At 45.6% G+C, this 71,207-nt stretch overlaps 2 protein-coding genes across 2 annotated transcripts; both read left to right on the top strand.

The window, feature by feature from the left end:
• The first annotated feature begins 10,136 nt into the window (after positions 1-10,136).
• On the top strand, positions 10,137-19,338 carry LOC120308398 (H-2 class II histocompatibility antigen, I-E beta chain-like). Its single transcript, XM_039344422.1, has 3 exons — positions 10,137-10,281; positions 11,421-11,693; positions 19,107-19,338. Exons 1-3 carry the CDS (start codon positions 10,194-10,196, stop codon positions 19,163-19,165), a joined length of 420 nt encoding a protein of 139 aa, XP_039200356.1. The 5' UTR covers positions 10,137-10,193; the 3' UTR covers positions 19,166-19,338.
• Positions 19,339-33,515: 14,177 nt separating this feature from the next.
• Positions 33,516-41,497, top strand: LOC120308392 (H-2 class II histocompatibility antigen, E-S beta chain-like). The gene is made up of 4 exons (XM_039344417.1): positions 33,516-33,600; positions 35,623-35,895; positions 40,783-41,064; positions 41,213-41,497. The coding sequence occupies exons 1-4, from the start codon at positions 33,516-33,518 to the stop codon at positions 41,395-41,397; spliced, it is 825 nt and encodes a 274-aa protein (XP_039200351.1). The 3' UTR covers positions 41,398-41,497.
• Positions 41,498-71,207: the final 29,710 nt, after the last annotated feature.

Raw genomic sequence — 71,207 nt, forward strand, 5'->3', positions numbered from 1 at the left:
TCCAGTGATGGAGCGCCCACGATTTCTGGAGGCAGGTTGTTCCATGGGTTAATTGTTCTCCCTGTTAGGAATTTCCTCCTTCATTCCAGGTTGCTTCTCTCTTTGATCAGTTTCCAACCGTTGTTTCTTTTTCCTTCCCTCTGGTGCTTTGGAGAATAGCGTGACCCCCCCTCTTCCTTGGGGCCGCCCCTCAAATTCTGGAATTCTGCTCTCAAGTCGCCCCTCTTCTTTTCTTTCGACTGGCCAGACCCAAGAAAGGGAGGCTGTTTGAGAATCAGGCGGGGGCGGGGCCCTAAAGGAAGTGCACACTCCCCTGCGGAGCTGTCATGAAATACCTCCCCCCCCGAAGCTTCAGTCCCCCCCCCAGACTGAAAAGACCCACTCCGCAACTTTCTCCGCTTCTGTCTCTGCGCCGAACTATCTCCTCCATCGGGCGAAGTCAAGGGAGGCTCTGCCCGGAGACCGATGACGCTGCAGAAGGGAGATGTCCCATTGGTCCTTCCGCTCTCCTGGGCCCTCCCAATGACGAAGTTCGAGGGAAACGCCTCCTTCCCCCCCCCAATCCAGACCCCCCGATTCCGCCTCTGGGGCTGGGAGCCTCCGCGTCTCCGTCTCTGGTCTCTCTGGGGGCGCTTGTGGGGCGGCCTCCATGGGCTCCGCTGGGCTCCCCCTGATGCTGCTGCTGCTGGCGGGGGCGCTGGCCCGGATCCCCGGAAGCGAAGGGGGGAAGGAGACCCCCGGTAAGGAGGGGGCTCAGAGGGGGGAGGAGAGGGGCTGGGACCCCAGTAGGGGGAAAGGGGGTGGAGGGCAAGAGAGACGGGAGCCTGCAGGAGTCTCGATCACCGCGTGGTCTCCGCCCCCTCCCTCAGGAGGACGGAGAGGAGAAGGTAACAAAGGTGGGGTAAGAGGCAGCTGGGCCCCTTTCTGCCCCCCCCCGTGGCTGGGTGGGAGGGGGTCCTTGTAGACCCCAAATTAGCACCTGAGCCTCAAAGTTTCTTGCACCGAAAAAGGAAGGAGACGGAAAGCGAAAGCGGGAAACTGAGGCATTTTCAGACCTGAATCCACAAAGGCCACCAAATGTATAAGAAAAAGAGGGGGGTTTTTTGGCAAAAGTGTTTTTGCAACCTCAGTTTTTCTTCTGAATCTCCATTTTTTTTTAAGGTGAGGGAAGAGATGAGTTTGGATTCCTTCTCAGGGGAGACTCTGAATTTGGGGAGGAGACCCAGAATCCCCCACCCCATATTCCTCCATTGCTGAATCGGGACCTGGAGGGGAGGGGGGAACTGAGGGAGAAGGATATTGAGGGGGGTCTGAATTGCCCCCCTAAATTGGCTCCCCAATACGATTTTTTTGGTGAGGGGGGCTGGAGACCCTCCCTTTGAGGTGGTCTTGGGGGGCTGCAGCGTGACAGAAAAGAGGGCTGAACCCACAAATCACGCAATAGCAGCCAGTGGGAGTGAAGTTGATGGGAAAGAAAATTTTTGGGGTAACTAGGGAATTTGTGGGTTCTCTTCTCCCCAAGATCCCCAGACCCCCAAGCCATCTAGCAGACCCCTCTCCTCTCCCTCCTGCAGGAGGGTCCTCCCTTCTCCCCTTCCCCTCCCCAGATTGACACTTCCCCTGCCTCTGGATCAACCATCCTGGCTACTTCAGATCCAAAGTCAAAACTGGTTTGAGAGGAGGGTGGGCAGATCCAGGGAGGGGAAGGGACAGGACTCCCCTCTTGTTCGGGGCCCCCTGTCTCTGCTTTCCCTCAAGCCTACCTTTGAGGACCAGGATGCCAGAAGGAGTGGTCCTCTTCAAGCACTTGTGGGGAGCCATTGGGGGACATCTGAGACTCCCCCTACTGGCACTTCTGCCATTTCTCTCCTTCACAATTGGAGGGTCCTGCCCCGTTTTGGCACCCAACGCCTCCCTCCCTCCATCTGACACCCCAGAGGCCTTTTCCAGGACTGCAAACTATCATTACTGCTGCCCCACAGACCTTCCTGCCTTCACATCTGAAGCCCCCTCTGGGCAGAGGGTCTCCAAAAGAGAGAGTCCAGGGCGAGTCTTGTGTGGCCCCCAGCCGGAGCTCATCTGAGACCCCCCCTCAGAAAAGGCCCTGAGTGGTCCTGTGAGCAACGGCCTTGATCTCTGGGAAGGTCGCTCTGATGTCCATCTCCCTGGGGGCTGAGGGCTCCTGGGCAGGGGGTGTTGGGAAGGGTGTCTTCCCCAGGGCCTCTTGGGGCCAGAGCAGAAAGTCCAGCCGAAGCCATTCCTGGTGTAGGAGACATTTGCCATCAGGGGGGAGGGAGGGAGAGCAGCACTGCAGGAGAGAGGAAAGATCAAGGGGGCAACTCTGAGTGGAAGGCCCCTCCCTTCTCCCCAGCACCCCTAGATGCCCCTAGATAGCTCTCCCACTGAGCCTTGCCCCCTCCAGAAGCCATCCAGACTGCTTCTGCAGGATTCCCCTGGAATCGATCTCCAAGGGCTGATTTTGTCTCCCTCCCACTCCTCATCTGGGGCACATAAAGACTAGGTCGGTGGAGGAACTGTCTCAAACACAGAGAAGACTTGGGCTCCTGTCAATAACACCCCCTCCCTTGGAAGAGGACCTGTGGGTACCTGGAAAAGGGACAACACCAAATGTATCAATTGCAGGAAAAAAAATCAGACCAGACTTCCTTAAGATAAAGAAAGACCTGTGTTGGTGATTGAGGATTCATTGCTCAGAGGAACTGAACCAGCAGTTTATAGACTGGATAGTCAGACTAGTAGTTAGCTGTTTCCCAGGAACAACTATCAAAGATGTGAGTGAGAGGCTTACTAAAAATAATCCACAGATTATTATTCCTTTCTCCTCTTTCATGTGGGGATGAATGATACACAAGGTCCCTGGAAACAATATCAAGAGATTATGAGCAGGTAGGGATCAAAGTCAAAGAGATGGGAGCACAGGTGGTGTCCCCTTCTGTACTCCCAATAAAGGTCAGTATCCAATGAGGATACGCACAGCCTTTGAAGTCAACTCCTGGCTTAGAGGATGGTTCTGTCGATAGAATGTTGGATTCTTGGACTATGGTCTACAATACCCACATGAGGGACTTCTGGCAGGGGATGAGCTACACTTCAAAAAAACTGAGAATGTTGTCTTCGGAAGCCAACTGGCTTGTCCTATTTGAATGGTCTTAAACTGAAACCAAAGGGGGAGGGATATGGGCAATCCATTGGGCAATCAACCAAATTGAAAGGAAAAAGGAGAACTCGAACACAAAAAGAGGGGATGTGGAAACCAAACAGGGTCAGTCAAAAGGGACTCAGATGCTTCTACAACAATGCTCAAAGTACGAGGAATAAACCAGGGAGAACTTGAAACCCAAAGGCAGGTATGACGTTGCAATCACCGAAACTTAGTGGGATGAAACCCATGACTGGAAGGCACAAGAGATTTAATGTCGAGGAATTGCGCAGCAGCTGTTCAAATGAAGTGGGAGACACTGACACAAACTTGTAGTTTTACATCAATATATATAACATTTATGTTGCACAGCAGCTGTCCAAATGACACAAACCTGTAGTGTTATATAAATCTATTTAGCATCTATATTCACAGCAGACAAGATAATCAGGAACACAGGAACATCTTGAGATTAACCAATCAGCAGACGGAGCAAAGGATGGGGGAAAAGGGGGAAACGCCCCCTTTACACTCACAGCAACCAATCATAGGGTAGATAACCTCATTCAGGAGCCAGCACTCTCCAACCAATCAACTACAACTCTGTGTCCCGGCCCATTGTCCACTTTACTGTTCCATCTACTAAATTTAGTATCTTAATATTTAAAGTGTTGAAAAGAAACAGACTTAATAAAAGGTGGAACTGCACTATATGTAAGAAATAACTACAGAAATGCTACAGAACAAAGACAAAAATCTCCTTGAAAGCATTTGGGTTAAAAAAGGGGAAACAGAACGACATCACCATTGGTGTGTACTATAAAGCCCCCCAACCCAACAGAGGAAATAGATGAACTTGTTCTTAATCAGTTAGCTAAGGCATGGAGAAAGCAGAGCAAAATAGCAATGGGGGACTTTGACCACCCTGACATCAACCGGGAGACAGTTTTTTGCGCCTAGTGGGAGATCCAGCAGGCTCCTGATGAAGGTAGCAGACAACTTTGTCCCCCATAAAGTAGAGAAGGGAACTAGAGGGTCAGCCCCACTGGACTCCAATCTCACTAAGAGTCCTAGGCTGCCTTAACAGAGGGACAGAATCAAGATCACCTGAAGTTTTAATAGCACTTTACAAGGCCTTGGTAAGGCCACACTTGGAATATCACAACCAGTTTTGGTTGCCATGATCGAAAAAAGAAGTTGAGACTCTGGAAAGAGAGCAGAGAAGAGCAACAAAGATGATCAGGGGACTGGAGGCTAAAACATACGAAGAACGGTTGCTGGAATTGGGTAAGTCTAGTTTAACAAAGAGAAGGACGAGTCTTCCAATATTTGAAGGGCTGCCCCAAAGAAGAGGGAGTCAAGCTATTCTCCAAAGCCCCTGAAGGCAGGACGAGAAGCAACGGATGGAAGATCTGGATTTAAGGAGCAATTTCCTAACAGTGAGAACAATTAATCAGTGGAACTGCTTGCCTCTGGAAGTTGTGATGGCTTCATCACTGGAAGCTTTTAAGAAAAGACTGGACAGCCATTTGTCTGAGGTGGTATAGGGTCTCCTGCCTGAGCAGGGGGCTAGACTAGAGGACCTCCAAGGTCCCTTCCAGCTGTGTTATTCTGTTATTCTGTTACATTTTTGCACAGCAGATTCTGGATGCTTCCCATTTGGGGCGTCTCCCCTGGGCACTGAAATCAAAGGTGGAGAAAGGCCAGGAGACTCCCAACCACTTTAATTCAAAGCCTTCGGGCCAAATCCTTCCTTAGAGACTGATCCATTGGCTCCCTTTCTTTCCCTCCTTTTGCTGCCTAGGAAAAATGGTCTCCTTCTGTTTCCCATAAGACCCCCCTAACTCTGTTTTACATGGGTTTTTTTTAATCCAGTGTTCTTGCCATTGTTTGCACCGGTTTGAAAATATGCTTTTTAAAATGGGAATTAACTAATTTGATTATTTCACCCATTTTGATCAGTGTGCCCCAAGGAGAATGTATTTTGGAAGATGAAATCAAACACTTTATATGAAGGGTAAAGAAGAAGCATCTCCTTCATTTGAGTCTTGTCTCAGATACGCTATTTTCTCTCTTCCACAAGGGCTTTTTGGATGATCTGGAGAGGAAAGACTCCCTGTCAGCAGGTGAACATCCCTCCCTCAGCAGGGCTGATCTCAGCAACTCTGCAAGGCCAGTCCAGGCTAGTCCTGGGATGAAGCGGTCTGGAAATCCCAGAATCTCTCCCTCTCCCTCCCTCCCTCTTTCCCTCCCTCCCTCCCCTCTCTCCCTCTCTTATCTCTATCATCTCTCTCTCTACATCTCTCTATATATTATCTCTCTATATCTTATCTATCTATCTATCTATCTATCTTCCTTCCCTCCCTCCCTCCTTCCCTCCTTTCTTCTCCTCCTCCCTTCCAGCACTGATGATGTTTCCTAGTTGGGTCATGAAACGTCTGCAAGAAAACCACCCAGCTCAAAGAGCACCAAGGACCCCACAATTAATCTATCTATCTATCTATCTATCTATCTATCTATCTATCTATCTATCTATCTATCTCTGTCTCCCTTTCTGTATCTTCTCTATCTATCATTTCTCTATCATATCATATCGTATCGTATCATATCATATCTATCTATCTCATCTATCTTATCTATCTAGCCATCTCTATCTATCTGTCTATCATCTCTCTCTCTCTCTCTCTCTCTCACACACACACACACACACACACACATCTCTCTCTCTCACACACATCTCTCTATCTATCTCTACCCCTCCCCTTACTAGCTATATTATCTAGCTATCAAATTTATATAACCACCCATCTCAGAACAAGTGACTGGGTTGGATACACAAAGCTAAACACAGGTATATACAGTACATGAAATTATTAAAACATTAAAAACAATAAAAAAATTAAAAAAAGAAATATAAGGTGAAGTTTTTTCAGTGCCACTGTAACTTTGAACAGCCATGAAATGAACTGTGGTTTAGTCATCACCATCCTCAGCGCTTTCACTGGTGGAGAAAAGACCAGAGATCTCCTTTAACCAGATAGGCTAATGATGGTTTGTGCCATCAAGTTGGTGTCAACGTTTAATCCCCCCATGGACAGATTTTTTCTGGGGAGACCCTCCCCCCACTCCTACGGGTCCTCCGTCAGCATCCCCCTCCCCCTCCCTGCTTCTCCTCCTTTTCCTCTCTCTCCTTCCACCTTTCCCGGCATCAGAGCCCCCCCTTTGTCCCTCGCAGAGAGCCGAGTCTCCCAGGTGACGTTTCTCCAACCCTCCCTCGTTTTGTTCCCTGGGCTGTCCGGGGTCTCCTCGGGGGTCGGGAGGGACCCCTAAATCTCTTCCGGGAGGGGGAGGACAAAGGACCGAGGGGGAGACTCAGCCACAGGGAGAAGCGGGAGAGTCCCGGAGCTGCCCCGGGGAAGAATCCGGGCTTGTTGCCTGGTGGATCAGGGCCAGTTCCTCGGTTCCGCTTCGGGGGAGCCCAGCGCTTCAGGCCGGGGACGGGTGGGGGGAGCGAAACTCCAGCACTTCTCCAGCTGTTGGGGGTTGTGGAAACAAAGTTCCTCTGTGTGTTTGTGTGTGGGGGGGTGTGGAGGGCTGGGGGGGGGGGAAGGAGGAATTCAAGAGAAAATCAAAATTTTCCTGGAGAACCATGAAAAGAGGACAGGAGTTCAGCTCTGATCAGGCGCTGCCTGGATCTGGGACCCTCTTTGTGCGACTGGCTGTGTATACACAACTGTTGTGCAGTGGGGTGAGTCCCTCCCCTCCCTCCCCTCCTGCCCTGAGAGTTTCTCCTCAACTGATAGATGTTCCTTTCACATTCGTTAATTGTTCCTTAAAAAAAAAAGTTCCTGAACAAAACCTCCTTGCTGTGGATACAGCAGATTTTTGAAACTTTGGGCAAAAAAGAACCTGGACACAAAAGAGGGGATGTGGAAACCAAACACAGAGTCTGTCAAAAGGGACTCAGATGCTTCTACACCAAGGCTACACCAAGGAATAAACTGGGGGAACCTGAAACCCAAAGGCAGGTGTCTCATTGTTGCAATTCCTGAAACTTAGTGGAATGAAACCCAGGACTGGAAGACACAACTAAAAAGATTTAAAGTTGAGGAATTGAGCGACAGCCGTGCAAATGAAGTGGGAGGCACTGACCCAAACTTGTAGTTTTACATCAGTAAATATATTTGATATCCATATTTACAGCAGATAAGATAGGCATATCACTACATCCTGAGGTAAATCGTGAGGTAAACCACAAAAGAGCGGACAGAGCCCACAGAAGAAAAAGGCGGGAAAAAGGGAAACTCCCCCTTTACACCCGCAGCCACCAATCAGAGCACAGATCGCCTCACGCAGGAGCCCGCCCTCGCTCAACTGCCAGGCTGTGTTCTGGGCCATTCTACCCTTTCCTGATCCAGCGATTCAACTGAATATTTTCACATTTAAAGTCATCCAAAGAAACAGACCTGATATGACTTTGGTTTGGGGAAGAATCCGGGCTTGTTGCCTGCTGGATCAGGGCCGGTTCCTCGGTTCCGCTTCGGAGGAGCCCAGCGCTTCAGGCCGGGGGCGGGGGGGGGAGGGAAGCGGGACTCAGGCGCCTCTTCGGGGGTTGTGGAAAGGAGTTGCTGTGTGTGTGTGTGTGTGTGTGTGTGTGTGTGTGTGTGTGTGTGTGTGTGTGAAAACCACACTATTTGGGGGGGGAGCAGGAAAGGAGCCCAGAGGTTCTGCCCGGGTCAGGCGAGCGAGGGGGGCCCCTCCCTCCCCCCCAGAGGCTGCCTGGATCCGGGACAGACTTGGGGCGACCGGCTGTGTCCAGACACGCAACTGGGGGGCAGATTCGGACTCTGCCCTCCTTGGGCTGCGGGGGGGGGGACCCGGCTCTGGCCTGGCGGGGCTGGTGCTGGGCCAGGGGGGAGTCTGAGCCCTCCAGCCCCCCCGTCCCCGGGAAGGATCCGGGCCCCCTCCGGACCCCCAAAGCCCTTCGGAGCAGAGCCGGGAATGGAGGCTCTGCCCGACCCGCCTTTGCGGAACTCCCCCGAACACGAATCTCCGGAGAAGACGAGAAAAAAGGTTTTCTCTGGATGGAAGGAAACAAAAGAAACAGAATGTCTGTTTTGGGAGAGTTTGGGGGGGGGGGGAGATTTTCAGACTTTAATGGTTAAGCCTGTCATCCTATACATTACGGTGCTAGGATTACTGAAGTCCACAGAATGTCTATTAATATTCCAAGTTATAATTATGTGTTATAAATTTATTTTGTTTAATAGACGCTGCATCCTTCCATCCTTCTTAAAATAATATTGAGATATTCTAGAAGGAAGAAAATCTGCTCAGATCCTCTTATACATCCTGTCCATGGATATGCATATTTTCTTTTCTTTCAGGGCTGATTTCTCTCCCCATAAAAGCCCCCCCCCAACACTTCTCCCCCCCCCTTTCTCCGCTTCTCGCTCTGCGCCGGACAGCCTCTTCCATCGGGGGAAGTCGATGACTCTACGGAAGGGAGAATTCTCATTGGTCCTTTCGGATCTCTGGGCGTTCCCAAGACTGAGAGAAAAAATGTCCCCCCCCCAATCCAGGCCCACCGATTCCGCCGCTGGGGCTGGGAGCATCCGTGGGCTTGGCTGGGCTCCCCCTGCGGTTCCTGGTGGGGGCGCTGGCCTGGATCCCTGGAAGGGAGGGGGCAAGTAACCCCCCCTGGTAAGGAGGGGGAGGCTGGCAAGGACCCCCGATGCTTGTGGAGAAGGAGCAGAAAGGGGGTGGGGACCCCCAAGAGAGACTTTGGGAAAGGGGAAATTCCCCCCAGGAAGAGGGGGGGCTGGTGAGAGGATCCGGATCCATCCTGTCCATGGATATGCATATTTCCTTTTCTTTCAGGGCTGATTTCTCTCCCCATAAAAGCCCCCCCCCAAATACTTTTCCCCCCCCTTTCTCCGCTTCTCGCTCTACGCCGGACAGCCTCTTCCATCGGGTGAAGTCGAGAGAGACTCTGCCCGGAGACCGATGACTCTACGGAAGGGAGAATTCTCATTGGTCCTTTCGGATCTCTGGGCGTTCCCAAGACTGACTTTGAGAGAAAAAATGCTCCCCCCCCAATCCAGGCCCACCGATTCCGCCTCTGGGGCTGGGAGCATCCACGGGCTTGGCTGGGCTCCCCCTGCTGTTCCTGGTGGGGGCGCTGGCCTGGGTCCCTGGAAGGGAGGGGGGCAAGGAACCCCCCGGTAAGCAGGGGGGAGGGCAGGGGGGAGGCTGGCAAGGACCCCCGATGCTTGTGGGGAAGGAGCAGAAAGGGGGTGGGACCCCCAAGAGAGGCTTTGGGAAAGGGGAAATTCCCCCCGGGCACTGGGGGGGGGCTGGTGAGAGGATCCGGCTGGACCAGGAGGGATCCCTGCAGATTCCCTCCTTCCTGGTTTAGCTGAGGGTTTTCCGCAGCTTGCCTTTGGATTGGGGGGTTTGTGTGTAACCCCCAAATCCTGGCTGGCTCTGGGGCTGCCCCTCCCTTCTTGTCATCCAATGCAGCTGCTGGGAGCTTCCTGCTTCCATGTTGGGGGGGGAGGAGCCCAGAAGAGCCCCTCAAGCTTGGCAGCTCCAGCCTGGGTTCCCTCTGGGCCCTGTGGGAACTAAAAGGGCATCTAGTCCACCCCTCCAGTCCAGGGGCACAAAGTAAGGAAGACTGGTTGAGAATCTTGCGGGGAGGGGTGTCAAAGGAATGAACACTCCCCTGCGGAGCTGGCAAGAAATTCCCCCCCGAAGCTGCAGCCCCCCCCCAAGACTGAAAAGATGCCCCTCCCCCCCTCTCCGCTTCTCTCTCTGCCCCGAACTATCTCCTCTATCAGGTGAAGTCAAGGGAGACTCTGCCCGGAGACCGATGACGCTACAGAAAGGAGAATTCTCATTGGTCCCTCTGATTTCCTGGGCCCTCCCAATTCCGAAGTTCGAGGAAAACGCCCCCTACGCCCAATTCTGCCTCGGGCTGGGAACCTCCGCGTCTCTCTCCCCTCTCTCTGGGGGCGCTTGTGGGGCGGCGTACATGGGCTCCGCGGGGCTCCCCCTGATGCTGCTGCTGGCGGGGGCGCTGGCCCGGATCCCCGGAAGCGAAGCGGGGAAGGAGACCCCCGGTAAGGAGGGGGCTCAGAGGGGGGAGGAGAGGGGTTAGGAGGGACTCTCGGTGTCCCTGGGGGAGGGGACGGAGAAAGGGGCTGGGCCCCCAGTGGTGGGAAAAAGGGTCGAGGGCTAGAGAGGCGGGAGCCTGCAGGAGCCTCGATCTCCTCGTGGTCTCCGCCCCCTCCCTCGCAGCATTTCCTTCCCCCCTCAGAAGAAAGAGGGACCCCCCTTCCCTGGTTGCGGCCGAGGTGGGCGGGGGTCGCGGGAAGGCAGCCGAGGTGGGATAAGAGGCAGCTGGACCCCCTCTCTCCCCCCCCCGTGGCTGGCTGGCTTGCGCACCCCAAATTAGCGCCTGAGCCCCGAAGTTTCTTACACTGAAAGAAGAAGGAGTCGGAAAGCGAAAGTGAAAGAGGGAAACTGAGGCATTTTCAGACGTGAATCCAGAAATGGCACCAAAAAGTGTTTTTGCAACTTCAATTTTTCTTCTGATTCTCCATTTTTTTTAAGGTGAGGGAAGAGTTGAGCTCCGTTTTCTTCTTGGTGGAGACTCTGAATTTGGGGAGGAGACCCAGAAGCCCCCACCCCATATTCCCCCATTGCTGAATCGGGACCCAGAGAGGAGGGGGGAACTGAGGGAGATGGATATGGGGGGGGTCTGAATTGCTCTCCTAAACCATCCCTTTTGTGGGGGGGGGACTGGACACCTCTTTGAGTTGGTTCTTGGGGGGCTCCAGGGCTGAACCCCCAAATCACGCAAAGGCAGCTAGTAAGAGGGAAGTTGCGGGGGGGGGGGAGAAAGTTTGGGGGATATCTAGGGGGGGTTCCCTTCTCCCCAGGATCCACAGCCGTCTAGAATCAAAATTGAACAGCCCTCCCTCAACAGAGTGGGGGGAGGGAAAGGACCCCCCCATCTCCTGCCTGGAAGGGGGTCCTTTCAGCAGCCCCAGGAAGGCTCCCCACTCCTTTGCCCCCCCTCCCAATTCAGGGGACTCTGAGAGTCCAGATAAACCCCATCCATCGTCCAGGGGGCGTCTTCCGGAAGCCTCTTCCCTCCTCTGACAAGCAGGTCCCTCCTGAAGGAGAGGCTGGGAACCATGGACCCTGGAGTCCCTCCTGACGCCCTTCCTCCTCTTCCTCCTCCTCCTCCCCGCAGTCCATTTCCTGTACCAGACGAAGCACGAATGCAGCTTCATCAACGGGACGCGGCGGGTGCGGTTCCTACAGCGCTACATCTACGACCGGGAGGAGTATCTCCGCTTCGACAGCGCCCGCGGGGAGTTCGAGGCCGTCACGGCGTTGGGGAAGGTCGATGCCCGGGCTTGGAACAGGAATCAGCGCCTCCTGCTGGACGCGAAGGCCTCCGTGGATTACTTCTGCCGGGCCAACTGCGAGGCTCTCCAGGGCGGCGCCGTGATTGGCCGGAGGGGTGAGTGCGGGAGGGGGAGTTCCACGGGGGGGGCACGCCCGGACGCCCCCCCCCGCTTCATTTCATTTATTAGCACTCTCCCGGATAAAGATTTGCTCCTTGTGTATTCTGTGCTCTCCGATCTACGAAAATTCATCATTGGTATTTATTGCTATTTATGGACACTCCTAAACCGCCCCCCTCCCTCCCTGAAAGCGGGGCTCTGGATGGCGTAGGATATAACATCACCCCTAAATAAAGAAGTATAAAAATAAGCATAAAAATAAATTACCCTTAAAAAGTTGGAAATTCTACAACGATGACAGTTAAACATGCCAAAGGGAAGAAAATAGATTCCTCTCCTTCCCATCGGACCCACGATCTTCCTTCTCTTCCCACGGTCCAAAGTTTCCCCTGCCCAGAAAAACTTCTTTGCAGAATATTATACCAAGTATTTTTTCTGGCGGAGGGAGGAATCCAGCAAGGTATCTCTCTTGCCCTCCTGCCCTCCAGCCAAGCCCACCGTCTCCCTCTCCCCCACCAAGCTGGATCCCACTTCCCCCCACACCATCCTCCTCTGCATCTCGAGGGGCTTCTACCCCGTGGAGATCAAGGTCCGGTGGCTGAAGAACGGGCGGCCGGAGGAGGAGGGCGTGGCCTTTGGGGAGGAGCTCCAGAACGGAGACTGGACCTACCAGCTCCAGGTGATGCTGGAGACCCAGCCCCAGTGAGGGGATGTCTACACCTGCCAGGTGGGGCATGCCAGCCTGGAGGCCCCCATCACCATCCAGTGGGGTGAGCCCCTCCCCCTCTGGGGACCCCCTCCTATCCTGAGAAGTTAAGGATGTTTTGCACTGCTGGGAGGCCAGGGGCGAATCCCTTTTCATTTAAATATCGATTGAGAGCTGTTTTTAATGTTTGATTTGCTCGCTCAACCAAGGCTTGACCTTGGCTATTATACGGAATGCCAAATTTATGAACAATGGACCATTTTGTACAGAATTCTGCAAAAGCAGAGCTAATATAAGCAGGTCCGTTGTCTGATTTAAGTTCTTTGGGGCGTCCCAACGATGCAAATGACAGTGATTGATAACATGTTTAGTGGCCTCACCCCTCTGGGGGGAAGCCATAATGAAGCCAGAATATGTATCAATAGAAACATGAAGATGTTTCCAAGGGGCAAAGGGAGGATATTGAGTAACATCCATTTGCCAAATTTGACAGCTCTCCAAGCCACGAGGATTTACTCCAAGTGGTATTGAGTGTGCTTGCTTGCTACAGGTTGGACATTGCTGAACGATGGCAGCAGCTTCAGCAGCTGAAAGATTAAATTGTTTGATTAATGCTTTCTTATTCTGATGGAAATAGGAGTGACTTTCCCAGGGGGTTAAAAAAGTGAGTGGCATATTAAGAGGTGTTTGTGAGGCGGCAGCATTGGCAACCTCATTGCCTTCTTGGAGTGGACCTGGAAAAGGCTGATGGCTACGAATATGGGCAACAAAAAATGGGTGTTTCCGATCGTTTATGAGATGTTGCAAGTCCAAAAATAATGTTAACAGATCCATAGAGACATTTGGTGCTAAATAAGAATCAAAAATGGTTTTGACAATTTGGGTAACATATAAACTGTCCAGGATCAGATTAAAAGGTTGATCTTTAAAATGAAAAAATGCCATTGTGGCCGCCACTAGCTCAGAGCGCTGAGCTGACGTCTGTGGGGGGGGGGTGATTTTTGTACGCCACTTACCCTCCTCTTTCCAAGCACAGGCTCCATGAGTCTTGCTGCCGTCTGCAAACACCGTTATTGCTTCTTTTAAAGGGAAAGGAGCACAAGGAGATTGCCATTTAAATGGGACTGTTTTTAATAAAAAAATGCGAGGATCTGATGGTGGATGACAAGATACTTCCCCTGGCCAATCAGCAAGTGCTTGCTGCAAAGATTCATAATTGGCCAACAAACTTTCCCAAGCCGTTAGCGAACAAGGGATATATAAAAAGGACGGTTCAACACCCCCTAAAGCCTGTGCCCTAAAGCGAGATTTTGTTATAAGCTGAGCGTACGTTTCTGTGAAATGGTGTTCTTCGGGGTGTGAGATAAGTGGATCCATTCTACAATCATCATTTTTATATTAGACACGATCTGAGCCAAAGCTGCCGTAGGAAGGTCAACGGTGTTAAAAATTAGCATAGAAAAAGGCATATCGGGCTGAACACGATCGACCCATACTTTTGACAATGCATGCTGAATGATGTCACAAGTTTTAAGTTGTTGTTGAGTTAACACGAACTTATTTCCTGGATTTTTTCCCTGCGTAAGAGCAGAGAACAATGGAGCCAATTGAGAGGTGGTTAGTCCCATATAGGGACGGGCCCAATTAATTGATCCTAAATATTGTTGAAGTTGGACTAAGGTTGGGCATGGCGGAAGACACAACTTAGACAGCTGAGGCTCAGCATGTGAGGCCAAAAGCTTGTGGCCCAAGTACAGAAAGGGGTGTTTAAGCTGAATTTTTTCAGGTGAAATAAAAAACCCATTTGTTTGAAAAATGGAGGTTAGAACAGGCAAGGTTGCTGAGACTGTACCTGAGGGCCCTGGAGCTGCCACTAAGATATCATCCATGTAATGATAAATTTTAAAATGAGGAAACTTGTCCCGATATGGTCTTAAAACCTGATTGACAACATATTGACACATTGTAGGACTGTTTAGCATCCCTTGAGGCAAGACAGTCCATTGATATCTGGCCGTGGGCTTGGAGTTATTCATTTTAGGCACAGTAAAGGCAAATAAGTGTTTGTCCTCTGGGTGTAGTGGAATAGAGAAAAATGCATCTTTTAGATCTATAACCATAAGGTCATAGTCTTTTGGTATCAAATTAGGATTAGGTAAACCGCATTGGAGCGCCCCCATGGGGCGAATGATCTTATTGATAACTCTTAGATCGTTTAAAATTCTCCATTTTCCAGATTTTTTCTTTATGACAAACACCGGAGTATTATAAGGACTCAATGAGGGTTCAATGCGTTTTAACTCTAATTGTTGATCTACCAATTGCACCAGAGCGGCTAATTTTTCTTTGGTCAAAGGCCACTGATCCACCCAAACTGGGGTGTCAGTCAAGAGGTTTAACTTTATTAACTGAGACATCTTAATCCAAAATTAATTTTGCATTGAACTGACTCATCAAGTCCCGACCCCACAGATTAATATGAAGCGGAAGAATGACAGGTTTAATGTGGGCAGTGACTGATGTTTCTTCCGAGGTCACAGAAAGCCAGTGTTTGCTCACACGTGGGTGCTGGACTCCTCCCACTCCCCGAACCGACGGTGCGCTGTCGGTCTGCCTCTCAGAGGGCCACTCCTCCTCTCTTATGACCGATACGTCAGCTCCGGTATCTAGAATACCAAAAAAGGAGCGTCCATTGACTTGAAAGGCCATAGAGGGGCGGAACATTTGAATTTCTTGCTCAATGGCCAAAAGTTGTGGTTGTTGGGGCACAGGGACGGCAGTTGCCACTACTGTTCCCTCGAGTACAGTCATAGGAGTGTTAGGGGTAAATGCCAAAGCGACTGATGTAAAGTCAGCTGGGTCTTTCAAAAATGGCATAGCCATTACTCCCTGCATAATAAAGTCACGGTGAGGAAACACTAACAGAGGGGTGTCACAATCAGGGGGAAAGGGGACAGACGGCCGGATTGGCAAAAAATACGACAGCCCGGATAAGCCTGTGGTTATTGTCTCAGAGGCCACCAGGACAAAATGATAAGGTTCAGCCTTTGAGGCGGGGCTAGCTGAATGCCCCAGCTCTAGTTTCCCGGTTTCTGGGAATCAGCGGGCATAGGGTTGGAGCGACACTGGTTTGCCCAGTGAAACCCCTTTTTACAGCTCGGGCAAACGGTTTTTGGTCTGGCTCCCACTCCCCTGCTTTTATTAGCGCCCCCCCCCGGGGCCCGGCACTGATTTTTAAAATGACCAGGCTTCCCGCAATTAAAACAGTTACCAGCTTTACCCGCAGGTTGCCCATTATTACTTCCTGCTTTTTGTAAGGTCATAGCCAAAGTTTCCATGTTAAATGCATTGGTCCCCACAATTCTACAGGCTTGAATATAGTCTGCCAATCCTGCATCAGGTTTGCTCATTAAGGGCTGCAGGACCCGTCTACAGTCCTCATTGGCATTTTCAAAGGCAAGTTTTTTAAACAATTCCTCTTGGGCTATTTCATTTGTGATTTCCCTAGATATGGCCTTTTGTAACTGATCCACAAATTCCCCATAGGGCTGATTAGGCCCTTGAAAAATCTTTACAAAAGAGCCTTTTGTTCCCCTCTGCGAATCATCAACCCGAGTTAGGGCAGCTTTTGCTGCCAGGGCTGCATGAGAATAGAACAAAGGGTTCATGGCTTGTTGAGCCCCCAGGTAAGTAAAATTTCCATTCCCTGTTAACTGGTCTACTGTTGGGGGATTACGGCCTGGCCAAGCTAAAACGATCTTTTGACATTCCTTTTTCCATTCGGATTCCCAAACCACATATTGTGAAGATGTTAAAATCATATGGAATAGCCCTTTCCAATCTTCAGGCAACAAATAAAAAGTAGAAGCCATGTGACCTATCAGACCCAAGGTATAATGGCTAGAAATCCCATAACTTGAAGCAGTTTGTTTAATTTCTCTAATATTTTTATAGGAATTGTTTCATATCTGCGATTGCCTGTGATTGGATCAATAAAAACAGGCGCACAAAATTGATATTCTTCAGGTTGCAGTTCCCCTTTTTCATAAGCTTCGGCCAGTGCCCTGGAGATGGCGCTGGCAGGGGAAGGCAGCACGTTAGTGTTCCTTTGTTCTTTTCCTCCCTCCTTTATTGGCGCGAACGGTTCAAAAAGCACATCGGCTTGATAAACTTCCAAAGAGGATTTTTCTTTTGCACTCTGTCCCTTTTTTAACTCATCGGGCTTTTCAGAGTCATAAGCAGGCGGGGGGTCTACAGGCTTTTCAGAGTTATAGGAAGGAGGGGTGTCTACCCTCCCCTTCTCTGTTTTCATGGCATCTTCATGGATTTGGAGACATTCAATTACAATTCGCCATGTAGACAAAATTTTTGGAGGGGCTCGAGGGGATTCATGAAAATACTTTCCTAATTTAACCCATACTGATACTTTTAGGGATCCTCCTTCGGGATATACAAGGCAATTTTGATATACATATTTTAAGAGAAGGATCAAATCCCCTTTAGTGGGAAGCGACAAATCTTTCCCATTGTTTTTCAAAACAATTATTGATGACTTGGTCAATTCCCTAAGTTCTGAGAGGTGCACAACCTAAGGCTTAGAGAATCCTGTCCCCATACTCACGGTAATGTTTTGGGAGGGTGCTTCGTCTAGTCCTGACGACCGGCCCTGAGTTGCAGTAGGCTCTTCCGCCCAGTGAGTAAGAGGGCAGACGTGCTCAGAAACATGAATCACGTCGGGGTCACCAGTTGTGGGTTTTCACGCGCCCAGCGGTCTCCCATGGGTGTAGAAGAACAGACACGAACACGTGGTTTCCTCGGGATGGGAGCCCCGAACAAAGCCGAAGCATCCCTTTTATTGTGTTATCAGAAGGCGGGTTTATATGCACCTGGTGACCACCTTACACCAACCACATTTGTTATAACACAGCATATTAGCATGTTACACTTGCTACAGCTTTGCTTTGCACACGCTCCTATACAGCTGTTACACCCGGCACCAACAAAACACCAAAACACATTCCTTTGCACCGCACGGCACTTCGTTGTTTACTCCAATCTTTTTTTACTTCCGACTTCCTCATACCTTGGCCTACTGCAGCTGATGACTCAGCCTAGCAGGCCAGATAATCCAATAACTCCAACAGTTGAAGAGCAGGCAACACCTCCCTCCCTCCCTCTCCCCTCCCTCCCCTCCCCCTCCCTCCCTCTCTATTTCCCTCCCTCCCCCTCCCTCCCCCTCCCTCCCTCCCTCCCTCTCTCTTTCCCTCCCTCCCTCCGTCTCTCTCCCCCTTCCTCTCTCTCTCTCTCTTCCCCCTCCCTCCCTCTCTTCCTCCGTACCCTCCCACTCCCCCCTCTCCCTCTCTTTCTCTCTCTCCCCCTCCCTCCCTCCCTCCCTCTCCCTCCCTCCCCCCCTCCCTCTCTCCACAAATGTTTTAGAGTTTGATGGGTAGCAATTTTATTTAGATAAAGAAAGATAAAGCGATAGCAGGCGGCATATCTTTTGGCCATATCTTGAAGATATCCATGGTTGTAGATGGAGATGGCATTATTTTCCACTTTCCCTATACAAATGAGAAAAAAATAATAAGTTGATCAAAGTGAGTTTAAAGTAAATTCTTTGCTTTGCAAAGCTTTGTGAATGCAAACAATATCAGGCAGAGCATCTCATTATGTACTGTATCTGTAGTATCTCTATTAGAGGAGAGTTTTCTTACCATCTACAGCACTTCTGTAGCAGCCCACAGTCCTGCTTCCCAATGTCAAAAGTTTCAGAAGGACATCGGCGGAAATGGCAGCGTCCTCCTAGCCGACGACACCGTCGTTGGGCATTCCCTATGAAAAGAAAAAGAGGAGACAGGTAAACGATGAGTAAAGATTCCTTAATATCTAAATATATTTTTCCTTCCAAGACACTACCTTCTTCTACAGAACTGCAGGATTCCTTTATCCATTTATATTTTTATTCATTTATAACGTAAAAATATCAAAATAAAAAGCAAATAGTAAGGAACAACCACAGGGAAAGAGGAAAAGGGGAAATGTGGAAAGGGGGGGAAGAAACAAAAGGCGTTGACTTCCGATTCCCTGTTGCAATAAAATAAGGCATGAAAATCGAATCTCAACTTTTTGCATTTCTGTATTAGTATGAACTAGCCATTTCTCTATCAAAAAATCAGTCTAATCAGTAAACCCCAAAATCATTGTATCATTTTTTCCACCTCAAGCACAAAGTCCAGAAGCAGTTTCCAAGTAGAAACAATAGTACTTATATTCTTTTCTTTTATCAAAACTGTCAGTTTAGCCAAATTCACTCAGTCAGCTTTCAGGCCCAAGGTGGGACTGGAACTCAGTACCCAGAGTTGTCATGTTTTGCTCTAATCACTAGACCAAACTGTTTCTCCACTTTGCCTCCTTATTCAAACAAAACATATTTGACTGAGAAGTGGGTAAATCAATACTAAAGTGAAGCGTACCCCCCCCCCCCAAAAGCTACAATAACAAAACCCCCAATAAAGTTATTTCAAGAATTGTGTACCAAAAGAAAAATCATGGCATATTTGTCTTTATCAAGATCCAGGCTGTGCTGATATTAAGTCATCAGACAAAGTCATTCTTATTCTAAGTTGTATTTAAATGGTATTCAAAATGGTATTTAAGTTGAGAAAAAATAATCTTAAGAATTTTTTTTCTGCTTCTTTCCAAGATCTTAGTGAAAAGCTTAAATCTGATTTTATACTATTTCTGCCCAAGCAACTACATTAGCTGGAAGACATCAGTGGCAAAGTAATCACTACAATAAATAAATAAACCGAAAGGGAAGAATGAGACTGTGTGAAATTATAGAATTATAGCACAAATTGTAGCAAATTATAGCACAAAGTCCAGAAGCAGTATCCAAGTACAAACAAAAGTACTTATATTCTTTTCTTTTATCAAAACTGTCAGTTTAGCCATCTCTGCTAACTCCATCAGCTTTTGTAACCGTTCATCCAAGATGGGAATGGAAGCATCCTTCCAAGAATTGCAGGATTCCTAGGACCACAGCAAGTTTTCTCTGACCACACAGATCCATCTCTGCTGATCTCCTGCAGCACCTCAAATAAATCAGCCATTAACCCAGGTTTGAAGTCTGACTCAAAGATGAAATAGCTGGTAAGCCTACATCTATTAATGTAGGAGGGAAGAAATAACTCTATTTCATATGAAGGATAGACCTTACTGTGATATATTTCTCTCCAGTATTGCCATGGATCCTTGCTGAGTTACAGTGGCCAGTTGCATTGTGTGTTTTGGACGAAGACCTTGAGTGAGCTGAGAATTTGGTAAACCAATGTTAAAGTGAAGCAAATCAACAAAAATAAGCTACAATAACAAAAACCCCAATAAAGTTCTTTCAAGAATTGTGAATCAAAAGAAAAATCAATGGCATATTTTTCAAATCTTTGGAGGCTCATGTTGTCAATTGTCTATACCGTTCAAAGCTATTTCTGAAAAGTAAAACAAAAAGATGTTGAAGATTATCCTGCTTTCAGTGGTGATCGTATTTGTTTAAAAAGGAGTGAGTTACCAATCCTTTGTAAATTATCAGTAATTTTGTTTCTTACCTGGTTCAGACAGGAATGCAAGAAAAAGAAATGCGAATAGCAGATAAAGGATCTTCATGCTGAGGACATGCTAAGACCAAATCTTACACCTGGGACAGACGTGGCTCTCTATTTATGGAGTTGTAATGATTGCATCATATCACCTCAGTGAAGTATTGCAAAATAGTTCTTACCTAAGGCAACGGTGCATCTTCCTTGTATTGAAACACTCCTGTTTGTTAGCTGTTACAATAGCCCTGAGAAGAGCAGCAGACTTAGTTGAACATCTAACCTGCTATGGCTATAAAAGATGGGAGGCTCAGGACTTGCAGTGTCCGAATGGGTCAAAGAAAATTCCTTACTGAATTGCTGCCCAAACTCTACAGTCCACGATGATAATGCTCGGCCATGTTCACCAATGGCTGGACTTTGGGAAGAGCCCTTAGAAGTAAGTGGTGGAAATCTGGGGTTGGCACTGCTATCATGGGCGACACATTTTTATGGGTGGGTTTTGGGAAAACAGCTGCTCTGCTTCCTGGTGGGTCTTTGTGGCACTCAGATGAAGCACAGACTGATTTGGCTTTCGTTGAAGTATTCCTCCCTCATCCATGTGATTTCTATTTCTCTGAAGACAGAGAATATATGCAGAGTTGGAAATATCCCTGCAGTGTTAATTGAGGGTTAATAATAATAATAATAATAATAATAATAAAGTTGGAAGGGATCTTGGAGGTCATCTAGTCCAACCCCCTGCTCAGGCAGGAAACCCTATACTATTTCAGACAAATGGCTGTCCAGTCTCTTCTTAAAAACCTCCAGTGTTGGAGCATTCACAGCTTCTGGAGGCAGGCTGTTCCACTGATTAATTGTTCTTACTGTCAGGAAGTTTCTCCTTACTTCTAGGTTGCTTCTCTCCTTGATTAGTTTCCACCCGTTGCTTCTTGTCCTGCTTTCTTCAGGCGCTTTGGAGAAGAGCTTGACTCCCTCTTCTTTGGGGCAGCCCCTGAGATATTGGAACATATGAGCCGAGGTGGCGCAGCAGTTAGGTGACCAAAGTATTTGAGCTTCAGCTTCAGTGTCTGGCCTTCCAAAGATCTGTCAGTTTTGTTTCCTTTAGGACTGACCGACTCGATCTCCTTGCAGTCCAAGGGACTCTCCAGAGTTTTCTCCAACACCACAATTCAAAAGCATCCATTTTTGGGCACTCAGCCTTCCTCATGGTCCAACTCTCACAGCCATACATTACTACTGGAAAATCATAGCTTTAATATACAGACCTTTGTTAGCAAGGTGATGTCTGTTTTTTCATAGGCTGCCTGCGGTGATCTTGGGGCCCAAGAAAATAAAACATGTCACTACTTCCATTTCTCCCACTTCTATTTGCTAGGAGGTGATGGGACCAGATACCTTGATCTTGATTTGTTAATGTTGAGTTTCAAGTCAACTTTTGCACTTTCCTCTTTAACCCTCATCAAGAGGCTGTTTATTTCCTCTTTGCTTTCCGCCAACAGAGTGAGGTCAATTCAATTCAATTTCAATTCAGTGTGAGATCATCTGCATGCCTGAAGTTGTATACAAGTTAAATAAACACCACAGATAGTCCTTGACTTATGACTATTTGTTCAACAACCACATGAAACGACAATGGCACTGAACAAAGGGACTTAAACCCACACAAAGACCTGAACCCGCAGAAACACTGGGGGTTGCAGCACTCCCAAAGCCAGCGGATTGCAATCTGGGTTCTTGGCAACCTGTTCACACAAGCAACAAGAGGCCAGGCCCTCCGGGATCAGGTGATTGCCACTTCTCATCCTGCCTGCCAGCTTCCTCAAGAAGGCAACGGGGGAGCCAGGAGGGAAGGTCTCAAGCAACCGGCGCAGAATTCCCTCCGGTTCCTGGGGTTTAACTGTCAAAGGTCCATCAGGACCCCTTGGGGGAATAAACCTTTTTCAGCTAAGCCCTTTGAGAGTAAAAGAACCACCTGCTAGATTGGTTTGGCACTAAGCCGGGGTGTCATGCTCGCAATGTCACGTGACGTGTGCCATTGCTGGCAATGGGATGGACACGCTTTCGCCATGACGCATCCGGCCTCTGGGCCAGCACTTTGACACCGCTGGCCTAAGCGGAGTCTCCAAGAGACTGGCTGAAGAAAAGCCTTTCCCCTTTTCAGAAATATAGCCTCCGAAGGCTTTCCAGGCAGAAGGTTCGCAAGGGCACTGCTAGAGCATGCAGGGCAGGGAAGGGAACCTGCTCTCTGGGCTTGAGAATGGCAACTGGGATCCCAAAGCTCTCTCTGGCAAGCAGCATTTCGCTCTCCGAGAGGATGCAGGACAAACCCCCCACAGACGGGCTTCTTCGCTGAGCCTCACTGACAGCAAAGGTGTTCCCTAATGGAGAGACTGGCAAGCAGCCTTTTCTTCTCAAAGAGGCTAGGTCAAAATGGTTCCTTGTGGAGGGATCCAGTCCCTCTTTCTCCAGTCCAGTGAGCTGGTTCAGATGGGGGGAGGGGGGAGAGGAGCTCTTGTGCTCCATTTGTAAAAAGGAACCACACCGGGGAGAGTTGTGGTCTCCGCCCCTGCCTCGCCTCATTTTCCCATCCGAAGGACGGAGAGGGAGCCCCCTCCCCTCTTCCCTTGTTGTGGCCGAGGTGGGGCGGGGGTCGCGGGAAGGCAGCCCAGGTGGGATAAGAGGCAGCTGGCTCCTCTCTCGTCCCCCCCTGTGGCTGGGTGGGAGGGGGACCTTGCGCACCCCGAATTAGCGCCTGACCCCCAAAGTTTCTTGCACTGAACGAGGAAGGAGACGGAAAGCGAAAGTGAAAGAGGGAAACTGAGGCATTTTCAGAGCTGAATCCAGAGAAGCCACCAAAAGTGTTTTTGCAACCTCAGTTTTTCTTCTGAATCTCCATTTTTTTTAAGGGGAGGGTAGAGTTAAAGTGGTACCTGGAAAAATACTGATGGTCCGACAAAGAATATGGGTAAAAAGCAGATGGCCCACCAAAGAATGTGTATGAAAGGGAGGTTTGTTTTGCTTACAAGACAACTCTTAAATTTAGGATGGCCAGACATCCTGTTCCCAGCTCTGCACATGATATATTACTAACTGTTTGTCACATGGTGTATCTAAATTGCTTAACACTTGATATATTGCTGATTGCTAAAAACATTCCAATGTAAACGAGGAGCTATCGATTATACATCTGTCTAGTAGTTTTCCCATGTTAGAATAAGGACCTATAGAATGTAACCATGTGAGGAATGTGACCTGCTCAGGAAATAACTCTGCTTGAAGGGTTATAAAAATGGTCATCAATGACCAGGCTTTTGTTCAGATTTCTTCAGCCAGGATGGCTCTCTGAACCTGCGCGCAATAAACTTCCCTTTCCTGAAAGAGCTGATTCAAGTTTTTCAATTCTACAACATTTTCTGGTGCATTGGCCGGGAAAAGCTTGAGTGAGGCGATATTTCGCTGAGGACGGCTGGACCCTTCGGACCTGCTGGTAAGCCATCTCTGAACAATTCTCCAGGCGCCATGGGGGTGTGTTTCCTCCAAGAGACAGCTGTGGCTTCTCAGCAGAGCCGACAGTACTGAAGGCCAGTCCAAGAACCCTTTGGGAAAGGAAAGGAAGTCTGAACCAACTCCTGGCCAGGATGGGTGTAACTACAAGGCAGGCGAGTATGTGTTTAAAGTAATGGTACCTATCTCATTTGAAGATAGAAGAGGGGGCCTGATCACTCCCCTGGACTCGGGACGGCGATCCTAATGAAGTCCGTGTTAGGTTGTGTGGGTGGTTAAGCCAGTGCATTCCCTACTAGTGACCGCCGGCGCTGTAGGTCATTGGCAGTGTGTTAGGATGGGGGGGGCGTAGTATGGATGTGGGGTGGCCCCCAGAGGGGACTTTTAAGAAAACTATCCTAACCAATTTCAGTATATAGATCAGTGGGGGGATGCAGTAGCAGGACGAGCTGATGAGTTATTGCAATGTCAGGCTGAAATGGTTCGTTTGTGTGTGGCTAGACCCAAAGGAAAAAAAAAGCTTCAAGTACAAACTAAAAGAGTGAAAGATGTGAAGATTTCAGAAACTAAGGTGTCAGATGCTAAGAAGGAGATAAGGATGGAGGTAGAGGAGTTGATTCTCAGACCTCCTCCCTACGTTCCACCTTTCTCCCCCTCCCCCCCAGTGCCGACTGCGGCAGCAGCCGCTCTGCCGGAAGAAGGGCTGATTGCCCCTGCTGTGTCCGAAGAAAGGCAGCCAGCTGTGAGACGAAAACAGAAAGGGGGAGGCTGTCAGCCCCCAAGGAGGAAGGGGATTGGGAAGGTCTCTCTGTAAATGTGAGGGGAGAAGTAAGTAAAGAGGACGTGGCAGGATGTACAGCAATTGTTGAATATTTTGTTGACTCCCGAGGAAAGGGAGAAGTGGAAGGCTGCTGTTAGGCAGTGTTTGAAGGATAGGTTGCCGGCTGTATGGGATATACAGCCAGAGATGGAAGCCAGGGCACCAGAAAAAGACCCTGAATGGAAGGCACAAAATCCAGCACATATGACCTTGTTAAAGGAATATCAGAATTTAGTAGTAGAGACTCTTTGCAAGGCTGGAAAGCCTTCAGTGAATGTGTTAAAGCCGTCTTTTGTGATGCAGGAAGCAGATGGAAGTCCGGAGAGTTTTTTTTTTTTTTTTTTTGCAAAGGCTGATTGAGGCTTATGAGCTTTATACACAGGCTGATCCAAGGAGTGCAGACAATGTGCGAATGTTGAATGAGAGGTTCATAGCACAGAGTTATGAAGATATAAGAAAGAAGTTGCAGAGGTTAGAAGGAGCATTAGGAAAGAACACTACAGAATTGTTGGAGGTGGCTAGGAAAGTGTTTGTTAATAGGGATAAGGTGGAAAAAACAGGAAAGAGATGCTAGAATGCATAAGAAAATTGAGTTGTTGGCGGTGGCATTGCAAGGAGGGATCATGCTGGGACCCAACCAGTGTGCTAATTGCAAGGAGGAAGGTCATTGGCAAAGAGAATGTCCAAGAAGGCAGATGCGAGGTAGAGGTTGGAGAGGAAGAGAAGTCAGAGGACGTGGAGGTGTTGGCAGTGGGCCCCCCATGCACTCCCCCTTCATGGGTAGAGGGCAGAGAGGGGCTCCAAGGAATGTGAGAGATGGTCCAGGGAATGTAAGAGATGGTCTGAAGAATGGGAGAGATTGGAATAGAGACAGGGAGATTGAAGGAATTGGATTGGCAGGAACTAACTGGTCGGATTGACGGGGACCTGGCTTGGAGGAAGCCCCCCCGAGCCATTGGTTACTTTAAATATAGGGGGCAAACAGACAATGTTTTTGGTGGATACTGGAGCAGGAAGATCAGTTGTGGATTTGAAAGCAGAGTCTTTGTGTGTGAAGTAAATATGACTGTTACTAACCTCAAGAGAAAAGAAGATACCAAAAATATATATATATATATATATAACCTCACTCTGTTTGTCTGGCCAACAAACAAAGTGAAGAAAGATGTGTTTATTTATTTATTTATTTTTTCTCTCCCTCTTAAGAACAGCCCAAAGTTACCTGCTCAGGCAGGAAATCCTATACCATTTTCTTGCCTATTCTGCTCTCTCCCTTTTGCAAATGTTAGTGTGTTAATGCCTTTTCAAACTCTATCTGCAGACACAACCCCCTTTCCCCCCCTGCTTTTTTCTGGCTGTGTTGCTTTGAGAGGGAGAGAGATAGAGAGAGATAGAGAGAGAGGAGAAAGGGGGGGGGGTTGATCTTTTTAACTTTTTCTTTGCATAGAATTCAGGTTTGAGAAAGGTTGGGTGGCTGTGAAAATTTAATGCCCACTTTTGCAATGATTTTTTTCTATTCAAAAGAGGAGTCAGTAATTGTTGGACAACTTTTTTTGGAAATTTTTGAGTTTAAATTGTTTAATATCAACCAAAAGAGTTTGCTTAGATTTGTAAATGTTCTCCCTATTTAATGGAAATTTAATGGAAATCTGTTTCCATCTGAATGGAATTTGATTAAATTGGAATTTGACTAACTTTATATTAAAAGCAATACTAGAGTTTAGAAAAAAAAACTTTCAGTAACTCAGAATATCTTATTAAACTTGTTTATTTTTTTGTGTGAAGTTAAAACGAAGTTGAGAAAAATTTTGGGATTATAAATAGCTATGCTGTTTTGAGTAAAGATTTGTATGCAAAACTGTTAGAAAAAGAGCTTGTGTTAATAAATGCAAACAGGGTTTGGTGAGCTCTCCTTTGTTGGTTCTTTGCTAGATAATTTATTTATAAAGAAGGACAAAGGTTGGAGAAGGTTTTGACCCAGAAGTGTGTGCGTGGGGGGGGGGGGGAAAGGCAGCCAGTGGCATTTTTATCTAAAATTGACATTTGGGGACATCTTGGTGGTTAGCATTTCTTATCAAGTGTGGACAATTTTAATCAGGAAGCCTAAAGGAGGTGTACACTTGTTCATAGCAAAGTGGTTTTCAGTTGTGGATTTGAAAGATGCTTTTTTCACGATTCCTATTCACAAGGCTAGCCAGCCGTTGTTTGCTTTTGAATGGGAGGGAGAACAAAAGAATGCCTTTAGGGAAGTGAAAGAGCCCTCACATCAGCTCCAGCTTTTGCCTTGCCTAACTTAGAAAAGCCTTTCAATTTGTATGTTGATACCAGCAAGAATGTTGCCTTGGGGGTGTTAACTCAACAATTAGGACAGTGGCAACGCCCGGTGGCTTACTTATCTAAGCAATTAGATGGGGTTGCCCAAGGCTGGCCACATTGCCTGAAGGTTCTTGCTGCTATAGCAGTCCTTTTACAGGACTGTAATAAATTGACCTTCTCATGTCCCATAAGTGTCCACACCCCTCATGCAGTTCATTCTATCTTGGATAATAAAGGGCATTTGTGGATCAGCAGTCAAAGGCTTTTTAAGTATTAGGCGATGATGATTGAAAATCCTCAAGTGAAAGTAGTGGTGTCTAACCGGCTAAACCCTGCCACCCTATTGCCCACAGAAGTGGATTCAGAACACAACTGCTTGCTGCCCTGAATTGGTATACAGACGGCTTGAGTTACATGAAGGATGGGAGGAGGGTTTCTGGATATGCGATTGTGAATGATGAGGAAGTGGTGGAAAGTAGTCCGCTAGGAGCAAGCTGCATTACTCAAGTAGCAGAATTATGGGCATTAATTAGGGCATTGGAAAGAGCTGAAGGGGAAACTTTAAATGTCTGGACAGATAGTAAATATGCTTTTTTGGCTCTGCATGGGGCTGTGTACAAGGAAAGGGGATTCAGGGATTCTGCGGGCAAACATGTGTTGCATGGACATTTGATCAAGCGACTTCTCGATGCTGTGCAGAAAGCAGCAAAAGTTTCTGTGATGCATTGCAAAGGACATCAGCAAGGGGTGGATGGGGTGGCTCAGGGGAATAGAAGAGCTGACTTGGAAGCTAAGAAGGTGGCAATGAAAACAGGGCCCATTCCTGATCTGTCAATATGTGTGGCAATAGACATAGGGGACTTGCCTCCTATCAGTAAACCAACATACTCTCAGCAGGAGTGTGTGAAAGCAGTGAATGATCTCAAAGCTACTATTAGGGATGGGTGGTATCTTTTGCCTGATGGACGTATTTTTGTCCCTCAATCTTCAGCATGGGCTTTACTTCAGGCAGCACATGAAACAACACACATGGGGAAAACTGGATTGGATGCTGCTATTGGGAGGGATTACTATGTACATGGGTCGGCTGGGATAGCGAGAATTGGGTATGTCTAGTTTAACGAAGAGAAGGACAAGGGGGGACATGATAGCAGTATTCCAATATCTCAGGGGCTGCCATAAAGAAGAGGGAATTAAGCTATTTTCCAAAGCACCTGAAGGCAGGACAAGAAGCAACGGGTGGAAACTAATCAAGGAGAGAAGCAACCTAGAACTAAGGAGAAACTTCCTGACAGTGAGAACAATTAATCAGTGGAACAGCTGCCTCCAGAAGCAGTAAATGCTCCAACACTGGAAGTTTTTAAGAAGAGACTGGACAGCCATTTGTCCGAAATGGTGTAGGGTTTCCTGCCCGAGCAGGGAGTTGGACTAGATGACCTCCAAGGTCCCTTCCAACTTTACTACTATTACTATTACTACCACCTGGAACCATACCTGTCTCTTACTTTCCTATGGACTCTGTCATGGTTGACTTTACAGACATGCCAAGATGTGGACTATACAAAGCTTTATTGGTATTTGTGGATAAATACACTGGCTGGCCAGAGGCTTTCCCTACAAAGACTAAACAAGCCAGGGAAGTGGCAAGACTATTGTTAAAAGAACTAATACCTCGTTTTGGTTGCCCGTCTTTTATTTCCTCTGATAATGGTCCTGAGTTTGTTCATCAAGTTAATCAAGCAGTGGCTACTGCTGTGGGATCCCAATGGCGGTTTCATTGTGCTTTTCATCCTCAGTCCGGTTCGAATTCTGAACGAATGAATCGCACACTGAAAGAGAAAATGACTAAGATCTGTGCTGAAAGTCACCTGAAATGGCCTGATGCATTGCCCTTAGCTCTCTACGCTGTGAGATGTGCTCCACGTAGACAATACAACCTATCCCCATATGAGCTGATGTTTGGGCGTCCTCCTACGCTGCTGAGAAGAAGTTTGGCTGGATGGCCTGATTTGGGCCATCAGGGGGGAGTATGGGCTCTGAAAATGGTGCAGGAACTGAATAAGCAAGTGGAAAAACTTAGGAATTATGTTGTTGAACAAACACCTCCTAAACTAATAACAAGATGTCATCCCTTTAAACCAGGGGATAAGGTGTGGGTAAAACATTGGAAACATGAACAACTGGAGGGGAGATGGAAAGGACCTTATGAAGTAATAATGGCCTCCCCTTTAGCAATAAAGATTGCAGAATCTAAATCTTGGATTCACTGGACCAGAGTTAAAGCAGCTGCAGAACCTCTGTGGACAGTGAACAGGGACCCCAAGGTTCCCACCAAACTCACTCTTAAACGTGTTTAGTATGTTTAAGGAATATTTTATTATTTGTAAACCAGATATTGTATTAGCACAAGTGTATCCTGCACATATATCTACGGCTGTCTGGCTGAAATTCAACCCCCTGCTAAGCCACACCCGGAAGCTGGCTTTCTACGCACGGGAGAAGAAAGGATGAAAGGCTTCCTTCTGCTTTTATATAGTACTATTGTTGCATGTAATAATGTTTGTCTTTCTAATTTAGGCCAATGGAGCAAGCCAGAAGAAGCTCCACGCCTTATCCAATCTTATGCTATAGGCACGGGCACTTGCAAAGGTTACCCCCTATTGGATTTTCCCCAGAATGCTGGAATGGTAGCTGGCCTCATCCTTGTCAATTTCCCCAAGCATTTGACAGAATAGTTAAAGAAGCCTCCTCCTCCTGTTACTCTGGAGTGTGGGCCTCCTTTATTCTGGGGATGGGAGCGGGTCACCCTAGTCTCGCAGTTGAAGACGGGATGGAAGGGGACTTGAATCGTACATGTAATCCCGGGGGAATTAGGAGTTACTATCCAAAGACCCCCGAGGAAGCGCCCAGAGAGAAAGCGAAGTAAAAGGTCTCAGCAGAATAAGGATATGCCCCATCCATTGGAGTCAAGGATGCAATATAATTTGTGGGTCCAATTGGCTAAACTAGCCAACACAACTGATTTTTGCCTTTCTGAAGCATATGACATGGAAAATTTGCTGTCCACATGTTTAATACCAGTATGTGTTCCTGTCACAGCAGCCAAGGAGTTCAGTCACCATGAGTTTAAAGAACATAGGCTATGAAACAATGTACAGCTGGGGTCACATTTCCAAGTTTCTACCCACTGATGCTTTAGCTTTACATACTCCTAACGTAGCCATTCCAGAAGACCTACAATGTGCACATATCACAGGGTGTGAGCAGAATACACCTTCACCTCATTGCCTGAAAGTGAGCCAAGAAAGGCTAAATTGCACATCTTTCCAAACAGTGTCTTTTGGGTATGCAAACATATGGTTACCTAAAGGGTGGTTCTTCACATGTGGGAATTCCAGAGACAAGAGTATAACAACATACATACATCAGACCCAAGTGTTATGGAATGAAACTTATCTGCATAGATGAGATAAGTCTCATCAGGGGGGAATAAAGTGGTACCTGGAAAAATACTGATGGTCCGACAAAGAATATGGGTAAAAAGCAGATGGCCCACCAAAGAATGTGTATGAAAGGGAGGTTTGTTTTGCTTACAAGACAACTCTTAAATTTAGGATGGCCAGACATCCTGTTCCCAGCTCTGCACATGATATATTACTAACTGCTTGTCACATGGTGTATCTAAATTGCTTAACACTTGATATATTGCTGATTGCTAAAAACATTCCAATGTAAACGAGGAGCTATCGATTATAGATCTGTCTAGTAGTTTTCCCATGTTAGAATAAGGACCTATAGAATGTAACCATGTGAGGAATGTGACCTGCTCAGGAAATAACTCTGCTTGAAGGGTTATAAAAATGGTCATCAATGACCAGGCTTTTGTTCAGATTTCTTCAGCCAGGATGGCTCTCTGAACCTGCGCGCAATAAACTTCCCTTTCCTGAAAGAGCTGATTCAAGTTTTTCAATTCCACAACAGAGTTGAGCTGGATTCCTTCTTGGGGGAGACTCTGAATTGGGGAGGAGAACCGGAACCCCCACCCCATATTCCCAATTGCTGAATCGGGACCTGGAGGGGAGGGGGGAACTGAGGGAGAAGGATATTGGGGGGCTGAATTGCTCCTCTAAATTGGCTACACAAAACAATTTTTTGGTGAGAGGGCTGTAGCCCCTCCTTTTGAGGTGGTCTGGGGGGGGCTGCAGGGGGTCTATTTGGGCGGGGGAGTAGAAAGAGGCCTCGAAAATCACCCAAAGGCAGCTTGTGGGGCTGAAGATGGGGGCGAGGGGGGGAAGACGAAAAGGGAAGGTGGGGTTTGAAGGGTGGGGAGAGCCCAGCAGCATGGGTGTGGGTATCCTGATTGTGACCTCCGCCCCTTATGCCCCCGTAAGGGAGAGGGAGAGAGAAGCATGGGTATTATTTTCCCTTCCAGCCCAGAGGGGGTCTCTTCTCTCCCCCCATATTTCCTGCCAATTTGGGGGGCAAAGAGGCCCCACCGGGATCCAACGGTCCCTGCAGACAGTTAGGCCGAGTGCTGGACCAGCTGAACTTCTGCCTGTCTTTTTCCACCCTGGGGAAGATGGAGGCGGTCCCTCACTAAGCTCCTCCCCTCCCTCATTTTCCTCCCCCCTCCCGACCCCCCATTAAGAGGGAATCCCGCTAGGACCGACAGTTCCCCATCCCTCCTCCAGGGGGCGCCTTCCGGTAGCCTCTTGCGGCAGGTTTCCCTCCCCTCCTCTGACAAGCCTGTGTCCCTCCTCGAGGAGCGCCTGGGAACCATGGCCCCTGGAGTCCCTCCTGACCCTCCTCCCTCTCCTCCTCCTCCCCGCAGCCCATTTCCTGTACCAGGGGAAGTCCGAGTGCCGCTTCCTCTCCTCTCCGGGGCTGGCATCAAACGCCCCCCTAAAATGCAGCCCCCCCAGACTGAAAGGATTTCCCCCCCCTCCAAATTTCTCCGCTTCTCTCCCTCCAACTTTCTCCGCTTCTCTCTCGGATTCTCCTCCTGTGGATGAACTCAAGGGAGGCTCTGCCGATGCAGAAGGGAGAATTCCTATTGGTCCTTCCGCTTTTCTGGGCCCTCCAGATTACGAAATACGAGGAAAGCGCTTCCTCCCCCCAAGCCAGACCCCCCGATTCTGCCTCTGGGGCTGGGAGCCTCCGCGTCTCTCTCCCCGCTCTCGGGGGGCGCTGGTCGGGCGGCATCCATGGGCTCCGTTGGGGTCCCTCTTCTGTTGCTGGTGGGGGTGCTGGCCAGGATCCCCGGAAGCGAAGGGGGGAAGGAGACGCCCGGTAAGGAGGGGGCTGGGCGGGGGCGCAACAGGAGGGGCCGTCTGTGCGCCCGGGGAAGGGGGAGAAAGGGGCTGGGAAACCAGAAGTGGGGAAAGGGGTCAAGGGCAGGAGCCTCGATCTCCGCGTGGTCCCCCTCCCTCCCTCACCGCATTTCCCCCCGCAGGACGAAGAGGAGGACCCCCCTTCCCTGGTTGTGGCCGAGGTGGGCGGGGGTCCCGGGAAGGCAGCCCAGGTGGGATAAGAGGCAGATAGACCCCCTCTCTCGCCCCCCCCGTGGCTGGGTGGGAGGGGGACCTTGCGGACCCAGAATTAGCGCCTGAGCCCGAAATTTCTTGCACCGAAACAGGAAGGAGACGGAAAGCGAAAGTGAAAGGGAGAAACTGAGGCATTTTCAGAGCTGAATCCACAAAGGCCAGAAAAGAGTATAAGAAAAAGAGGGATATTTTTTTGGCAAAAATGTTTTTGCAACTTCAGTTTTTCTTCTGAATCTCCATTTATTTTAAGGTGAGGGAAGAGATGAGTTTGAGTTCCTTCTCAGGGGAGACTCTGAATTTGGGGAGAAGACCCAGAACCCCCACCCCGTATTTCTCCATTGCTGAATCGGGACCTGAAGGAGAGGGGGGAACTGAGGGAGAAGGATATGTGGCGGGGGGGTCTGAATTGCTCCCCTAAATTGGCTCCCCAAAACTGTCCCTTTAGGGAAGGGGGCTGGAGCCCCTCCCTTTGAGACGGTCTTGGGGGCTGCAGGGGGGTCTTTTGGGAGGGGACAGGAAAGAGGCCTCGAAAATCACCCAAAGGCAGCTTGTGGGGGGTAAAGATGGGGGCAAGGAGGGGGGGAAGAAGAAAAGGGAAGGAGGGGCTTGAAGGGCGGGGACAGCCCAGGAGCATGGGTGTGGGTATCCTGATTGTGACCCCCGCCCTTTATGCCCCCGAAAGGGAGAGGAAGAGAGAAGTATGGATATTCCTTTCCTTCCAGCCCAGGGGGGGTCTCTTCCCTCCCCCCACATTTCCTACCAATTTGGGGGGCAAAGTGGCCCCACCGGGATCCAACGTTCCCTGCAGACACTTAGACCAAGTGCTAGACCAGCTGAACTTCTGCCTGCCTTTTTCCACCCTGGGGAAGATGGGGGGGTCCCTCACTAAGCTCCCCCCCTCCCTTATTTTCCTCCCCCCTCCCGACCCCCTCCTGACCTCCTCCTCCTCCTCCTCCCCGCAGCCCATTTCCTGTACCAGGGGAAGTCCGAGTGCCGCTTCCTCTCCTCTCCGGAGCTGGCATCAAACGGCCCCCTAAAATGCAGCCCCCCCACCAGACTGAAGGGATTCCCCCCCCTCCAACTTTCTCCGCTTCTCTCTCGGCTTCGCACTATCTCCTCCTGTGGATGAACTCAAGGGAGGCTCTGCCCGGAGACCGATGACGATGCAGAACGGAGAATTCCCATTGGTCTTTCCGCTTTTCTGGGCCCTCCCAATTCTGAAGTTGGAGGAAAGGCTTCCTCCCCCCAAGCCAGACCCCCCGATTCCGCCTCTGGGGCTGGGAGCCTCCGCGTCTGTCTCCCCGCTCTCGGGGGGTGCTGGTGGGGCGGCGTCCATGGGCTCCGTTGGGGTCCCTCTTCTGTTGCTGGTGGGGGTGCTGGCCCGGATCCCTGGAAGTGAAGGGGGGAAGGAGACGCCCGGTAAGGAGGGGGCTCGGAGACGGGCTGGGAGGTGCTGTCAGGGCTCCTGAGGGGGGGGGAGAAAGGGGCTGGGACCCCTAAAGTAGGGAAAGAGGTTGAAGGCAAGAGAGGCGTGAAACTGCAGGTGCCTCGATCTCCGCGTGGTCTCCCTCCCTCGCCGCATTTTCCCCCGCAGGACGAAGAGGGAGCCCCCGTTCTCTAATTATGGCCGAGGTGGTCGAGGGTCGTGAGAAGGCAGCCGAGATGGGATAAGAGGCAGCTGGACCCCCTCTCCGCCCCCCGTGGCTGGGTGGGAGGGGGACCTTGTGAACCCCAAATTAGCGCCTGAGCCCCAAAGTTTCTTGCACTGAAAGAGGAAGAAGACAGAAAGCAAAAGAGGGAAACTGAGGCATTTTCAGAGCTGAAAGAGGGTTTTTTTTGGCAAAAGTGTTTTTGCAACCTCAGTTTTTCTTCTGAATCTCCCTTTTTTTAAGGGGAGGGGAGGGGTTGAGATGGATTCTTTCTTAGGGGAGACTATTAATTTGGGGAGGAGACCCAGAACCCCCCACCCCATATTCCCTCATTGCTAAACCGGGACCTGGAGGGGAGGGGGGAACTGAGGGAGAAGGGTATGGGGGGGGTCTGAATTGCTCCCCTAAATTGGCTACTCAAAACGATTTTTTTGGTGAGGGGGGCTGGAGACCCTCCCTTTGAGATGGTCTTGGGGGGCTGCAGAGTGACAGAAAAGAGGGCTTAATCCCCAAATCACGTAAAGGCAGCCAGTAGGGGTGAAGTTGATGGGAAAGAATATTTGTGGGTTCTCTTCTCCCCAAGATCCCCAGACCCCCAAACCATCTAGGTCAAACTTGAGCAGCCCCCCTCAACAAAGGACCCCCATCTCCTGCCTACAACGGGGTCCTTTCAGCAACCCCAGGAAGGCTCCCCACCCCTTTGCCCCCCAATTCAGGGGACCCTGAGGGCCCAGATAAACCCCTGGGGGTCCTCAAGGCCCCTCAGAGAACCAGGGACCGACTTTCAAAATGACCAAGTGACCGCAAGGAACATCCGTCCTTCCACCCTCCACCCTTCGGTCAGAACTGAAAAAGCTTCTCGGATAAGAAGCGAAACGTCTTCAAGGGAAGAACCAGGAAAGTCCAGCTGCCTTTTGGAAAAGCCCCTTTGGGCTAAACGAGACCAGGGGGAGGGAGGGTCTCAGGAGAGACCCCGGCCCTTCCAAAGTCTCAGCAGACCCACCCTGGACTCCTCATGGGGGGGGGTCTTAAGGGAGCTTAAAGGGGCATCTAGTCCACCCCTCCAGGCAGAAAGAGAAAGGGGGACTGTGGTTCAGATTCATGGGAGGGGGAGAAAAAGGAAGTCCACAACCCCCCCTGGACACCCCTTTAAAGCTGCAGCCCCCAAGACTGAAAATCTTCCCCTCCCCTTCTATTTTGGGAGGGATATGGGGGGGTCTGAGTTGCTCCTCCAAACTCCCCATTTCGTGAAGGGGGCTGGAGACCCTCCCTTTGAGGTGGCCTTGGGGGGCTGCAGGGGGGAGGGGGACAGAAAAGAGGCCTGGAAAAGCACCCAAAGGCAGCTCGTGGGGCTGAAGATGGGGGGAGGGGGAAAAGGGAAGGTGGGGGTTGAAGGGGGGGAGAGCCCAGGACCATGGGTGTGGGTATCCTTATTGTGACATATTTCCTGCCGCTTTGGGGGGGGCGATCCAGCGTTCCCTGCAGACAGACGGAGACTGGACCGGCTGAACTTCTGCCTGCCTTTTTCCACCCTGGGGAGATGGAGGGGGGTCCCTCTTTCCCCCTCCCTCATTTTCCTCCCCCCTCCAGACCCCAACCAAAGGGGGATCCCGCTGGGACCGACGGTTCCCCATCCCTCCTCCAGGGGGCGCCTTCCGGCAGTCCCTCGCAGCAGGTCTCCCATCACTCCGCCTCTCCTCTAGTAGCTGCTGGGAACGATGGGCCCTGGAGTCCCTCCTGAGGGCTTTCTTCTTTCTGCTCCACCTAACCCTAACCCTAACCCTCCCCGCAGCCCATTTCCTGTACCAGGGGAAGGCCGAGTGCCGCTTCCTCAACGGGACGCGGCAGGTGCAATACCTGCAGCGCTACTTCTACGACCGGGAGGAGTATCTCCGCTTCGACAGCGCCCGCGGGGAGTTCGAGGCCGTCACGGCGTTGGGGAAGGGGGATGCGGAGGCTTTCAACAGAGATAAGCACGAGCTGCAGTACCGGAAGGCCAAAGTGGATTCCTTCTGCCGAAACAACTATGGGATTGCCCAGAGAGCTTCCGTGGTTGGTCGGAGAGGTGAGTGGGGGAGGGGGAGTTCCATGGGGGGGGAAATGCCGGGACCCCCCCTTTTCATTCCATTTCTTAGGACTCTCCCTGAGAAAGATTTGCCCCTGATGTGTTCTGTGCCCTCCGCTCTATGAAAGGTATTCATTGCTACTTATTGCTATTTATTGATACTCCTAATCCCTTCCCCTCCCTCAAAGCAGGGATCTGGATGGCATAGGGTATAACATCACCCTAAATAAAAATGTATGTAAAATAAGGTTAAAAATTATATTACCTTTAAAAATTTTTAAATTCTACAAGTATGACAATGAAACATGCCAAAGGAAAGAAATAGATTCCTCTCCTTCCCATCAGCCCCACGATCTTCCTTCTCTTCTCAAGGTCCAAAGTTTCCCCTGCACAGAAAAACTTCTTTGCAGAATATTATACCAAATATTATATTTTTCTGAGGGGGGAAGGAATCCAGCAAAGTCTCTCCCTTGCCCACTATATAGATATATTTCAATATAATCTACATGCTATATAATATTTCAATATAATATTTTATATGAATAAATCAATAATATTTTTTATTGATTTACTTATCAACTTTTAAAACCATCTCTCTCTCTCTCACTCAGAAGGACTTTGCTTGGTGTACACATAAAACATAAAACCACCAAAATAGTCTATAGAATTTAAAATTTAAAAGGCAGGAATGATTAAAATCCAGTGATAAACAGTCATGAAAAGGGGGGGGCTTCAGGAGGCTGCCCCCTCCTCTCTGCCCCCCAAGCAAAGCCCCAGAGCCCCCCTTTTCCCCCTTTCCGGAAGGCCAGGAGGGGGGAGGGGCTCCCTTCACCTCTGGGGCCTTTGGGATATTAGGATAAAAAGTGAACTTCCAAACATTTCGAAAAGGGAATCAGGGAAGGCTCTTTGCTTTGGAAATGACTTTACACAAATAATAGTTTCAGGCACGAAAAGGGATGTTGTGGGTTTTCTCGCGCCCAGCGGTCTCCCATGGGTGTAGAAGAACAGACACATACACGTGGTTTCCTCGGGATGGGAGCCTCGAACAAAGCCGAAGCATCCCTTTTATTGTGTTATCAAAAGGCGGGTTTATAGGCACCTGGTGACCACCTTACACCAACCACATTTGTTATGACACAGCATATTAGCATATTACACGTGCTAACTTTGTTTTGCACACGCTCCTATACAGCTGTTCGACTTCCTCATACCTTGGCCTACTGCAGCTGATGACTCAGCCTAACAGGCCAGATAATGCAGATAATTCCAACATCTCCTACTTTTCTGTTTTATTTAAAATAAGGAGGGTTGCGCTTTATAGGAAGTCATCCTTAGTGTCGCTTGGCAAAGTGAAGGCCGGTTTGGTTAGCAAGGGTAACTGAACTGCAGTGATAGGTGTAGCTACTAAATTGACCTGTTGATGGGTGACAGTTCCTGAAGATTACAGTTTATTGCAGAAAGATGGTTCTTCAGGAAAGTGCAGAGGAGAGAGAAGGGCAGAGAGAGAGAGAGAGCACATGGGGGCATGATGGGGCTGACTCCTAGAGTTTGGGTGGGGTATGCAGATCTTCTCTTTTGTCTTCTTGATTGCTCTGGCTTCAACTTTCTGATGGTGTTACATTTGCATTTGTATGGGCCTAGCTCTTGCTTGGGGCAGAGAGATAGATTTGGGGCCAGGTTTGGTTTTAAAAAGTCCTTTTGAGGAAAAATATATTTTTCTGCCCTTTTTAATATTTCCTTCTGGGGGGGCTAACTTCCATCAATATCCCCACTTTGTGCCTTAAGTGTGTAAATGTATGACATTAAAATTGATCTGGTCAGGGAGACTTGGTAGGCAAGCTTTTAAACTGTTAAGCAAAAAAAGAAAAAGAAAAATAAGACATTAATGGAGGCAGCAGAAAAAGATCCCTTTAGTGGCTCCCAAAAGGGGAGCTTGCACCCATAAAGTTCTAAAAGTCAGGGCAAAATTTTGTTAGGTGGAAAAGAAATTTATAGTATCCAATATTCTGTGCCAATCATTTTCAAATGTTGGATGTCACCTTTAGCTTCCAGTCAGGTTTGCATACCTCCCAAAATTCTTCACAGCCATGGTTTTCCTTAGTACATGACCACTGGCTGCCCAATTTCAAGGGTTGTTTCCTGCCTTAGCTCTTAATTCAGTGCATCCAGGTTTGTAATGTCCAATATGCCAGTCTATTAAATTTTCTTTAAATTGCACATAATGAGTTCTAGGAATCCCAATCTGAGCTCAACAGTGCAAAATATTCAGGGCTGAAGTTTGGGATTTTTCCTGTTGCTTCCTTAGTCAGGGCATATGAATTGCAAATCACCTGAGGGGGCCTAGTTCCCTCCCCCTTGTTATCTGTTGGAAGTTGGTCCCACAAAGCTTTGGTGCAATAGAGCAAAAATCAGCCTGGGGGGAACTTTACTAAAGGTAGGTGGAGGGGACTCAAGTATGATTCTGAATGGTGTGTGTGTGTGTGCACTTTTACAAAATAGTCAATACAAACATTCTGGATAAATTTTCCCTCCCGCCAGATAGAAGTCCAAGGTGTTCAGTACTTGTTCTGCCACCTATTCCTAAATGCCATCTCTCCATTAATACATTCAACTGGCTTGTTACAATACAAATGGGGCAAGAAAGAAAAGTTTACAATGAGTTTCCACCCTCCCCCCACAGTCTTAATTTTCTCTTCTGAGGCTTCACATGGCACCACCTTCCTTCTGCAGCTCTCACAGGCATCTGGGGAAATGGTAGGACTTGGGAAGATGTTCCACTTCAGATTGCATGGTGGCTTTTTAGTGGATGGCTGGATTCAAAACTCAATTCCATGGCTCAAATGGATGGAGGCAGCATCTGGGTCTGTGTGTTCTGCTTCCAAAGGCTTGGGAGAGGGTTCCAGGGCTGAAAGATACAAGAACAAGGTCTCCCCCCCCCTTTCTGGGTGGACTCTACCAGGAGAGGCAGACAAAAGGTATGGAGAACAAAGGACAGGAAAAGAGTTGTAAGGGGGGTAGCTTGCAGGCAGTTTGAAAATGCTGAAAACTCCAAATAATTTTAAAAGCCTAATATTTTAAGGTGTGCATCTTGCCAAGGGTAGGAGAACATTTATTCTAAAATAGACCACATCGTTTTAGAGATTGAGAAATGCTTATATATTTGGGATAAGAAAAGTTTCATAGTAGCATCACCAATAAGTGATAGGATACGAAAAAAGGATAGATAAAACACATACAGTAAATGCAAGTGAAACTTTTCCAACAGATAAACTTAAAACAATCCCTCCTGGTAACTTAAGGCTGTTCTTGAGAGTACACAGAGAGAAAGAGGAAAACAAACAAACAAACAAACAAACAAACACATTTCTTTTTCTTCACTCTGTTGGCCAGACAAACAGAGTGAGGTTTTTCCTTTTTGTGGCTTATTTTAAGCAGAATTTCTAACAGACTTTAAAATTCTTTTTCCTTTGGATTTGAAACAGTTAACAGTCACAGTTTTACACATCCTGGTCATTCATGAAAATACTTTCCTAATTTAACCCACACAGATATTTCTAGGGATCCTCCTTCGGGATATGCAAGGCAATTTAGATATACATATTTTAAGAGGAGGATCAAATCCCCTTTAGTGGGAAGGGGCAAATTTTTCCCATTGTTTTTCAAAACAATTATTGATGACTTGGTCAATTCCCTAAGTTCTGAGAGGTGCGCAACCTGAGGCTTAGAGAATCCTGTCCCCATACTCACGGTAATGTTTTGGGAGGGTGCTTCGTCTAGCTCTGACGACCGGCCCTGAGTTGCAGTAAGCTCTTCCGCTGAGTGAGTAAGAGGGTACCAAGAGACGTAATATTTTGGGAGGGTGCTTCGTCTATCCTGACGACCGGCCCTGAGTTGCAGTACCAAGAGACGTGCTCAGAAACTTGAATCACGTCGGGGTCACCAGTTGTGGGTTTTCTCGCGCCTAGCGGTCTCCCATGGGTGTTGAAGAACAGACACGTACACGTGATTTCCTCGGGATGGGAGCCTCGAACAAAGCCGAAGCATCCCTTTTATTGTGTTATCAGAAGGCGGGTTTCTAGGCACCTGGTGACCACCTTACACCAACCACATTTGTTATGACACAGCATATTAGCATATTACACGTGCTAACTTTGTTTTGCACACGCTACTATACAGCTGTTACACAAGGCACCAACAAACACCAAAACACATTACCGCACGGCACGTTGTTTACGCCAATCTTTTTTCACTTCTGACTTCCTCATACCTTGGCCTATTGCAGCTGATGACTCAGCCTAACAGGCCAGATAATCCAGATAATTCCAACACAATATAATCTATATGCTATATAATATTTCAATATAATATTTTATATGAATAAATCAATAATATTTTTTATTGATTTACTTATCAACTTTTAAAACCGTCTCTCTCTCTCTCTCACAGAAGGACTTTGCTTGATATACACATAAAACATAAAACCACCAAAATAGTCTATAGAATTTAAGATTTAAAAGGCAGGAATGATTAAAATCCAGTGATAAACAGTCATGAAAAGGGGGGGGCTTCAGGAGGCTGCCCCCTCCTCTCTGCCCCCCAAGCAAAGCCCCAGAGCCCCCCTTTTCCCCCTTTCCGGAAGGCCAGGAGAGGGGAGGGGCTCCTTTCACCTCTGGGGCCTTTGGGATATTAGGATAAAAAGTGAACTTCCAAACATTTCGAAAAGGGAATCAGGGAAGGCTCTTTGCTTTGGAAATGACTTTACACAAATAATAGTTTCAGGCATGAAAAGGGATCCTGGCCTGAACTAACCCACTTGGTCTCCTGTTCTGGCCCCTTCTGTGTCTCCCCCCCCATGTCCCTTCTCCCCCTCCCCCTCCTGCCCTCCAGCCAAGCCCACCGTCTCCATCTCCCCCACCAAGCTGGACCCTGCTTCCCCCAACACCATCCTCCTCTGCATTGTGAGGGGCTTCTACCCGGTGGAGATCAAGGTCCGGTGGCTGAAGAATGGGCGGCCGGAGGAGGAGGGCGTGGCCTTCGGGGAGGAGCTCCAGAACGGAGACTGGACCTACCAGCTCCAGGTGATGCTGGAGACCCAGCCCCAGCGGGGGGACGTCTACACCTGCCAGGTGGAGCATGCCAGCCTGAAAGCCCCAATCACCATCCAGTGGGGTGAGCCCCTCCCCTCCCCCTCTGGAGACCCCCTCCTGCTCTGAGAAGGGGGAGAGACCCTCCCTGTGGGGGGAGCTGGGATGGACACTCCTGGGGGGGAAGCTGGCCCTGATCTTCCTACTCAGTGAGGCTCCTTCTCCTTCTCCAGAGCCCCGATCCTCCAATTCTGCCAAGAGCAAACTCTGGACGGGGATCGTGGCAGCCGTGATCGGGGTGATCTTCTTTGCCATGGGGCTCTCCCTCCACCTGAAGAGCAAGAAAGGTGAGTCTGGGGGGCTGGATGAGAGATTGTGGGGAGGGGATCATCCAGGGGAGGCCTCTCAGCAAGCTTAGCAGATGGCAAGGAGGCCCCCTTGGAGATTTGCTTGGGAATTTCTGTTCTTTGAGGGTCTACTGTATAAGTGATCATCTTGCAACCTATTATGGGCTATTGATAGGGAGCCCCCCCCCCCAGTCCTCTATCCCACGAAGGATCCTGATTGGGTCTTTTTCTCATTCCAGCAATTCCCATCCAGCCTCCTGCAGGTGAGTTTCTCCCCAAGTTATAGATGTTTCTTTAACATTCGTTAATTGTTCCTTTAAAAGAAAAATGTGCCCGAACAAAACATCCTAGATGTGGATAACACAAATTTTTGAAATTTTGGGCAGCTTTTCATTACAGAGACCTGAAAACAGTGCAATGAAAAACAAACACACACACATAAACACTAAAATCTGGCCCAGGAGGTTTCCAGGTTTTGGGAAATTGCAAAGGAGAAAGGAAGTCTCCTTGTGACATTTCACACAATTTCTGGCAAAGTGACACCTAGCTTTGCTTCCACCCCTCCCCCATCCTGGCCCCATCATCTTTGTTAATATGAAACGTCTGGGGGGGGAGGCCTCATCTTGATTAACTCCCTAATTAAGCCAATTAGAGAAAATTCCATAAGCCTCTGGAGATGAATTGCTGGTCCTTTGCATCCTTTTCCTCCCCGAAAGGGGGGGGATTCTCCCTCATCCTGTCCCTGCCTATCAACCACCCCCCTGCAGTGTGGGTCTTCCTGGGGAGGCTGTAATAATAATATGTTATTTACCCTGAAGGTTTATATTCTAATCTTCTTCCTCATCTCTTTTTCTTCAGCACTTGTGAATTAATCCTGCCTTCCTTCCTGATTCCTGATGGGAAAGGAAGTTTTTTTTTCCAGTAGCTGATGAATTTCTGTCTTTCTTGCAATGTCTGAAAAATGGAGGCTCAAGATTTTAGATTGGGGAGAGGAGGAGAATGGCAGCCTGGAGCTTCTGCTGCTGAGACCCCTCTGGCTTTCCTTTCAGGGCCTCCCTTTCTTCGTAGGGAGGAAGGGATGTCTGTCACTCCAGACATCCAACTATGCTTTGAACCCACAGCAGCTTCATCTCCATCACTCTTCCTCCGAATCCCTTCCCTTCCCTTTGCAGTAAAAGAATAAAATTTAGATTGTAGGAAAATGCAGGAATTTTTCCTTTCTTCCTCTTCCTCCTCCTCTTTCCTGCCCCTCAGGAGAGTCCCCCCTTCTCCCCTCCCCATCCCCAGATTGACCATCCCGCCTAGTTTAGGCCTGAAAGGAGTAGATTAATAATCAGAAATCTCTAATGAGTCTAAAGGTGGACAGAAAAAGCCAACTGAAAGTCATAAATTCAGGCAAATAAGAAAAGCAGAGGTTGCTAGCTAACTGAAACCGCAAGAAGAGGAAACACAAAAACTGAGGATAAAGTTTAGAGCTTAAGGCAGCAAAGGCATAACCAGAAACAACTGTAGAGATCATTATAAGAATTGAGCTTTGTTTACAGACTATTAGATGGTGATGGATAGAATGTGCACAAAGGAGCTTCCTGGAATGTGGGGAGGGGGACAGTGGTTTTAGGAGGTCCGGATAGTTTATCAGATGATTAGGGAAGGGGCGTTGAGTGTGATAGGGGAGGGGGGAGTCTGCCTCGGGGGTAGGATATAAAAATGTGTGAAACAGCTCTTGAGGGTGTGGCTGGACTCCTCCATCTGTTTCAGCTCACCAAACTGAAGCAAATGCTTCTTTTGAAATAAAACTCTGTTGCTGGAATTCCAAGTGAGTTTGTTTGTTTTGGGATCTTGAGCCACGTTCCAAACAGGCCCGAAGCCAGAACAAGTTTGAGAATAGGGTGGGCAGATCCCAGGGAGGGGAAGGGGCAGGGCCCCCCTCCTCAATCTCCTTAAGCCCTGCCAGATGGGGGGACCCCTTGGAGACCACCTATTCCTGCTTCCCCTGGAGAGCCTCTTCCATGGCTGGGAAGCTGCTGGAGCTGGTGGTCTCTCCAGGATTGGAGCCAGTTTGAGCCCCTCACAAGCCAGGGAGGCTCCCTCCCAATTCACATCCAGCACCTACCCACCTCCCTTCCTCCCTCCTTAGTTGGAAAGTTGCCCTGGAGGGCAACAAAGAAGGAGGGAAGCTTCGGGAGTCTGGACCAGACGGTCAGTTCAGACGGACTGAAGAAAGCTTTCTGAAGGACGGAAGAAAGGCTGCCTGGTAAGCACAGGCAGCCCAAGTCATCGTCAGCTGAAAAAAAAAGCGAGGAGTCGCGGTGCTCCACCAAACAGCTGACTGTCAACAGCATGCTGAAACTGGGTGAGTCTGTTTTTTTTATTCCTTTTCCTTAAAGACTCAGAAATACTGATCCCCTGATAAGGAAAAATCTACAAAGTAAAGACCCCAGAAAGTCTAGGGGAGAAGAGAGGTAAAAGTGGCGAGCAATTACAAGAGGGGGAAGGAATTTAAGGAATATAAAAGAATACTTAAAAATGGAATATCGTGGAAAATCTTTTTAGATTTAATTTCCAGGGTAAATAAATTCCAAAGAACTTTAAAAGAAAACTTTTTAACAGTCTTTTAAAACCGGATATAGACAATACAGTGTATGAGAACATCTAGTGGTAAAAGGAGATACTACAGTAATACCAAATGATAAAAGAATTTGAAAAGTGTTTTACCTTGAAACAACACCTGGTGTAAACAAAGTGCCTTTATATGACTGTGCATGAGGAAAGACACTCTAGAATTATATCTGTTGACTATAGATATAACTAAAACAGGAATTATTTGGATACAGCAGGCATTTTATATTTGTGATTTGACTGGAGGATTTGGATTTAGCCTAAAGTAGTTAGCTCGATTTTATGGTTGGGTTTTAGCCTAAAACAGTTGGCTTTTTTTTCTTTTTTCTCTCTCTTTTTTTCTCCTAGAGAATTTGTATCTAGCCTAAAGTAGTTGGCTCTTTTCAGTGTTTGGATTTTAGCCTAAGATAGTTGGCTTGAAAAATGAGTACATCAAATCTCACTAGACTTATGATATAAACGTCCTCTGCACCTTCTGTCAGAACATTTAACCCAACAAGCCAGGGATCTATTGAAACAATGTTGCAGCATGAGAAAATAAGCACTGCTCAAACTGAGATGCAAACCACATTAAAATTAATTCAAGAATCAATACAGAGAAATCATGAAGAGACAAAAAGTAATTTTGATAAATTAAACAAACAAATGTTGGCTATAAAGACACAATTTGAAGCCCATCAGCAAATGATTGTTAAAAATGAACAAAGAATTCAGAAGATGGAAAATAAATCAGATGATATTGACGTAAAAATGGAAGTACTAATATAAGAAAATGAAAAATTAGAACAAGCAAATCAAAACCTAGAAGGTGCTGTGCCAGTTTTAGAAATGGAGAAAGCGGAACACTATTTAAGATTTCAAATATTCCTGAAGACAGAGAAGAAGATATAGCAGTTGTGATTATTATAACCAATAATAACCAATAATAATGGATAATTAGAAGTTACCAGCCTAAGAAAAAATTTCACAATCATTCCCTTGATTTTGCCATTAGATGTTCCTTAGTGTTTAGATCTGGTCTCAGGATGATAATGTAGCACTTGGGGAAGAAGATGCAGCTCAATAGTCCAGCACCGGAGGCCAAGATGGAGAAGACCTGCACGGCCACCATGTATTTTCCTTTAGTGCTCAGATAGGTGGGGAGGAAGGAAACCCAGACACTGCAGAAGACCAGCATGCTGAAGGTGATCAGCTTGGCTTCATTGAAAGCTCCAGGAAGGTTCCTGGCCAGGAAAGCCACAGTGAAGCAAATGGCAGCAAGGAAGCCCATGTAGCCAAGGACAACATAAAACATGGTGACAGAGCCTTCATTGCATTGAAGGATAATCTCATCAGGCTGGGAGTGCAGATCAGAGTCAGGAAATGGGGGAGAAGCTCCCAACCATATGGCACAGATGAGAATTTGGACAGCAGAACAAGCAATGATGATGGAGTTGGCCAAGCTCTTCCCCAACCATCTTTTCACTTTATTGCCTGGTTTTGAGGCTAGGAATGCCAGCACTACTGTGATAGTTTTGGCCAACACAGAAGACACGGCTACTGAGAAGACAATGCTGAACACTGTTTGTCGGAGAAGACAGGTGGCTTTCCTTGGTTGGCCAATGAAGAACAAGGAGGATAAGAAGCAAAGCAGAAGGGAGACCAGGAGGATGTAGGAGAGGTCCCGATTGTTGGCTTTGACAATAGGAGTTCCAAGATATTTAATGAATATGATTAAAACAAAGCCTGTGTTTAGGAACAAGAGTAGAGCAAAGGAGATGAGGATGATGCTGAGATGTTCTTCATAGGTCAGGAAGGTGATTCTTTTGGAAATACACTGGATTCGGTTCTCAGTTGGATATTGATCATCTGGGCACTTGGTGCATTTTTTGTTATCTGAGAAAACAAAGTAATATTTCTTTTATAGTCTTTCAAATTTCAAGAGAAACTTTGGATAAGATGTGATACAGAAAGATAGAAAAGTCTCAGTAAATGGAATATACTTACACTATAACAGCAAAAAAAACAAAAAAAACAATATATACAACTATAAAAAGAGCAATAACAACAACATAAATTTAAAAGAAAATCTATCTGGTGCTGCAACCTCACTTCTTTGAGGTAATCCACCAGATTCTTATTCCGCACTGACCTTACCTTATCCCAAATGATTGGAAGAAGTAGCAAGTCTCCATTGATTTAAGAAGATGGGGGCCTATTCAATTTTAAGGGGGAGTAAGTCCAATAGGGCAGGAACTGCAGCAGAAAAGGCAGGCTTGTGATGATCCATAAAGTGGGAATCTTTTAGGGAACACATCATTTGAATGCTAATTATATCTGCTCTGGTGGCACAAGCGGATATCCTCAAGCAGAGGAAACCCTGCAGATACCCTTCTTCTGTCTCATGGAGGGTTTGAAAGGTGAATTTAATTGCACCTGGAAAGAAACTGGGATTCTGTGGAGCCTACATAGCAGGGATGTCCTATGGAAGAACACACGGAAACTCAACACTGTGCATGCCTTTGCATTCTGGACTGTTTTATAAATTCCAGGTGGTTTTCAAGAGCAACCCTATGAGTATGGGATAAAAAGATAGAAACAGAAAACTGATGGCAGAAAAAGACCTAATCTAGTCTGCCCTTTGATTTTTTTGTTTTCTTATTTAATGTTTTATTTCATTTTTTTTTCAAAAAGAATTTCAGATGATGGAAGTATGTTTATCCCCAAAATCTTTAAACTCACTTACTGATGATTGACCCTCCAACCATGCTCTCAATACACTGCTCCAAAAATACTGGACAGAGGATAAAGGTTTTCTAACATGGTTGGATCCATGGAGAACCACTTGAAAAGGGTTGCAACACTGACTATTTCAGGACAGGCTGTACAGCCCCTTCCCCCCCCCAAAAAAGACAAATAAACAAACAAAAATAACCCATTGACTATCCTGAAATTGAGAGTGTCTCCTAACTATTAGGCCTTGTAGAAATTTCTGAAAATGTCATTCTTTCAATGTTCCTGGGGATCCCCTGGTAACAGGGCCCCGTGTGTTGGTTGCATGGTAGGTAGCATCTTGATGTACTCCTCTCTTGTTTTCTTAGCATTTATACCTCAATGTTTTAATTTTTATTATTGGTTTGATTGTATTCCAACCAAGAGTCACTTTGTGTGAAATAGCCATATAAACTTGATAAACAAATTTGAAAAAAAACATCTTAAAGAAGATTAATTCATAAATAAATTCAACAACAGGAACTGTATTTTTTACACTGTAAAAATGAGAAGATGAAGCAATACGTTTCTATATTCTCTCGATTTGGCAACAATTTTAAAGAGAATGAATTCAACTTTGGTATCAAAGGATATTTAGTAATTGGTCTTTTATTAGTCCTCTGTTTCCCCCTTCTTTCTGCTCATTTTAATCCCAACACTGAATGTTAGAATTTTTTTTGATCTTACTAAAGATTAACTGATTAAATGAATGATTGATCGATGCATCTATCAGCCTGTAATGTAAAGTTGGTTTAGGTAAACAAAACCCATTGATCTAAAATAATTCCTCAAGTTACAAATATTTGTAGGAAAGATAAATATGGATGGAAACATCCAAACTGGGTAATGAAAGAGAGATTTCCCATTCAATCCACAACATCCTTCTTTCTCTCTCATCCTTCAAGAATTTTTTCTTATAAATCCCATTTAGGGAAGAAATTGGACTCCATGAAAATTAAAAACTAAACAATCAAACTTACATGTTTCTTTAAGATGCATATTGATCAAAGTTTCCCTGTGGTGTCACCCACCTTCCTGAGTGGAGATGGTCCCCTCTGGACAAGGAATGCAGTCGTAGCAGCAAACTGGCTCTCCTTCTCGAGCCTGCTTGACAAATCCAGGATGGCATTTTTCTGCACATTTAGACTGAGGCAGAGACTAAACAGAAAAAGAAGAAATGCCAAAGAAAATATGTTAGGACTCACCATCCATGTAAGATGAAGGTAGACATGAACATCAGCCAAGTCGTCTCTTGGCTTCACGTAGGCAAATATGAAATCTCTGACCACTTCAAAATGGTTGCAGGAGATACAATTTCAGGCAGATGCCTCATTCAGTTCCTCCCTTTTTCTTCTGATTGATCAGATTACAATAAAGTACCTTTCTACTTAACAAAGTCTGGAGGGATGAAATTGAGAAAGGATTTAACCATTAAGTGGCAACCAGTGGGTTCCTCCTTGTAGTATAATTAACATGCATTCCTCCATTCATCATAAATTCTTGATATTTTAAAATCAATATCTAAAATATTAAATTTTAGAGTAAACTTTATTGTAAAAGATTTATTCAATTTTCATTTCATTGGATTTATTGAAATAGAATAAAACTGTGATGAAGAAAGAAACGTCTGACCAGAAGGATCTGGAAAGGTTTCTTCTGGAGTGCAGAAAACATTGCAAAGCTGGCATCTAACTTTTCTTGCTAAACCGCTCCCTTATCTTGCAGTCACATCTTCCAATTAGCCCACAGGGCAGAGATCCACTTCCGTCCTTTTCCCGGCTTTTGTTGTTATTCCCCTCCCTATACTCTGTCATCTGAATTAACCCTAAAAATACCAGACAGTTCTGCATATTTTGTCAAAGCAAGAATATTCAATATTAGCAATATTATTTCATGTGAACTGAAGGCCTTGGACCTCCTTCCTAAATTCCACTATCCCAGTGAGGTTAGAGAGAGGCAGCTATAAGCATGTTCTCAGCTGATTAAAAGCACCCCAGACTATGGACCTGCAATTTTGGGAGACTCCTGACTCCAATCAAGGCAAGATGAAGCTTCTTTAACTATTGGACCAAAAGGACCTCCATCCAGTCTTGATTCTTTTTCATTGGATTCAGTCGAAATCTGAACTCAGGGACTGGTCAACAGAATTGCCTTCAACATTGATATTTGAAGACAAAAAACTAGTGAACCTGAAGCTATTATTGTTAGACCACAAAATCTCATCATATGAGGGCCCTAGTTTTTCACGTGCAGCTCACACTATGGTAGAAATAACTAAAACTGCTTGAACGATGACATATATAAAGGCGCATATGAGTTGTGTCCTAAATATTAGTCACCCATATCATCATTTGGCTCAGCTTCTAATAGGATAATGTGAGACAGCATGGTCTAGCATCAGAAGGGAAGCCTTGGTCAATGGTAACTGAAGTCTTTATGCTCTGTATCTGATCTATAGAACTATACTATTAGAGAGTTGTCCTTCCCAAGACACTATTGACATTCGGTAGACAGTGAAAGGTGTGACCACTTTTTGATCTGGGGTTTAGCGCCACGTTGATAACAGTCTTTGCGTAAACATAAAAAAGAGAAAAGACATCAATATTTTCCTCACCTTGTTGAGCAACTTTAACTGTGACAAAGCATCTTGGTTGATTGTAAGTCTTTGTCTTTCAAAACTCCCCAATATCTTGTTGATGGGATCCTCCTTGGGGAGAACCACACTACTAAAGATCTGCAGATCTGCTGCTACGTCTCCATTCTGATCCAAGTATACTTTCAGCTGGGAAAGATTGTACAACTCCCTCTTCTTTAGAAATGGATGGAACTAGAATGGAAACATCCAGGAATTTAAAAGCAGAAATCTTGGTTTCTTATCTCTGATCAATTTTTACATTTGAATCTTTCTTCTATGGATTGGCTCCTATGGACTGGGCAGTTGGGAGGGGTTTTGAACAATGGGGTTTAGCCTAACAATTCAGATTCTGCCTACCTTCTCTTGCTGTCACTGGCTCTCAATAAAAGTTCCTCTTGAAACGATGCCAGTTTCAAGAGTTCTGCTTTCCTGAGAGATTCAGCTGAGGCCAAGCCTTACAGCTTCCAGAAAATAAAAATATGATTTTGTGTTAGATTGAGGTGCATGAGTAAAATTCAGTAGGAAACTAACTAATCGTTAGCATGCAGGACTTGATACACGATTGTATGAATGTAATGAATGGCAGCTATAATCTGTATTATTATTTCCTTTGTAATTTTTCTCACATTATTCTATGCATAGAATGGTTACTGATTATAATAAAGTAATAGTAATATTTTAATAATTGCTCCTGGGGAGGAAAGCTATGGCAAATCTAGGCAGCATTCTAAAAAGCAGAGACATCACCCTGCCAACAAAAGTGCGTATAGTCCAGGCCATGGTGTTCCCAGTTGCAATGTATGGCTGTGAAAGTTGGACCATAAGAAAGGCTGAGCGCAAAAGAATTGAGGCCTTTGAACTATGGTGCTGGAGAAGACTCCTGCGAGTCCCTTGGACTGCAAGGCGTTCACACCGGTCAGTCCTAGAAGAGATCAACCCCGACTGCTCTTTAGAAGGCCAGATCCTGAAGTTGAAACTCAAGTACTTTGGCCACCTAATGAGAAGGAAGGATTCACTGGAGAAGAGCCTAATGTTGGGAAAGATTGAGGGCAATAGAAGAAGGGGACGACAGAGAATGATATGGCTGGATGGAGTCACTGAAGCAGTAGGTGTGAATTTAAATGGACTCCAGAAGATGGTAGAGGACAGGAAGACCTGGAGGAACGTTGTCCATGGGGTCGCGATGGGCCGGACACGACTTCGCAATTAACAACAACAATATTTTAATGTCATGATAATAACCGTATTATTAATTTGTCGATAATGTCCTTAATGATCCAGTGGAATGATACCAGGTCCTCTTGCAGGCACACACACTTAGAGAAGACACTGCACAAAATTTTCACCAGCTTTAGTCAAGGACAAAGAAGGGTAGGAAGAGATCAAAAGAGCTGCTTCAAGTCTTGAGGAAAGACATCAAGCAGAAGAGCCATGTTGCAATAGAATAGAATAGAATAGAATAGAATAGAATAGAATAGAATAGAATAGAATAGAACTGGAAGGGACCTTGGAGGTCTTCTAGTCTAGCCCCCGGCTCCAACTGGAGAACCTATACCATCTCAGACAAGTGATTGTCTAGTCCAGACATGTCAAACACAAGCCCCGGGGGCCAGATGTGGCCCGCAATGTGGTTTCATGTGGCCCGTGAAGCCATCCTGGAAACAGTGAGGGAATGGCCCCCACTGCCTTGGCCCCGGCCCAGGCCGCCCGAGAGCCAATGTACAATTTTGTGATGGTGATCTATGCTGAAACACATTCAGTCTTAGCTCCACAAGGCCATCTGGAAACAGCAAGGGACCGGCGTCTGCTGCATTGGCCCCACCTCCTGGGCATGCACTGGGGAGGTGTCACCCTTTGTGAGGAATGAAGAAATGCACCATCGCCTGGAAGTGGCCAGCAAATGGCCCTCACCTACTTCACATATCCGGTTTGATGGGCTCTGGGGGAGGGGTTTCAGCAGGCAGTGGGGTGCTGTCCTCACAGCGCCAAGAGGCTGAGCCAGGTGGCATGAATCCAAAAAGAAGTGTGCCACCGCTCAGCCCCCAGCCTGCCCGATTTCAGCAGGCAGCAAGGTGCAAAGCTGGTGAGCTTCGCACTGCCCAGCTCAGCCTCTCAGCACTGTGAGGAGAGTGCCCTGCTGCCTGCCGAAACCGGGCAGGCTGGGGGCTGGGTGGCGTCACACTTCTTTTTGGATTCGCGCTGCCTGTCTCAGCCTCTCAGCACTGTGAAGAGAGCATCTCGCTGCCTGCTAAAAACAGGCAGGCTGGGGGCTGGATGGAATTGAGCAGGTAACATCGACTCTCACATTGCTCATGGTGTCCCCATCCTCCCAAACCCACCAAGTCAGATATGTGAAGTAGGCGAGGGCCATGTGCTGGCCACTTCCAGGTGATGGTGCATTTCTTCATTCCTCACAAAGGGTGACACCTCCCCAGTTGCGTTTCTTGCCTGTTTTTCTCCCTCCCTCATCTCAAATATTTTCCCACCACTCTGTTCTTAGGAAGGAAGGAAGGAAGGAAGGAAAGAAGGAAGGAAGGAAGGAGAGGGAGGGTCTGAGGGAAGTCCTGCCTTAGTCCTGCCCTGCTGCCCTTTCACCATTCCCTTGCCCCCTCCTCCTGGCCTATCCTGGGGGTCTCCCATCCTATTGCTAAGGAAGCTTTGGATACAAAGCCGCGTCTCCTCCCATGGAGAGGGAATGGGCCTCCCTCTGACTTTGCCCTCGTACCCATCATGAGCAACCTGGCTACGGAGAACAAGCACAGCAGCAGCAGTCTTGAGGAGGAGGTAAGTGCAGCTGGGCACACTTTGGGGAAATGGGGCTGGGCTTGGTGCTGCAGGTGCTTGAGGGCCGGGCTGGACGTTTTTGACCTCTGCTGCCCAGGGCTCGGGAAGCCCGCAGCACCATCCAGCCCCCCCCCCTCTCATGGCCTGAGAGGAACAGTGAGGCTCTTCCAGTCGACCATGTTTTGGTGCTTGCCCCAGTCCCACCCCCTTCTACCAGAGACCTTCAGATCTGTCCCACTCCTGCCCAGGCCCCCACAGGCCCCCTTGACGTGAATGATGAAGAGCTGGCGATGCCTACCCAGTAGGCCACACCCACTCCAACCACGCCCACCCAGTAGGCCGCGCCCACCCTGGCCACACCTACCCAGCCCCCCAAGGACAACCACAATGCTGATGTGGCCCTCAATGAAATTGAGTTTGACACCTCTGGTCTAGTCTCCTTAAAAATCTCCATTAGTGGAGCGCCCACGATTTCTGAAGGCAAGCTGTTCCACTGATTAATTCTCCTCCCTATGAGGATGTTTCTCCTTAATTCCAGCTTGCTTCTCTCTTTGATCAGTTTCCAACCATTGTTTCATTGCTTCCTAGTTTACAGAAGCTTAAAATCAGAAAAAGTCTGGGAACTTTTTTCAAATATATAAAAGGTCTTGGTTGTTGAAGGGAGGATGCAGCACTCTTCCAATAAACAGGAGATGTTGTACCGAAGGATAAGATCTTAAACAACCAAGCTCAGAGAGTACAAAAGACCCTGAAAAGGAATTTAGTTTGATGGATCCTTGTTGGGACCCCATACCTTCCACGGCTGCAGCCTTGGAGCCCCCAACCCCTCTTCACTCTTCTTCCTTCTCTTCTTCTGGGGTTTGGATACAGCATTCATGGTGTGGGCCAAAATCTTAATGACGCTGTAAGTAACACTGCTATTTGGGATCTGCACCCTATTCTTTTTCTCTTGGGTCTCCACTGGTGCTTTCTGGGTGCATCTTTTTCGACCTTTGACAGAAAAGGTGTGTTTTGAAACAGAACAGTGAAAATACTCAGCTTGAAATTCAAGTTCAACAAAGAAATAATTTTTAAAGGCATTATCGTTTTCCCAACCCTTTTTCCCCTGAAAGGGAAAGCTCCAAATACTATGGACGTGCTTGAGACGCCAATCCTTTTTCCCTGTAAATACTCCAACCATTGTCATGATCCAGACTTTCCCTTTAATGGGTCCTGGCAAACCTTCAAGTGCTGAATGGAAGGTAAGAATTCTGTCCCAAGGGGAGACAAATTCTATGAAGTGAACAAAGACGTTGACTTGTCTCCACTTAGAGAGGGCATCCCTGAGGACTGGGGTATGTCCAGTTGTTGAGAATTGTTGTGTTATAACAACACAAATTCTATTCTTGACAAGCATAGGAGTAAAAGTCCTCATGAAATTCTCTCCCTTCTCTGTGTCTGGAGCAAAGAGACCAATCAGGGTCCATCCAAAGTGGAGGAGAATTTGGACAATTCCTGGGTACTGGATCCCTTCTTTGGGGAGCATCGGATGGAAAAAAGGGAATTGACTTTTATCACTCAGAGCCTCTGAAGCAATTCTATTAGTGACCTGAAAAAACAATGAAGAATTCTGTGTTATATTTGGGGTCCTACCAAGTCCCAATTTTTAGCTTTTAATGAATCCAACTTCTTTCTAATGCACATATGAGAACATTTCCTGTTGATTAGTCATTAGGCCATATCAAGATACAGAATACACAGAACATTAACAAGACTGCATATAAAAACAATGAAGAGTTCTGTGTTATATTTGGGGTCCTACCAAGTCCCATTTTTTAGCTTTTAATAAATCCAATATTTTTCTCAGGCACATATTAGAACATTTTCTGTTGATTAGTCATTAGGCCATATCAAGATGTTGTTGTTAGTTGCAAAGTCATGTCCGACCCATTGCAACCCCATGGACACCGTTCCTCCAGGCCTTCCTGTCCTCTACCATCTTCTGGTAAGCTCACGCCTACTGCTTCAGTGACCCCATACAACCACCTCATTCTCTGTTGTCCCCTTCTTCTATTGCCCTCAATCGTTCCCAGCGTTAGGCTCTTCTCCAATGAGTCCTTCCTTCTCATTAGGTGGCCAAAGGACTTGAGTTTCAATTTCAGGATCTGGCCTTCTAAAGAGCAGTCAGGGTTGCAACTGGGAAATCCATGGCCTTGACTATATGCACTTTTGTTGGCAGGGTGATGTCTCTGCTTTTTAGTATGCTGTCTAGATTTGCCGTAGCTTTCCTCCCCAGGAGCAAGCGTCTTTTAATTTCTTGGCTGCAGTCCCCATCTGAGGTGATCTTGGAGCCTAGGAAAATAAAATATGTCACTACCTCCATTTCTTTCCCATCTATTTGCCAGGAATTGATAGGGCCGGATGCCATGATCTTGATTTTTTTAATGTTGAGTTTCAAGCCAACTTTTTCACTCTCCTTCTTCACCCGCATCAAGAGGCTCTTTAGTTCCTCTTCACTTTCTGCCATTAGAGTAGTATCATCTGCATATCTTAGGTTGTTGATATTTCTCCTGGCAATCTTAGTTCCAACTTTTGATTCATCTAGCCCTGCCTTTCTCATGATTTGCTCTGCATATAAGTTAAATAGGCAGGGTGACAGTATAAAGCCTTGCCGGACTCCTTTCCCAATTTTGAACCAATCAGTGGTTCCATGTCCAGTTCTCACTGTTGCTTCTTGACCCGCATACAGGTTTCTCAAGAGGCAAATGAGATGGTCTGGTACTCCCATCTCTTTAAGAACTTGCCACAATTTGTTGTGATCCACACAATCAAAGGCTTTTGCATAGTCAATGAAGCAGAAGTAGATGTTTTTCTGAAACTCCCTAGCTTTCTTCATGATCCAGCGTATGTTGGCAATTTGCTCTCTAGTTCCTCTGCCTCTTCGAAATCCTGCTTGTATTTCTGGTAGTTCTTGATCCACATACTGCTGGAGTCTAGCTTGTACAATTTTAAGCATAATTGTGCTGGACCAATCAGTTAGCAAAAGAACTGTATGTTAGAGAATTTAGCATTTAAAAGGGTTAAACGCTGTTTCCTTAAGAGATGGTTTGTGGGTAATGTAGTTCAGTCATTAGTTTAGCTGTTAGACAGACCCACTTCTTATCTAGTCAGTGGGAGGAGCTTCAAAGTTTATGACTGTACTTTCTGGCTATGTGTATCTAGAAGCCATTGTGTAAGACAGACACTAGGTGCTGTGTCCCATAAGAAATATGGGGTGAGTCTACCTTTAATTTTTCACACCACAAGAATGGAGAAGTTTATGATATGTTCATCAGAAGAACTCTTGTTGACTGTAAGTTATTGTTTGAGATTCCTGAAGAATAAATAATCTAAATATTAGTTCATTCTTTGGAGAATCCTGTCCTGTCTGAGAAGAACAGGATTAAAGCAGATATCTTGTTTGGACCAGAACAGTGAAAAATTAAAGCTAGTAGATGTCACCCTTGCAAGTAAAAGGCAGTATTTTAATTGCATATCTGCTGGGGAAAAGTACAAGCAGTACAAAGTAATATCTAATCTCTATGTACCTGCCTGCTACTGGATCTGTTTACCAGCTAATGTTTTAAAGTAAAGGAATATTGTGTGTTTCTTCCTTGCTAAGTAAAAAAAAAAGTGTTGTTTATTCTCTATGCATCTGCTGGCAAAAGTAAAGAAATTGCCTGTTTTGAGAGAAATAAGAAGAGACTATTAACTTTATGTGTCTGGCTAAAGCTATATCTTCATTAAGTGGCTGGGAAACGAAGAGATATCTGTGTGTGGAAGGGCAGCGACCCCGCCCCTGCCTGCAAACTCAGCATCATTGAAGCAAGCCAAGGAAGGAAGGGGGAGGAGGCCAGAGATGTGGGTGTGACAATTCAGAGATGAAGAGGCATGTAATTATCTATTCATATGCCTGGTTAAATGGCTGCTTGCTAGAACCCCCCCCCCCCAAGAGATTCTGAATGCCTAAACATCTTCTACTGCATTTATTCTCTGCTTGCCATCAGGGCCAAAAAGCTTGTCAAAGAATGCTGCCTTCCTTTGTGTAAAAAAGCCACTCGGAAAGGTCCAGCAAAGTAAGCATGCAACTTTTGCTGGCCTGGCAACCCAGACAATAAATCGTTCTGTTGCCAAGGAAAGTAATCAGTTGCTAAGGAAAGTAATAAATAATTATGGCAACCAGGCAACTGGTGTGCAAAAGGCTGAATTCTAACCCAGATGGCCCCTCCCTTGGGAATTAAAGGAATTTGGTTCAAAGGCAAAGTCTATTCTAAGCATAGTTTCAATGCAGCAAGGCCCTCTGGTGGTCTACCTACAAACAACAAGCCTGCATTTATGTTACCTGCAAAGTGCCCTCTGGTGGCCAATCTGCAAACAAAGTCCACTCTAAGCATAGTCTCAATGAAGCAGTGATCCCTAGCGGTCAAAGGGTGAACTTCGCTGATGTACCCACAACCACAAGCAGTGACCCCCTAGTGGTCAAAGAATGAACTTTTCTGAAGTACCCACTCATGCAAGCAGTGACCCCTAGTGGTCAAAGGGTGAACTTTGCTGAAGTATCCATGCACGCAAGCAGTGATGCCTAGTGGTCAAAGGGTGAACTTCGCTGAACTTCCTGTGGATCAAGCAGCTACGATGGCTGCTTTTCACACAGCAGCCCATTCCTGGGTTGTGTAAAAGCAGCAGGACTTTTACAATCAGCTTTCCTGCGGCTTGAATCTCCTCGTTGGGAAAAAGGAAAGAGTAGAGCTGCTCAGGTAGAGGTAAGAGCTCCCCTGGATCCCTATAATTTCAGGGATCGGAGGGTAGAGCTCCCTCGGAGCCTGAGCCATCTCTGCACTCCAGGACGTCTTTGTCCCGAAGCTTTGGGATGAAGCAAGGCGCCGCTCCCACATCTGCTTTTTTGGGAGGCTTGTGAATATTCAAATGCAGACGGAGCAGACCAGGAGAAACTGCATTTAAGATTGATTGTGACTTTAACTCCAGCAAGTATCTTCTTCCTTTTTTTATTGTTTACTTTCCCTTTTGAAGAAAGGAAAAGTGAAAGGCAAAATGGCGATTGTCTTTCTTGCCTGATTTGGTAACAAAGTTAAAAATTGGATATAGATTAATGCTTTAAATATAGAAGCAAGAATTTGGCTTTCTTTTTTCTTTTTTTTATGCCATTATTTAAAGAACATTTAAAGAACTGTGATTTTATAGGCAAGAATCTTTCTTCTTGGAATTTAAGAGAATGGCTTCAAAATGTCTGCTTCCTGCTCCTAAAGCCACTATCTCTTCCCCAATGACTCAGCCTGTTTCTCAGAAACCAAAATCACCCCCACCCTCCCCTCCTCCTGCAATTTCTCTCAAAGATTTACAAGAAGCTTTAAAAAAGAATGCTTTGGACATTAAAGAGGAAGTAAAAGATCTTATAATTGCAGAGAGGGCTATTACAGAAGAATTATTGGAGAAAAAAATAAGCAAGTTAGGGAGGACATCCTTTTTGCATTTCAAGGTCTTGCTCTGCATATTGAAAGAATTGATGACAAAATGGAGGAGATTACTGAAAATGCAACAAGACTGGAATCTAGAATGGAGGAGGTGGTGAATAAGATAGAAATTACACAGGATGAACAAATTATTTCACAATATAGAGAGATGGAGTATGCATTGCGTATCAGGGGGTTGAGAGAAAATTTTCAGGAGGACTTAAAGATGCTTATTGTGAAAGATATTGCTTTCAATCTTGGCTGGAGGCCTGAAATAATTGGGAATGAGATAGAAAAATTTTTTAGAGTTAATTCATGGGTTGCTAGACAGAGAAACCTACCAAGAGATGTGGTCATTTATTTTTCTAGAAGATTCATTTGTAATGAAATTATACAGGCTTTTTATAAACAAAAGTTCCAAATTGCAGATCAAGATGTGATAATTTTAAAAGAAATACCTCCCAAAATTCTAAGAGGCAGAAAAGATTTTACTTTTCTGTCTGATGAGCTAAAACATCACCAAATTCAGTTCAGATGGGAGATCCCAAGAGGAATAGTAGTGAATTATGATGGGACACATCATAGATTAACCACAGTCTCAAAGGCAAGATTTCTATTTTAAAGGCAAGATCGTCCCCACCCCCACAAACAAGGATAATGGAAGAGCCTGTCATGGCAGGAGCCTCCTCAATGGTGGTTATGGAACAAGCTGTACAGAATCTTGAGATAAAAGATCAAAGGATGACACGAGCTGCCCATAAACGTAAAGAAAAAGAGCAGCAGAAGAAGAGTGGTGATAAGGTGAGAGGATTGGTTACTACAGAACCTGTGGGAGGGGCAAGACCTAAAAGATCGTCGACAGTTGATCTACAGGCCACGCTCCAGAGGCTCCAGGCCGGTGGAGATGGTCAGGTTCCTGACCTGGAATGTTAATGGCTTAAATTTACCACAGAAACGGAGAAAGATTTTTCATTATTTAAAACAACATAACAATGATTTGATATGTTTGCAAGAGACTCATATAACTTTAAAGGATTCAAAATTATTGACAAACTCTCATTTGGGATCACATTTTATCGCTCCAGCTCCAGGGAAAAAGGGGGGTGTTGTAATCTACGTGAAGAAATTTTTTTCATCTAAATTAATTGAGGCTGATTCTGAAGGAAGATATCTTTTTGTGGAATTATCAATACAAGGCAAGAAAGTTCTTATTGTTGGATTATATGCTCCTAATCAACAACAGAAGCAATTTTATAAGTTTTTGCATGGGAAGATATCTCAGCTGGATTACAAATCGGTAATTTTGATGGATGATTGGAATGGAGTTTTAGATTCAACTATAGATAAAAGGAGCTCTTCTAAAACTTTCACCCAAACTAAATTACCTAAAACTTTTTTTGATTTGAAAGAAGAATTGGAGCTTATTGACATTTGGCGAGAAAGGAATATAAGTGACAGAGATTTCACTTTTTATTCGGATAGACACCAGTCATTTTCAAGGATTGACTTTTTTTGATTACTAGTGATTTCCTTTCTAGAGTGAGGAAGGTAAAAATCTTCCCCAGGACCTTGTCAGATCATAGTCTGGTGTGGATGGAACTACATTTGGAAGATGGGAATAGAAGACCCTGGAGACTGAACGAGAATTTGTTTACTCGGGAAGAGTTTGTACAAAAATGTAAAGAGCATTTAAAGGAGTTTTTTGCTATAAATATGAATAAGGGTACATCAATGCCCATGGTTTGGGACGCCAGTAAGGCATATATGAGGGGAGTTTTGATTCAATTAAATGAAGTTTTTAGGGAAAAAGGGTTACAAAGACGTAGAGAAATAGAAGAAGAGATTAAATTAAAAGAAGAAGCGTTTGTTCTTAATCCAACTGATAATAATTTAAAGGTTTCAATAAAGATGCGTAGGGAAGAATTTAATATGTTGATGACAGATCAGGTGGCTACCAATCTGTCTTATATGAGACATAATACTTTTTGTAATGCGAATAAGCCTGGGAGGTGGTTGGCTTATCAGTTACGAAAGAAACAGAAAGCTAGGATTATAGAGAAAGTAAAATATAAAGGTACTGAGGTTTTTCAGCAAAATTTGATCCAAAAGAGTTTTTTAGATTTTTATGCAAAATTATATTCAAGTGACAATATAAAGGGTTTGGATATAGATACATATTTACAATCGGTGCATTTTCCTTAACTTTCAGAGGAACAACAAAATGGGATGAATTGTTTAATTACTGTGGAGGAAATTGGTTTAGCTATTAAGCAGTTAAAGATTGGAAAGTCTCTGGGAACAGATGGATTGACCTCGAGGTATTACAAGATTTTATCTGAAGAAATAATGGAGCCATTAAAGGAACTCTTTAATAGTATTTTGTTGGGAACACAAGTTCCTTCTTCCTGGAAAAGAGCTTTTATATCACTGATTCTGAAGGAAGATCAGGATCTTACAGAGCCTAAGAATTATAGGCCAATTTCATTATTAAATGTTGATTATAAGATTTTTACAAAAATTTTGGCAAATAGATTAATGCAGGTTATGAAGGACTTGATTCATAGTAATCAATCAGGATTTATAACAGGGCGATATATGAAATATAATGTTAGACAAATCATAAACTTAATTGAGTATTTGGATAAGAATAATCAGATTCCTGTGGCTTTTATATTTTTGGACGCTGAAAAAGCCTTTGATCAACTAGATTGGCAATTTTTATTCTCATTGGTAGAGAAAATGAATTTTGGGAATAATTTTTTACATGCACTTAAAGCTATATATCAGCAACAATCTGCACAAATTGTTGTAAATGGGGGATTGACTGAGAATTTTAATATTGAAAAAGGGACAAGACAAGGATGCCCATTATCTCCATTGTTATTTGTTTTAACGATGGAAATTTTGTTGATCCAGATTCGAGAATCAAAGGTGGTTAAGGGTATAAAGATAAGGAAGAATGAGTATAAACTGCGGGCTTTTGGGATGATTTGGTTTTAATTTTGGAACAACCGAATCAAGCGATTGATTGCTTACCAGAACTTATAACACAGTATGGGAATGTCTCCGATTTTAAAGTTAACAACTATAAGACTAAGATATTATCTAAGAATATGTCAGTTAAGGATAGGGAAAGTTTGGTTAAAGCTACAGGTTTTCAGATGGTAAAAAAGGTTAAATACTTGGGAGTATATTTAACTGCTTCACATGGAAAATTGTACAAGAACAATTATGAACCATTATGGGCAAAAGTACAAAAGGATTTAAAGGATTGGAAAAAATTGCAATTGTCATTGTTGGGGAGAATTTCAGCTGTAAAAATGAATGTTCTACCAAAGTTTCCTTTTCTGTTTCAGATGATACCTATTTTTTAAAAAGAGGTAAATTTGGATGAATGGCAGAAGGGTATCAACAATTTTATATGGGCTGGGAAAAAACCAAGGATTAAATTTAAGGCTTTACAAGATGCTCGAGAAAGAGGAGGACTTAAGGCACCTAATTTGAAATTATATTATGATGCAGCCGCCTTAACTTGGATAAGTGACTGGCTTAATTTAACAAATAAGGATACTCTTTTTTTGGAAGGTTGGAATTTAATGTACGGTTGGCATGCATACTTGATTTTTAATAAGAAAGTCGACCAGACTTTTAAATCACACATTTTGAGGAATGCCTTATTTCATGTTTGGAAAAAGTATTATTATAGGTTAAACTATAAAATACCTATCTGGGGGATTCCCAGACATGTAATTGAGGGAACCTCCAAGGGGATAAATTTTGATAAAATTTCATATAAAGAATTATTAATTTGGTCTGGTTCGGATTGGCATTTGAAATCCTTGGATGTATTAAGGCAGGAAAATATTCTACAGTCATGGTTTCAATACTTACAAATGGTGGACAGGTGGACTGTAGATAAGAAAGAGGGAATAACACTAGAAGATAAACAATTGGTTATTCAGATTAAAAACCAGAGTCAGGCTCATATAAAAAGAATATATAATGTTTTATTAGAGTTAGACTCGGAAACAGAATTGGTTAAAGACTGTATGATTAAATGGGCTCAGAATATACAGGAACCGATTTCACTGGATTTATGGGAGACAATCTGGATTAGAAATGTTAAATTTACACAAGCTCAAAATTTGAGGGAAAATTTTTATAAAATGTTTTACAGATGGCATTTAGATCCTAAAAAATTATCTTGTATGTATTCTAATATACAGCCCAAATGTTGGAGATGTGGCAATAAAGATGCGACATACTTTCACATTTGGTGGAATTGTAAAAAGGTAAAGGCTTTTTGGATTATGATTTGGTGGAACATCCAAAAGATTTTTAGAAGGAAGATAAAGTTTACTCCTCAATTATTTTTACTGGGTATTTTTGTGGATTTAAATGACAAAGAAACTATTTTAATGTTGAATTTATTAACTGCCGCAAGGTTATTAATAGGTTCATATTGGAAGAAAGATTCGTTGCCTACTCTAGAAGAATGGATATTTAAAGTTTCTAGTTTTGCAGAAATAGCAAAAATTTCTGCTTATTTAAAGGATCATACACAAGAAAGATATATTACTGTATGGAGAAGATGGATAGATTATATTCAGAAAAAGTATGGAACTAAAAAGTTTCATTTATTTTATGAATGAATTTTATAGTAAATATTATAGAGAATTGTTTAGGAGGTTATTGGAGTTAAAGGTTAAGTATGATATTTTCTTTTTCCTTTTCTTTTTTTTTGTGTTTCTTTTTCTTTTTTTTTTCTATTGTAAATTTTGTTATTAATAACCCTGTATTCTGCTCTGGGAAGTGAAGGGAGGGGGGTTGGGGGTGGGAGGGTGGAAGAGTGGGGGGGGGTAAGGGCAATATAGATAATGGTAGTTTATAGGAAGGGGGCGGCCTGGGCATTTCCCCTATGCTGCATTCATGGGTTTGATAGGGATGAGAGGAGAAGAAGGTGTAGAGAGGAAGTAGGACGGCAAGAGGAGAGGGGGAAGGGAAGAGAGTAGGAGGGGAGGAGAGAAAGAGGAGGGAAGTAGGGAAGGTTTTAAGAGAGGGTGGACGCAGCCTGGGGGGAATGGGCAGGCAGTACCAATGTTATCAATCTATTTTATTCTAAAATTGTACTTTTTACGATGTATAAATGGAAAAAATAAAAAACTTTTGAAAAAAAAAGGGTGAACTTCGCTGAAATACCCACGCATGCAAGCAGCGACCCCTAGTGGTCAAAGAGTGAACTTTACTGAAGTACCCACTCACGCAAGCAGCGACCCCTAGTGGTCAAAGGGTGAACTTCGCTGAAGTACCCACTCACGCAAGTAGCGACCCCTAGTGGTCAAAGAGTGAACTTTACTGAAGTACCCACTCACGCAAGCAGCGACCCCTAGTGGTCAAAGAGTGAACTTTGCTGAAGTACCCACTCATGCAAGCAATGTCCCCAGTGGCCAAGAATGAAATTCAATGAATCCATCAAAAATAGCTAGGAAATCTTCTGAGTCTTCCCTAGTCATGGCAGCCTCATCCTTCCATTACAACTCTCATGTCTCAGGTATCTCCTGTTCCTCTAGAACATCTTCTTGGCCCAGCCATTCGTCCCAAGTTTCAAGGGCAGAGAGCTTTACCATTCAAGCTGCACAAGCAGAAATAAAAGTGGAAGCAGCTAACGCAGTTCTTCACATGTTAGAAGTGGTGCAACTGCAGAAGGAAGAATTGGATAAAATAGAGGCTGAAGCAGCTCAAATGGAGGCCAAGCGAAAAGCTGAAACAGCTCAGATGGAGGCCAAACGAAAGGCCAAAGTAGCCATAATGGAGGCTGAAATGAAAGCTGAAGTAGCTCAAATGGAGGCCGAAATGGAGGCTGAAGCAGCAAAAAGGGAGGCAAAATGAAAGGAAGTTCAAACTAAGCTCAGGTTTTCATAGCAGCAGCAGGAAGCAGCAGATCAAGTGGCAAGAGCGAAGGCCATTCAGAAGAAACTCCAACGCGCCACCTTCTCACGCAGTTTGGAATGACTGGAGATTGGAAACCTATGTTGCCGACCAGGAAGCAGCACGACATGAGCAGGCGGGAACACCGTGGTTAACCACAAGTCCCCCAAGACCAATTGGACAGGAAGAAGAATCTCAACAACCAGATGTGCCAATCAGCCAGAGAGGTGACATCGCACCATCTGGATCACGAGACCTTCTCCCTGGAGCTACACCACTGACTCCAACGAACCAAACCACAGATGTAACTGGATAGGTCCATCTGCAATGCCGATGGCTCCACAGCAGGAAGAGCTGCCACTAAAGGATGAGATTACCAGGATTCAGGCCAGGCTAGAGTCTCTACTGAGTCAACAGGAAACAGCATCCTGATGCGGTACCTTCATGCCCAACCACGGAGGAGAATCTTGACCACCAGATGTGCCAACTGGCCAGGGAGCCAGCAACGCACCATCTGAATGACAAGAACCCCCAGACAAGTAAGAACACAAGAAGTCAGGCCTCCTCAGCTCAATGTAAAGGCAGAGAAATTCAGGCCAGACCTTCAAGGTCCTCGTCTGTGCCACTGGAAGTTACCCCCAACAAGAAATATTCTGAAGAAAACTGCCAGCCATCTGTGCCACATTTCCCTGCTCTTGGCAACAATGCCTATGAGGATCAACGAGAAGCCACTGATTGTGCTCATGATGACCTCAACACCATACCAACCCAGCCTGACAGCAAATCCACCAATATCTCAGGGGCTGCCACAAACAAGGAGTCAAGCTATTCTCCAAAGCACCTGAAGGCAGGACAAGAAGCAATGGATGGAAACTAACCAAAGAGAGAAGCAACCTAGAACTAAGGAGAAACTTCCTGACAGTGAGAACAATTAACCAGTTGAACAACCTGCCTCCAGAAGCGGTGAATGCTCCAATACTGGAAGTTTTTAAGAAGAGACTGGACAGCCATTCGTCTGAAATGGTATAGGGTTTCCTGCCTGAGCAGGGGGTTGATGACCTTCCAAATCTTCTTCTTCTTCTTATTATTATTATTATTATTGTTGTTGTTGTTGTTGTTGTTGTTGTTGTTGTTGTTGTTATTCTTGTTCTGTTATTCTGTTGTTGTTCTTATTGTTATTAGAAGTATTAGTATTAGCATTACTACCAGTTTCCATACCATTAATTTTATTAAAAATAATTATATGCCCCAATTTTATAAATTATATAAATTCCCATTTCTGCTTGGAGAGCAGCAACTGAAGTCCTTTTATCCACCCTCAAGATACTTCTCAGTTGATGTTATCGGATTTGTTCTAGTAATGATATAAATTAAATCCCAAAGTTCAGCTCAATATAAGTGCATAATGGAAATGTTGGTATTTTGTATTTAATAATTCAATCTAACGAAGCCGTGGAGCTATGATTTTATAAAAAGAATAACAGTGCATTCACTTGTGCCTTCTAAATGAGCTCCTTTGATGTTTAGGGAGCCCAGATCCAGTCACAGAGAAAAGTTCCCCCAGGTAAGGAAAGGTGTGAACTTGCTCTGTTGCCTCCTCATTGATTAGCCCTACATGGCAATGTTGTCATTTTCCAAAGATCATCACTTTTATCTTTGACTTTACTTATCCATAATCAGATAATTATTATGAGAATAGGAGCCAAGTCCTCTTAACAGCACATGCAACTAAATGTCATATTGGCAACAGGTTTGTCTTACCTTTTGGTACATATCAATCCTACTTCTCCATTGAGCCCGAAACACACTCTCAAACAAATGAACAAAAATGGGATGGAAGGGACCATGGAGGTTTTCTAGTCCAACCCCGTGCCCATAACAAGAGATCCTATACCAATCCAGACAAAATGAATGTCCAGCCTCTTTTTGAAAATCTCCATTCATGGAGCACCCACAATTTCATGAGGCAAGCCGTTCCACTGATTAATTGTTCTCACTGTCAGGGCTTGTAGAAAGGGCTTTGAGCAGGGTCAACATCCTGAGCTCCATTTTAAGGGCAGTCAATTTCTTCCATAATATTTCTTTGTTTACTGTGTCAAATGCAGAAAGGCAGCAAACCATTATTTCCTCTGACTGCTATTTTTATAGTTAGATGGTTCAAGACAGAAGAATTGTCAAGAGTGGATCACATCTGCCTAAAGACGGCTGGTTCTTCTACAAGGAATCCACTTTTCATCCATCTACTATCAAGTGGATGTTTGCATATATTTTAGTCACAATATCTGTTAGAGAATTACCAGGATCCTTTTTATTCCTTTTTTTATATGTAGGAATTACAATTGCCATCTTTCACCCCAATGGGAATGGCGGATATTATTTATATGTGTAAATGTATCTTTCAATGGAGGGTCCCACCTGTTGGGATATTTGTTGAATTGTTCAACTGGTAGAAAATCCTCTTCAGAGGCCATATTGCTCTTCAAGCCATTTATGATGAATTTGATCATGAGAATTGTAGGGCAAAAATAATTGATATGTTGCCTAACATATTTTTAGATTTTTAATAAAATGGTTAATGTTAGTGGCCCTTAAAGGTTCATAATACATATATGTTTTATCATCAGTAGGAAAGGGAATCCCGTAGGACTCTTGTTTAAAAATCTGAGATTTGTTCATGATTGAGGATATCATTATTTTGGCTAAGACCATGTGAGTTTTCCATCTGTATTGTACATTCCTATTGTACAGAAGATCCAAAAGAGGCTTTTGCAGTGAAAGTATAGACTGATCATTATTATTATTCAAAATAATATAGAATTATCTAGAGAAGACACGGTTGATCTATCACTTACATACCAACACCCCACTCACTTTACAGAAAGGGAAGGACAAACACAAACCTGTGGGACTTTGTAGGTGGCTGCTAATGTTGACATCTGGATGGAGATGTCTCTGCTAGCTCCATCAACAAGAGCCAAAAGGTTGCTTTTCCTTCCACAGATGTAGTTGGGAAAATTGGCTTCTCCAGTAGAGAGCATGTCCAGCAAGGCATCTGAAGTGCCAAGGGTGTTATCATAGTTGTCATGGATGTTGTAACCAAGTGTGAGATTGTTCAGCAGCTGGAGATTCTCCTTCACAAGTTCAATATTGAAAATCATGCGTAGTAACTGTCCATAGTTTAAACTAGAGGAAAACCATGATCATGTTAATATTAGCATCATCAACAGCAACAACAACAACACTTTTTTTCCATTTAATCATTTTTTTCTCTACAAACTAGCTGAAACATAAGACAATATTGATCCAAAACTAGAGGCAAATGATAATCATCTATCACCCTTTAATATTGTTAGTGTTGAGGATGGGGATAGTCCTCAAAAAGGTTTAACAAATCAGAAACATATAATTATCTTTAGCAGTACTAATATTCATAGGCCATGAAAATTCAGGCATTAAAGAAGAACCACCATTAAAGGAAGGAGATTTTTGATAAGTGACCCAGAGAAGCTGTTCTAAAAACAAGTCATCTTCTATTCCTTTAAAAGTCAGACATTGCATATCAATCGGTTATAAAAATATGGAAATGGTTGGGCAGAGGAAATTAGAACCATTTCAATTATTACTTTCAACTAAAGTCAGTATTCCAGTCAGGAATTTAGGACTGAATAGAGAGAGGAAAATAATGTGGACTTCTTTCAGGTTTCATTTGCCTCATGTTTCTACTCTGAGAAAATAAGGCAAAAGGGAAAGGTTGCATTAATGAAAAGGATTCAAAAAAATTGTCAGATCCTGCAATATGAGAGTAAGTAAAAGAAGAAGAAGGAAAAAAGAAGAATGTTAGAACTGCAAATGGAGGGAATGAAACTCCATTGCATGACTTACAGCTGAGTTTGACTAGAAGGAGCCATATTGAAAGGTAATGTTGCAGGTGCTATTTTTGATGCAGAGATGACTATACCAATGAGAAGATCTCCTGGCCTGTAATAGCTCCATGGCTTTTCTCCATCCTGGTGGCCCAAATTCAGTGGACACTTCATTCTCAGCTTCCCAGAGAGTGGCTGGGGCACCAGCAGCATCAGAAGCAGAAGCAGGAGGTCCATAATTCATGGAGTGGAATCAATCTCCTTCCTATTTCTAAAAAAAGAATTAGAATTCAAAGTACTCTGGCAGGGTGGAATATCCAGTGGCTTTCCTGATTCAATCGGAGAAGCCAAGATTCACCTGAAAGAGAGAGAAAATATATTCAAGAGCACAGCTCCTGTCTGTCCTGTAATGGGAGCCATAAAAAGCTTAACTGTGATATTTATCCATTTCTGAGGCAAGATCCCTTCCATGTTGCTTCAGTCTGATGTTTACATCACAAGCAGTCACTGGAGACCTAGGAGAAGAGGTCTCAGAGACAGGGAGGGTGATGATTGCCCTGAGAAGGAGCTTCTGCTCTTGGGACCACGAACTTCTTCCATGTAAGGAGGTGCAAACAAATCTTTATTCAAAACAACATAGCTCATTTATAATCCCAAAATTTTTCTCAACTTCATTTTAAACAAGAGTTGAATTACAATTCCTTCAATTGTTTTAGGTATTATTTTCTATCAGTGTGTCCTGCACACAGACATAAAAACATAAAAAATAAAACAACAAAAAAACAACTCCACAAAATAAATAAATAAACAAGCTTAATAAGATATTTTGAGTTACTGAAATAGTTTTGTATCAAACTCTAGTATCAACTCTTTGGTTGATGGATATATAGATGTATTCAAATTCTTCTCATATTTCATTTATTTTTTTTAAAAAATAACCTTATTTCTTACTATAAGAATGGGTATTAAATTTCACATCCATCCCACCTTCCTCAAACTAGAATTCTAAGCAAAAAAAAAAATAGTTAAAAAGATCAGACCCCCCTCTTTTTTTCTGTCTCTCTCGCTCTTAAACCAACACAGCCAGCGAAAAACAAAGAGACAGGAAAAGAAGAAGAAATTACTCAAAAATCTCATCACTAACAAAATAGTTTTCTCTTCTTCACATGCATTTTCCATTTCACTTTTAGAGCAACAACAAAAATCTGCAGTTTACTGTTTCTTTCACAGTCTGGGTTGGGGGAGAAACTCTCTCACACACACATAGACACAGGATCAGCGTATCCACACATTCACTTCCATTCAAACTGCTTGTATAAACACTTTCACATACAGATATTTCATTTCATACTTTCTCCTGACAAACCAATAACTATTATTATAATTTCAAGGAGCTGTTCAAAAGCCAATGAGCCCCCCCCAAATCTCTTTCTTTGTTTTTAAATAAGGCTTTTGTTGTTAATTATTAATATTAAACACAACACAGACAGACACACATACACTACCTCCACGCTCCTCTAACAAAAATGGACTATATATTGCCTGGGATCCAATAGGCATATAAACTTATTTTATTAACCTATATGTTTAGTGCTTGACATAGCCAATTTTTAAAACTTCCATATTTTGAGCAAAATGCACTAGTGCTTTTAATAGGATTTCTTGGCCACTCAAAATAACTATATTGAGTCATGGCACCTTTACTCTTATCCCAGGTGTATTTTCCAGATGAGTTCATCCAATCCTGCTAGCATTTAAAACAGCAATACTTTATCATAATACTTTTACTTTTACCTCAAGTATATAGTTTATTGTGCCAACCTTGCTCTCAAGATTTTTAGATATCTTACTTAGATAAGATATATATTATTATTTCTGATCTTCAGTTGGCTTCTGCTTCAACCTTTAGACTCATCATAAATTTCTGAATAATATTTTATTCCTTTCAGGAGGAGCCCACTCGGGACGGGGAAGGGGCTGGGGACCTTCCGTGAGAGACTGGCGGAAGACGCCCCCTGGAGGAGGAGGGAGGGGGGACTTTCTCAGTCCCATGGGGGCAGGCAGACTTGCTGGGGGGTCGGGAGGGGGAAGGAAAGAAAGAGGGGGAGGGGAGGAACTTCCCGCTGGACCTCCTCCATCCTCCTCGGGTGGAAAAAGGCAGGCAGAAGCTCAACTGGTCAAGCAGATCTACTCTCTGCAGGGAACGTTGAATCTAAAGGGGGAGGAATTATGGGGGAGGGGGCTGAAGAGACCTCCCGAAACTTTCTGGGTGGAGGGAAAGTAATATCCATACCCCCAACTCTCTCTTCCTTTGGGAGGGAATATGGGGAGGGGGCACAATGAGGACATCTGGACTGACACTCCTGAGGTTCCCAGCCCTTCAACCCCCATCTTCTATGGGTCCCCCCAACTTTTCTTCCCCCTCTAATCTTCAGCCCAATTACCTGCCTTTGGATGATTTTGGGGGATCGCACCTGTTTCCTATCCCCCTCCCCAAAAGAACCCCTGCAGCCCCCCAGACCATCTCAAAGAGGGTCTCCAGCCCTCTTCACAATGGGGAGAGTTTTGCAGAGCCAGTTTCGGAGGAGCAATTGAGACTCACCCCCCCGAAGTCCTCCTCTCTCAGTTCCCCCCTCCCCTCCAGGTCCCGACTGAGCAATGGGGCATTATGGAGGGTGGGGAAGTCCTTGGTCTCCTCCCCAAATTTAGAGTCTCCCCCAGAGGGGACCGAAGCTCAACTCTTGCGGGACCTTCAAAGCTTCAAATTGGAGATTCAGAAGAAAAAGTGAAGTTTCTGAAGAAGCAAAAGTACTTTTGCTAAAATGCATCTTTTTCCTTGTGTGGATTCAGGTGGGAAAGTTTCCCTCTTTCGCTTTCGCTTTTCACCTCCTTCCTCTTTTGATGCAGCCAATTCCAACCCAGATATTGGGGGGGGGGGTGAGGGAGAGACAGGCTCAGCTGCAACTCCCCACCTTGGCTACAATTGGAAAAGAAGGGATCCCTCTGCATCCTTCTGAGAGGCATGTGGGGAGAAAGGGGGAGGAGACCACGCAGAAATCAAGGCTGTTGCAGATTTCCACCACTCTTACCCTTGACCCATTTCCCAAAGTCACGTCTGGAGATCCAGCAGCTTTCTTCCCCCCCAACCCCTCTCCCTCATAGCCCCCTCCTTACCGGGGATCTCTTTCCCCCCTTGGCTTCTGGGGATCTGGGCCAGTGCCTCCACCAGCAGCAGTATCAGGGGGAGCCCAACAGAGCCCATGGATGCTGCCCCACAAGCACCCCCAAAGAGACAGGAGAAAGATGCAGAGTCTCCCAGCCCCAGAGGCGGAATTAATGGGTCTTGATTCCCCAGAGGCAGAATCGGTGGGTTTTTCTGGGACTTCATAATTGGGACGGCAAAGCAGGGGAGTTTGCACTTTTTTGGGGGCCCTGCCCCTGCATGATTCTCAACTAGTCTTCCTTTCTTGGGTCTGGCAAGTCTAACTGAGGTGGCGCAGCAGTTAGAGTGCAGTACTGCAGGCCACTTTAGCTGACTGCGTTCAGCAGGTCAGCGGTTCAAATCTCACCAGCTCAAGGTTGACTCAGCCTTCCATCCTTCCGGGGTAGGTAAAATGAGGACCCAGATTGTTGGGGCAATGTAAATATATATATATATATATATATATATATATACATTGCTTACTGGTGTACACCGCTTAGAGAGTGCTTGCACTTAAAGCGGTATATAAGTCTCATAAAGAAAGAAAGAAAGAAAGAAAGAAAGAAAGAAAGAAAGAAAGAAAGAAAGAAAGAAAAGAAGAAATAGGATG

This window comes from Crotalus tigris, unplaced genomic scaffold (genome assembly GCF_016545835.1).
Source record: "Crotalus tigris isolate CLP2741 ecotype Arizona unplaced genomic scaffold, ASM1654583v1 scf7180000017910.250757, whole genome shotgun sequence".
Classification (NCBI taxonomy): domain Eukaryota; kingdom Metazoa; phylum Chordata; class Lepidosauria; order Squamata; family Viperidae; genus Crotalus; species Crotalus tigris.

Bases quoted from the DNA above. Each gene is read 5' to 3' on its own strand.
- LOC120308398 (XM_039344422.1), top strand. From the start codon at position 10,194: ATGGGCTCCGCGGGGCTCCCCCTGATGCTGCTGCTGGCGGGGGCGCTG. The intron at 10,282-11,420 runs GTAAGGAGGGGG...TCCTCCCCGCAG, and splicing joins AGCGGGGAAGGAGACCCCCG to TCCATTTCCTGTACCAGACG. The intron at 11,694-19,106 runs GTGAGTGCGGGA...CTTCTTTCCAAG, and splicing joins CGCCGTGATTGGCCGGAGGG to ATCTTAGTGAAAAGCTTAAA.
- LOC120308392 (XM_039344417.1), top strand. From the start codon at position 33,516: ATGGGCTCCGTTGGGGTCCCTCTTCTGTTGCTGGTGGGGGTGCTGGCC. The intron at 33,601-35,622 runs GTAAGGAGGGGG...CCCTCCCCGCAG, and splicing joins AGGGGGGAAGGAGACGCCCG to CCCATTTCCTGTACCAGGGG. The intron at 35,896-40,782 runs GTGAGTGGGGGA...CCTGCCCTCCAG, and splicing joins TTCCGTGGTTGGTCGGAGAG to CCAAGCCCACCGTCTCCATC.